Source organism: Eubalaena glacialis, chromosome 18 (genome assembly GCF_028564815.1).
Source record: "Eubalaena glacialis isolate mEubGla1 chromosome 18, mEubGla1.1.hap2.+ XY, whole genome shotgun sequence".
Classification (NCBI taxonomy): domain Eukaryota; kingdom Metazoa; phylum Chordata; class Mammalia; order Artiodactyla; family Balaenidae; genus Eubalaena; species Eubalaena glacialis.
The window spans coordinates 12300677-12356832 of NC_083733.1; the positions used below are offsets into that span (position 1 = coordinate 12300677).

The window sequence follows — 56156 nt, forward strand, 5'->3', positions numbered from 1 at the left end:
TCCTGCTGCGGACGAGTGCGGGGCGCGTGGCTTCTCGGCAGCATCCCACGAAGCCCAAGGGGGCAGGCACGCACGTTGTCTCTGCTGCAGGGGCCTGGAGTCTCCGAATGGGCCCCACCCGGGCCCCTGGAGGATATTGAGGAGGGGGCCTAAGGGAAGTAGGCTTCACTTCCAACCCCTCTAAAGCCTTTTCTCCTCTGGCAGCCGAATTACATTAACTTTTGTTTTTTTTTTAATTTAATTTATTTATTTTTGGCTGTGTTGGGTTGTTTCTGCCCGCGGGCTTTCTCTAGTTGTGGCGAGCGGAGGCTACTCTTCGTTGCGGTGCATGGGCTTCACATTGCGGTGGTCTCTCCTGTTGTGGAGGACCGGCTCTAGGTGCATGGGCTTCAGTAGTTGTGGCACACAGGTTCAGTAGTTGTGGCTCACGGGCTCAAGAGCGCAGGCTCAGTAGTTGTGGCGCATGGGCCTAGTCGCTCCACGGCATGTGGGATCTTCCCGGACCAGGGCTCGAACCCGTGTCCCCCGCATTGGCGGGCGAATTCTTAACCACTGTGCCACCAGGGAAGCCCAACATGCTTAGATCTTGGTTTGCTTAAATAGGGCACCACAGTATTAGAGCCTCATCAATCTAATGGCCTCCTTGTTTAATTAATTTAACACAACGCAATTTTTCTCATTGTAGAAAAGTTAGTTGTCTGCTATATGCATTGGGGTTCAGTGGAGCCTTTTTTTGTGTGTGTGACATGTCTGGCTTTGTCCATCACCATATGATCTTATTTTCTACTAGGAAGCTTTTCATACATTTGAGTCCAAATGAGGTCACTGAGCGAGCATCCATAGAGTCAAGAGTGAGAGAGTTTCGAGGGAAGTATTCTAGGCCTCTTTTAGGTCTGATCTGCTTCATGGTTTCTTATTCATGGTTTTACGTGTCCATTACAGTTCTACTACCTGATAAGGAGCTCAAGGCAAATCAATCAGGAAATTCAGGTGTTCTTTTTTGTAATATTAATCTCAGTTAACATTAATTATGCTCAACTTTGTACCAATTGCTTTTTTTTTTTAATTGCTTTTTGTAATTATTTAAGCCTCGCAGTAACTCCAGTGGATTACATACTACTGTCTCTATTATCAGATGACACAGAAAGGTTAAGTAATCTAGGCAATATCGCACAGTCACTTTGTAGCAAAACCAGGATGAGACTCCAGAAATGGTAACTCCAAAGCACTCACTCTGAGAAGCGGAACACTTGACTGGTGAGAAACCACTAGACTCTTGTCACTTCCCCCCTCTGCATCATAAAACGCTGTAGAAGAAATTAAAGGGTTGCTTTCCTGATGGCATCAGTGGAGGTTTACTAGAGGGAGGTAAACTATCTGCTATGACGGAAAGACAAGTAAAACGTCTGAAAAAGAGGACGGAAAAGAAAAACCTTCTCCCCGGAAAGATAAACTTTGTATGGTGAGAGTCTGTCCAAAGCAAGCTGAGGTCTGCAGCCTCAGCTATTTTACATGCTATTTCCAAATGAAAATTGGAGTAACAAGGGTACTTCCTTCTCATATGCTTTCATTTTGAGTAGTTAGGTTCAGATTCATTAGAAACATGTCAAATATATAACATTAGAAGAAGAAAAAAAAGCAGCTTGAAAAAAAAAAAGAAAAAAAAAGCAGCTTGAAGAAATAGGGTATCTTCTGGGGTTGTGAGATTTGGGACTTCTTTGGTCTTTCATTAAAGACGAAAAGAAGGCAGAGGGGTAGTAGGAGAAGATGATACATAGGGTTCCGAACTGAGAAACCTCAGTGTGAACGTGAATGGGCTATATCTGAATGCCTGTTGAAGCACCGGTGCAGGGTTGTAGCATCTTGCATTCGTTCTCCTTTCTGCCCTTCTGATGGTTGTGGGTTTTGATCAGGGCCTCAGCACCAGCTCACACCATGTGGACCGCGGATGAGATTGCGCGGCTGTGTTATGAGCACTATGGGAGCAGGCTGCCCAAGCAAGGGAAGCCTGAGCCCAACCGCGAGTGGACGTTGCTCGCAGCCGTGGTGAAGATACAACCTACAGCTGACCAGGCCTGCGACCGCCCTGACAGACCGGTGCAAGGTGAGACCTTTTTTCCCTAGAACGCTGTCTCTCCCTGTAGGAGATGGTAGAACTACACAGGGCTAGGCAGGGACGATGGCGGTTGGGTGTAAACCGCGATGTTGGGCATGTTCCGCTGCTCCCCGCCAGGGGGCGGGGTACCTCTGGTGGCGGGAGATGGCCGTGCTGGAACCGCAGTCCACAGTTGAGTCAGCCTTTGGGGGACTCAGTGTGCAGACTTATTAAACCTATAGACCATTCAGATTCTGAGAGCTCACTTAATGATTTGTTTTTTTCCCCTCAGTGACAAAGGAAGTTGTCTCAATGGGAACAGGAACCAAATGCATAGGCCAGTCCAAAATGAGGAAGAGCGGTAAGCCCCGGTGGGGTCTGAACAGGGCCTGTTAGGGAGTTTTGGAAACCGGTGTGCATGTCATCTGTTCCTCTCCTCGGCAGAGCAAAGGAGCCGTATCGCTAGGTGGCTGACCTTTCACTTCCCACTGACTGTCGCTCCAGTTGAAAGGACAGAACTCATTTAAAGAATGGAAGTAAGCTGTGGAAGCAAAGGCCACCAGGAACATCTTTCCGAGTGGCTTGAAAGTTGGCCAGTATTTTCATGCTCAAACCAAAAGTTCCCTGGGCTTAGCTATTCTATATTAGATCTGAAGCCCCACAAAGCAATCTTTAATTAAATGGAGATTTTGGCACCAGAAAGAATATGGAAATCCCTTAGAGGTCTGGCATCTTCACCTTCTGGTTGCCCGTTAACAGATTCCTTCTCCAGTTTGCTCTCCTCATTCTCCTAGCCTTTCCTCCTGGATATGATGCCGCTGTTCCAGGACCACTGTTGATAGAATTCGATGGAATTTTATCACTATGAGCACAAGTATGGCGTGAGGGTACAAAAGATCTGGGCTCCTCTCCTCCAGATAAAGATTTCCCTATAAATCAGGAGTTCTCAGCTAGGGGAGATTTTGCCCCCCAGGAGACTTTAGGCAATATGTGGAGACATTTTGGTTGTCAAAACTGGGGAGAGGGGAATATGCTAGTGGTCTGTAGTGAGTAGAGGCCAGGAATGCTGCTAAACATCCTGCAAAGCCCAGGACAGCGCCCCCCGCCCCATGCAACAAAGCATTTTCCAACCCTAAATGTCAGTAGTTGAGGAAACCCTGCTGTAAATGCTTTGCCAGTAATGATTGTAAAACTTTCAGGCAAAGCCTTCCAGGAGCTACATGGCCATTCTGGGTGCTGGGAGAAGCTGCTATGTTCTGCTTTTAGGAGCCAGGGAATCTCCAGGTTCCATATGTCTTCACAAATGTCCTGTATTTGCCACAGGAGACATCCTCAATGATAGCCATGCTGAGGTCATAGCCAGGAGGAGTTTCCAAAGGTAAAGCTACATCCCCGAAGACTCTGATTTAGCTTGGGTGGGGGCCCCAGAATATGCATTTCTAATAAGCTCCTAGGTAATACTGATTATGTAGGCCTCCGAACTGCACTTAAAATAGTGCTCGTCTAGACAGTGGTTCTCATGCTTGATGTGCATCAGAATCACCTAGAAGGTTTGTTAAAACCCAGATAGCTGGGCCCATCCCCAGAGATTCTGATTCAGCAGATCCGGGTGGAGCCTGATAAGTTGCATTTCTAATAAATTCCAGCTGATGCTGATGCTGCTGTTTCAGGAATCGCATTTTGAGAGTCACTGGGCTAGGTCATTCTCATAATTCCAAATCGCTACCAGTCCCATTGGTCTGCAGTATCTCTTTCTTTCTTAGTAATCACGCAGCCAGAGTCTTTCCCTTTACCACAGAGACTGGTTGTTCGTTCTGATAACATCCTGCACCCCATTAGGTACCTTCTCCATCAGCTCCACTTGGCAGCCAGCCTGAAAGAGGATAGCATCTTTGTCCCAGGAACTCAGAGAGAACTGTGGAAACTCAGACCAGACCTCTTGTTTGTGTTTTTCTCCAGCCATACACCCTGTAAGTATATTAAAGCCTTTGGATTCATGTTACATTGTCTGCTTCCTTATTGTTGTCTTATCCATAGTTTCTCAAAAAAACACCTTAGATGAAGTGGAGCTACAACCATTGATAGTGCCTTTTTGTGAACAGCCCAGTGTGCCTAATCACGTCTCTACCAAGGAAAAGTGGAGGGCGCTTCACTCATACTATTATTCAGTTCTCAGTTCCCAAGCAGGATTGGGAAGCTTAAAGCTGAGACCCCACAAGGTCCAAAACCAACAATAGGGCTTAGAGGTCCAAAGCCCTGAGTTCTATGGTGATTTATCCTGAAACTCATTTCATTCATTCATTAAACATAAATTTTCTACTCCTTGTCAGGCAAGTGTGACATACTGGTTATGTAGCAGTGAATAAGACTAGTCCTTTGCTTACCCTTCAGTTTTTTAGGAAATGTATACAGTCATGGTTAGTTAAGGTAAATTTTGATGAGTTGTAAGGGGATGTTCAGGTGCTATGGTTGCATTAGGCGGGAAGACCAGACCTGGCCGATTTTCTATCCTTTGTTTTTCTGTCTTGAAAATTGGGAATAATTTCTACCCTTTGTAGACAACAGTTCAGGGATGGTGGTAAAATTTCCTCACCCTAAAAACTTTGAAATAAGGATATAAGATTGTCCCCTGAATATTAAAGTTTAAAACTAACTATGCAATTACAGCAGATAGGTAATCACTCTTAAGAGACAATAACTGAAGATCATAACTCAAATCAAAAATATAGCTTATGAAAGAACAGGAAAATGACATACAGAGGAAGGCAGGACTCATCCATACTTTATTCTTAGCAGTGCCCTGATAGGTTGTTTCCTAACTCAGTGCTTCTCAAACTGTAATATACATATAAATCACCCAGGGATCTTGTTAAAATGCAGATTCAAATTCAGTAGGTCTGGGGTAGAGCCGGAGGTCTGCATTTCTAACCAACTCCCACGTGGTGCCAGTGGTATTGGCCCATGTATCACATTTTGAATAGCCAGGGCCTGGCTGATCCCAGTGGGAGGTGTAGCATTCTTGTGGAGAGAGAGAGAGAGAGATCTGGTGATCACAGCTGGCCTGACCGCCTAATCAAACTACATAAATCAGTGGTCTGCAGGCTGGTACTGCTTTGTGAGAGTGTACTGGTCCATGGCCAGATGAGAAAAATCAGGACTACTCAGTGAGTTTTTCAAAAAACTAATTTCTTTCCATTTTAAGGTTATGAGATGTTTATGTATTTTTAAAATAATGATAAATAGGATTTTTAAAGATCTTACTTGATGGAATAAAGAGTTGTCAACACTCTATTCATCTTAAAATCTTCTAGAGATTTTACTGGTCTTTGAAATCAAAATTTAGAACCACTGATCTAACTCCCAGGGTGATGGGTAATCTTTTACAGTGTGATGTCCACCCATGGTTTGTCTGCAGGGAGAAAGAACACTACCTAGAGAATGTGACTGTTTGGCTCCCTTGGCATTTATTCCTCATTACTAATTGATAAGTTGGTGCCTGGATTGGCTACTTCAGACTGGTACTTGTGAGCTGTATTAGCATGAGTCAGCCTCTTGAGTTCAGGCATCTGTCAAGATCAAATCTCTGAGCCTTCAGAGTGGGAGGTGGGCCCTGGGGAATTCTCCAAAGTCACTGTCACCTTGTGAGGTCTCTGGAAGCCTGCCAGCCAGCCTCTCTGGCAACACTCCCACTTCTGCATCTCTTGGCTTTCCCACTCTTAGGTTATAAAGACCACAGACATATTATTTACACACTTTAGAAAAGCGATACACATTAGTGTTTGAAGAAGAAGCTCCCTTCTCACAGGGGAGGTGTGCTTTTTACTGACCTCTCGTTTTCTTTGATTCCCTGTAAACACAGAGTGGGTCAGAAATCTCTAAACCAGCTTGGGGAAACACCAGTTGTGTAATTTACTGTGAGTCTTTACTGTGAGGATATGCAAGATGGGGAAATTGTGAGCATTGTTTGCCAAACTTATTTAACCATGAAATCAACCATCCACTTTTGTTTTCCAAGGCATCTTATGGAATAATGTTCCACAAAATGCACTTGAGAAACTGTGCTCATTCTAAGCCAGGGGTTCTCAACTCAGGATGATTCTGCTGCCCAGGGGACATTTGGCAGCATCTGCAGACATTTTTGATGGTCAGACTCAGGGGTGCTATTGGTATCTAGTAGGTAGAGACCAGGGAGCCTGCTAAACATCCTGTAATATATAGGGCAAGCCCCCATGGCAAAGAATTATCTGGCCCAGAATGTCAGTGTGGAGGTAGAGAAACCTTGGTCTAATCTAGTGTTTCCAAAACTTCTGTGGTAAGAATCACCTGGGATCTTTGTTAAACAATTCAGTTTTCAAGACTTCTCCCCCTGAGAGAGTCTAGCGCACTGGGTCTAGGATACGGTCTTCAGCAAGAACCTCAGAGAATTCTTGTTAGGGAAATTTGGCCAAGTGTTCTTAATTCATCTCAGGTAGCTGGGAGAATAGAATTAAGCTTCATTTAAGTCAGTGGTTCTCAAACTTGACGTTGCATCAGTATCACCTGGAGAGCTTGTTAAAACAGACTGCTGGGTACCGCCTCTAGAGTTTCTGATTCAGCAGGGCTACTGTGGGTCCCAAGAATTTGCATTTCTATCAAGTTCCCAAGGGATGCTTATGTGGCTGGTCCGGTGGCCTCACTTTGAGAACCACTGGTTTAAGTGATTTCTTCTCCTACAGGTGGGGATGCCTCCATCATTCCAATGCTTCAGTTTGAAGATCAGCCTTGCTGTCCTGTCAGTAGAGATTGGGCCAATAACCCATCAGTAGAAGCTAGTGATAACCTAGAAGCTCCTGAAGATAAAAGGAAATGTGAAGACTCAGATAGTCCTGTGACCAAAAAGATGAGGCTTGAGCCCAGGACTGCTGATGGTATGGCTCACCATCAGAGTTTTGGCAACCAGGAAAGTGGCCCTAATTCACCAGATGTCAGCAGCTCTAATCTCACTGCAGAGGAACCAGCCGCTGTCACTGGAATGGCCCCCGGTGGCGCCAAAGTGGTGGACGTTTATAGAACTGGAGCCAAGTGTGTGCCTGGAGAAGCTGGAGACTCAGGGAAGCCTGGTGCTGCCTATCACCGGGTGGGGCTGCTCCGAGTGAAGCCAGGCCGGGGGGACAGGACTTGCTCCATGTCCTGCAGTGACAAGCTGGCACGGTGGAACGTCCTCGGTTGCCAGGGGGCACTGCTGATGCACTTCCTGGAAGAGCCCATCTATCTGTCAGCTGTGGTCATTGGGAAGTGCCCGTACAGCCAGGAGGCCATGCAGAGAGCACTGATTGGGAGGTGAGAGGGCAGGGAGGGAACAGTCTTTCCAAAAAGCAGTTTGAGAATATGTCCAAAGAGCCTGGACATACATACCTACGCACAAAGAGTTAAGAATTTGTTCTAAGGAAATAATTAAGAAAGTGCTCAAATATTTAGCTTTGTGTGTACTAATTTAAAGGAAAAAAAAAAAAAGGAAACCACTGAAATGGCCAGCAATAGAAGATTGTGATTTTTGTTACAACTAATATTGATGAATATTTAACATGGAAAGATGCTCATAATGTTTAAAGAGCAATTTAGAAGGTAAAACGAGTTCATTTCGGTCTTAAAGTATATATGCCCATAGAAAAAAATGTATAGGAGGATATACACCAAGGTATTAATATGATTACCATTGAGTTGTGGTATTATGGGTGATTTTTTTCTTCTTTGTGATTATTCTATTTTCTAATTTTTCTGCAGTGTGCATATATTGCTGTTATAATGTTTAAAAACCTTCAGACATTAGTGTTAATTTTTTAAAAAGAAAAAAGACAAATGATGACCACTCAAGCGTGGTCTCCCTAAAGAAGGGCAGCCAAACCTGATTAATGCTGTAGTAACTGAGGGCAGATAAGGCCATGACCAGGGGAGGTCTGTGGGCCCTTATCAAATGTACCACTCCTAAAGCTGACTCTTGGAAGCACCCCAGGATATGACCCACTAATTCCACTCCCGGGTACATACACAAGAGAAATGAAGACATACATCCACATAAAAGTTGTACATGAATGTTCATAGCCGCATTAGTCATAATAGCCCAAAAGTGAAACAACCCAAATGTCCATCAGCTGGTGAATTGATAAACAGAAGGTGGTAGCTCCCTGCAGTGGAATGTTACTCAGCCACAAAAAGGAATGAAGGACTGATACATGTCACAACATGGATGAACCTTGAAAATCTTATGCTAAGTGAAAGGAGCCACATGTTGTATGGTTTTATGGAGTGAAATGTCCAAAATAGGCAAATCCATAGAGACAGAAAGTAGATTCATGGGTGCCAGGGGCTGGAGAAGGGGATGGTGAATGACTGCCATTAGGTGCAGGATTTCTCATTGGGGTGACGAAAATGTAGATTGCAGTGCTTGTTGCACAACTCTGTGACTATACTTAAAAAATTGAATTATAACTTTAAATGGGTGAATTTTATGGTGTATAAACTATATGCCAATAAAGATGTTAAGAAAAAAAAGGCAATCCTAGGCACTGTGCCCAAGACATTTTCTGTTTTCCATGTTTTCTTGATTCCAAGACTTTAAGTTGCTGTCTGCTCAATTCTAGACCCACTACATGTTGGCATCTACTTTGTGTGAAATATTCAAGAGAAAAAAATGAAGCTTTTATATTATAGGATAATTTTGGTTTCTGGCCTGTTTTAAGGACTCCCTAGGAAGCTGATGCTGACAGGTTAATATTTCTTCTTAAGGTTTTCAGATCTTTCACAGCCAATATGAGAAATGGAGTTCGGTGTTACTGAAGTCCCTGAGGGGTGGTGACTCAGTTTATAGCTGTCACTTCAGAGTGATGGAAGAGATCTTCCTTCAGCCATAAGGTTCATAGGATCTGGATTCTATTCTGTCACAACCTCCTATACCATCCTCCCCATAAATAAATAAATAAATAAATCCACACACCTTCTAAGGCCTTTGCCTCCCACTGAGACATGGGTGGTGACGTGGTCCACAGTCCTAGATACTCTCTTTCTCGATGAGTGAGCCTAAACTACATGCCTTTCCCCTCACTTTTAGGTGTCAGAATGTCTCAGCTTTACCCGAAGGCTTTGGAGTTCAAGAAGTGAAAATACAGCAGTCAGATTTACTATTTGAACAGAGCCGCTGTGCAGTACAGGCAAAAAAGTCTGAGAACCAAGGCCGACTTGTTCCTTGTGGGGCAGGTAAGGGATCCAGGTTCCACTTGCTCTGGAGTAACTTGTCCCTGGACATTAGAGTGGCCTGGAAGGGACTGCATCCTCCCAGCCTGGGGTAGCATTTTACCACTCAAGTGGTCAATAGCGTGGGCTTGGGAGATACCCACACTGGGTCAAGTTCACACTCTTTATGACCCTGGGCAATTTGTCCTCTCTTAGCCTCAGTTCCTTCATCTTCAGATAAGAATATCATTTATTTGTCAGGGTTGTTACGAAGAATAAATGAGAAATTCTGTTTCATGCATTTACTGTGTTCATCATATAATAAATACTCAATGATTGTTAGCTATTATGATGATGATGGTGGTGGTGATGATGATGAATCATGAACCACTTACACTGTTGTATTCTGGAGGCCAGGCATCAGAGAGGCAGCCACTGTCTCTGGCATCATATCCAGCTCTCATGAGTCTTCAGTGGTAGGGAAATATTTTTTTTAAAATACCTCTGACATTTACAGAAAATTGAACAGTTTTAACGCCAGAATCTTATCTTCATAGCCATCAGCTGGAGTGCAGTTCCTGAGCAGCCACTGGATGTCACCGCCAATGGCTTTCCGCAGGGAACAACAAAGAAAGGAATCGGACGCCTTCAAGCCAGGTACAGCATATTGGGGCAGAAGGAGATGTTGGCAGTGCATTCACACCTCACCACCCTCTAATTCCAGAACATTTTCTTTTTCTTTTTTTTTTTTTTTTGGCTGCGTTGGGTCTTCGTTGCTGCGCACAGGCTTTCTCTAGTTGCGGCGAGCGGAGGCTACTCTTCGTTGTGTGCAGGCTTCTCGTGGTGGCTTCTCTTGTTGCGGAGCATGGGTTCTAGGTGCGCGGGCTTCAGTAGGTGCAGCAGACGGGCTCAGTAGTGGGAGCAGGTGGGCCCTAGAAGGCGTGGGCTTCAGTAGTTGCAGCGCGCGGGCTCTAGGGCACGCGGGCTTCAGTAGTTTTAGCATGCGGGCTCAGTAGTTGTGGCTTGCGGGCTTAGTTGCTCCGCGGCATGTGGGATCTTCACAGACCAGGAATCGAACCCGTGTCTCCTGCATTGGCAGATGGATTCTTAACCACTGCACCACCAGGGAAGTCCTCCAGAACATTTTCATCAACACGATAAGAAACCCCGCACCTATTAGCAGTCACTCCCCATCCTCTTCTCCAGCCCTTCGCATCCACAGATCTACTTTCTGTCTCTATAGATTTACCTATTCTAAACTTTTCACTACATGAAATCATACAATGTGTGGTTTCTTTCACTTAGCATAGGTTTTCAAGGTTCATCCATGTTGTATCATGTATCACTCCTTCATTCCTGTTTTCCATTGTATGGATATGCCAGTTTTTTAGCCGTTCATCCTTTGATGGGCATTTGGGTTATTTCACTTTTTGGCTATTATGAATAATAATTCTGCTCTGAACATTCATATACAAGCTTTTGGGTGGACATTTGTTTTCAGCTGTCTTGGGTATACCTAGGAGTGGGATTGCTGGGTCATGGGATAACCTTATGTTTAACTTCTGAGGAACTGCCAAACTATTTTACATAACAGCTGCACCATTTTAAACTTCCATCAGCAATGTATGAGTATTTCAATTATCCTGCATCCTTTCCAACACTTGTTATTGTCTGTCTTATAACCATTTTAGTGGGTGTTAAGTTCTATTTCATTGTGGTTTTGATTTGCATTTCTCTAATAACTAATGATGCTGAGCATCTTTTCCTGTGCTTATTAGCCATTTGTATATCTTCTTTAAAGAAATATCTGTTCAGATCTTTTGCCCATTTTTTAAATTGGTTTATTTGTCTTTTCATTGTTGATTTGAGAGATTTCTTTATATATTCTGGATATGAGTCCTTTATCAGATATATATCTCAGATAATTTCTCCAGTTCTGTGGATTGTCTTTTCAGTTTTTGAAAGTGTCCTTTAAAGCACAAAAGTTTCAAATTTTAAGGAAGTCCATTTTATCTATTTTTGTATTTCGTGGTTTGTGCTTTTAGTATCATGTGTAAGAAACCATTGTCACAAAGATTTACTTTGTGTTTTCTTCTCATGGTTTTAGCTTTTATGTTTAGGACTTTGATCCATTTTGATTTAATTTTTTATAAGGTGTGAGGTAGGAATCCAACTTCATTCTTTTGCAAGTGGATGTCCTTGTCTCAGCATCATTTCTTGGAAAGACTGTTCTTTCCCCTGGAAGATTTTGAAAGGAACACTTTCTTGGGCTTTACCACTAGAGATTCTGGTTTAGTAGGTCAAGGCTGGAACCCGAGAATCATTTATGAAGCTGCACAGTGATCAGACTGGCAAGAAGGGCGCCATGAAAACAAGACTTTGTATCTTCCAACTGGCTTTTATTGAAATGTGGAGCATGTGATCTGTTGGACATGAGACTTGGGTTTCATGCTTGTGTGTTTGGAGTTTCATGCATCTGCCTTATTGGTTCTTCTTTTGTTAAATGTTCATCTTGCCCCCTCTGCTTTTCCCTCCCAGTGAGCCACAGAGGGTCTGCAATAACACGAGTGTGGGTGGGGCTATGGGGTAGCAGCCTCCCCACCAAAGGCATTTCCATCTGTCTGGATTGAGCTGCCTCTGAGTGACTGTTGTAGGACTCCCACAATTTATAGGTAGTTCTTTTCATTCTAAGTGGCTTTTCCATTTCTTTATTACGCCCTTATAAAAAGTTGTATTGTAATTAAAGTTCACAGGTGGATTTGTTTCTTTTCTTTTTGACATGCTTATTTGTCTCCCTCAATGGAAACAATAATAACTTACATCTTTTTAGACTTAAAAAAAAAAAAGTTTTTTTCTTCACAGACACTAAGCAGGGTTCAAATGGCCTATACAGCAGACCCAGCCTGCCTTTTGGTGGCCTAAGCTGTTGAATTGAGTAGTATTTACAAAATTGTTAGGGGTAGAGATTTTTTAACCAGTTTTTTCTCAAGAGCCTCCCTGCTTCAGGCCATTGTCTGCATCTCTCCGGGGACCAGCAGTTAACCACAGGCCGCGATGTGTGAGCAGAGCAGGTCACAAGGGACAGGGACCACACTTCCTGCTGAGCTCTGCCTTTGCTGTAAGTGACAGGCTAGCAGCAACCCATACTGGCCCCACCCACCTGCCTGTGGCTTCAGTTTGCTGCTTTGCTCAAGTCTAAATGCTCTTCACTGTGAACCTACACCATCTTTTACCTTAAAAACTTTCCTTACGACTGCTTTCTGGCTCAAAATTACCATCTTTTCTCCAGATTCCTAAAGTGCTGTTTTCCAGTTTGTCCCAATATGTCAGTGTTTTATGTGTGATTGGGAGTGCCCCGTGTTCTCACCCTGGCTCTGTCTCCAGTTGTCAGGTGACTTTGGACAAGTCCGGTAGCTCTCTGGGCCTCAGTGTGTTCATATCTGTAAAACAAGGATATTGGAGTAGATGATCTGAGGTCTCTGACATGTTGTGGATGTCTCTCCATTTAGAAGGCAGACTCCATACAGGAGGAAGTTCATGGTGGAAAGAGCAGAAGCTTTGCAGTTCAAGAGACTGATGTTTAATTCCTGGCTCCCTTTCCCCCCAGGTGTGTGAACTTGGGCAAATTACTTTACCTCTCTGGTCCTCGACTTCCCCAACAATAAAGCAAGGGTAACTCATAGTATCTGTCACACGGGAATGTTGTGAAAATTGAATGAGAGAGAGTGCCTCTAACGTGGTACAGGGCTTGCAGTAGACATCTTGTTAAGATAGATTTCTTCTTCAGTCATCAAATGAAGCTGCACATTATGTTTGAAAGGGTCAAAGTTACTTTAATTCTAAAGACCAACAGCTGCTGGGGAGAGTGGGTTTTTCTCACTTCTCATTCCTGAGTGCTATCCTGGAACCACCTTTTTTAGAATGATCTGGAGTATGAACTCAAGACTGGGATGTTAGAAACATTTAAAATACTAGTGCGACACTCAAAGGTAATATTTTATTTTAAGTCTTTGTGTTTATTGCAAACAATGAGATAATAACAGGAATCAGATAAAGGACCCTCATTTTCAAGAAGCTTAATTTTACCTTTTGCCCTAAAGTGGCAAATCCTTTTAAATTCTTTTTGCCCTGAAGAGGCATATTCTCTTCCCTTCCCAGATGAGCTACCAGAGCATCCTGGAGAGATCATTACATGGCTTATTGGATTATAAAAGAGAAGGGTAAGAGATTAAAAAAAACAAAACAAAGAAAACTAAGCGTGTCTAAGTATGTTAGAATAAAGATAGGGCTAGGTTGAAATGTGAATGTGTAATCTTTAAAAAATTATGTATGTATAGCTTTCCTAGCTTTTTGATACACCAACCAGTAGTGTTAACCAGCTCACCAGGAAGACTAATATCTAAGAATGTAATCCTCGCTGTTCAAAGGAACTAGGGCTCATTGGAGCGTAGCAGCTAGCAGCCACCAAGATTATTTTGCTCCACAGATGACATCAGTGGTTATTATTGGGTGGGCCTCTTTGACAGAGGAATTACTATTATGGTCACTCTGTTCTGCTGTTGAACAAGTCTTGAGAAAGGCCTTACTTCTCTGGAGGGAGATATAACACCTTAACATTACTCATGAGGTGACTTAGACCAAAAGCATTCATAAGAGAAAGTGCCATTTGCTCCTCCAGAGGGACGAATGTTGAAAACATTTTACAGGTCTGGTCTCAAGAAGCTGTTAAGCTCTCTATCACTGATGGCTTTTCACAGTGACACTGGAGGCCTTGACATTTCGCCCAGTGTTGGTGGTAAATAGAATCCAGTTTGCCTCCTTCCAGTGAGGTTTAAGTGTTGTGTTTCTTTAATGAACCTTGAGTGGATCCCATCTCCAGACTACAGATCATGGCATGGTTGATTACTAAGGCTTGTGAATGAAATGCCTTGACATATTTCATTAATGCTCTGTAATAGTATAGCCAAATTTTCTCTCATAGTTGTACATCGGTAGCCACTGGGTTATAGCAGAAGTCTCATGGGCTCACCTATCAGTATTTCAAAGGGAAATGTGAGCATCCCGGGCAAGATATTAGTTTATTTTTTGATGTTCCTCTTTTGCTGATTCTGAGTGATGTGGGCAATGGAAACGTTGAGTCTGTAAGACTCTCTGGACTTCTTGAGCAATAAAATGTGTGGTCATGTCACCAAAAATGGTTTCAGAGTCTTAAGTCTGGAGATGAAATCTTTGATTCTAAGTAACAGTGAACATATCAACTTATCTACCTGAACACATACATACAATAAAACATAAATAATGTTTGTTTTCAACTGGGTAAAACCAATCTTGATATAGTGCTAGTTGTCTGAAAAGAAAAAAATTCTAAATCTCCCTTTTTTGAGGGTCATGGCCTCCTGGCTTTACTCTTAATATGTTTCTATTAGCTATAAACTTCATTCTCTCTCTTTTTATGCTTAGGCCTAGAAAGCATAGGGAGCTGCCAGAGAGCCTCATTTCTTTGTCCTGTATGAGATTTTCCAGGACCATCACTTCCCTGCTCCAATATATAGAATCATTTCTCTTCAAATTACCCTGGTTCTTTTACAGGAGAATAACATCAGCGTCTAAAATCCATGTTCGAAGCATGCATGTTCAATTGTTTCTTACAAGTCCTTGAGGTGTTAGGTTAATATAAGTAGTTGGTGCACCAGTGAATGAGCTAGACAAAATATTATGTAAAGCTATAAAGCTTGGCTAAAAGTAATTTCTTAATTGTCTACTCAGTCAATATGAATTAGTCAGTATTATTCACACTTAAACTACTAGATGAATAAAAGATTTAACATTACAGTTGCCTTTGGTGACCACCCTTTGGATATATTGTCACTAATATTGAACAGTCAGATTATTTTCTTCTTGAGTAATAATTTTCAGTTCTAATGCAGTCATATAAACACTTGCACAGTATTTTAGTTCTATAATTTAAGTTCATTTTCAGTTAAAGGGGATTGATATTTCAATCTGACAGTTCTTACTTAGTGGCAGCTTTAGCTACAACTCCTTATTAGCTCTACCAGGCCACTTTATTAATTGAGTGGGAAAAAAATATGAGTACTTTGAGCTACAGGGATTTCATTTATCTAACATCTTTCTAGTCTACCTGCAATGACCCAATACATAGTATGTATAAAAGGCTCTCATATACAATACAAGCTCCCTGTCAGAGAAACTCATTTTATTTTCTACTCTTTATAGAAAAAGAAACTGTAGTAATTTTATTGAAATCTACATGTTTTAAGTGAACACATATCAAATGTAGAATATCTGTATGTATCTGTATTATATAGAATATCCATATTTTTATATATATATATATATATATATGTATATATCTGTTTCTGGGCATTCTGTTCTGTTCCATTGGTTTGTTTGTTTTTCCCTGCACCAAAACCATACTGTTAATAACTGTAGTTTTATAATAAGATGATATCTGTTAGGGAAAGTCCCCTTGCCTTGTCTTTCAAGAGTGTCTTGGTTTTTCTTAGACTTTTAAATTTAAAGTTTAATTTGGGGAGAATTGACATTTTTCATTGTTAAGTCTTCAAACCAGGAATATGGTGTATATCTTTCTATATAATGCTGGTGCCAAATTGGCAGTTGTGCCCCAAATTTAAAACAAGCAGTTTTGAATGTTCACTTATTTAGGTCTTCTTACATATATTTCAGTAAAGTTTTATGATTTTCTTCACATAAATTTTCACATCTTTTCTTAGATTTATTTCTTGAATGATGTATTAGTTATCTGTTGCTGTGTAACAAATTACACCCCACCCCCACCCCCCAAAAAAACCTAGTGGCTTAAAAAAACAATTAACATTTATTATTTCACAGTCTCCGTACGACAGGAATTTGGGAGGAGCTTAGCTGGATAATTCTGACTCAGGGGCTTATGAGGTTGCAATCCATTATGTCAGCCAGGACTACAGTCATCAAAGGCTTGACTGGGGCTGGAGGATCCAGTTTCAAAATGGCTCACTCATGTGGCTGCAAGGTCAGTCAGTGCTGGCTGTTGGCAGGAGGCCTCAGTTCCTCTCAATTTGGGTCTCTCCATAGTGCTACAAGTATTCATCTTTACAATATGATGGCCGGTTTCTCCCCAGAGCAAGCAATCCAGGAGAGCAAGGCAGAAGCCACAGAGTCTTTTGTGAGTAGCCTCAGAAGTCACACTCCAACCCAATCTCCTAATGGTTATTCAGATAACCCCTATTCAGTGTGGGACGGGATTGCATAATGGCACGAATTCCAGGAGGCAAGAATCACCATTCAGAGATTGGCTACCACAAATGCTGTTTTAAGTAATTTCCTTTCATTTCATTTTCTGGTCATTGCTACTGCAATCACCTTTTTTGTTGTTGTTTATTTCTCTCTTACAATTAATGTTTGTATCCAGCAACCTTGCTAACTCTTACTATTCTACTAATGTATCTGGGCATTCTTTCAGAATTTTTGAACATAGTCTATCTTTTGCAAATACTATTTCCTTTCCAAACCTCCACTCCTTTTATTTTTTTTCTTGACTTACTGTGCTGACCAGAACTGACAATATCACAATCATCTATGAATAATGACTTTGTTTTTTTTGCTTTTCAATCTTAATTCCTTTTATTTCTTGTCTTACTGGCCAGACCTTCTGTATAATGTTGGATAAAAGCAGTGATAGCAAGTATCCTTGTATTATTCCTGATTTTTTTTTTTTTGACCATGCCATGTGGCATGCGGGACCTTAGTTCCCCAACCAGGGATGGAACCTGTGCCCCCTGCAGTGGAAGCGCAGAGTCTTAACCACTGGACCATCAGGGAAGTCCCAAAGCTTTGTAAGCATTGTTACCCAGGGGGCCAGCTCCCTTGAAAGGAGGTAGCCAAACATAGCTAATGGGTATCCTTGGGGGCAAAAATTAGTAATTCCCTCTGTCTTTACCCCAAAATTTAGTAATTCCCTCTGTCTTTACCCCATTTCAGCCTGTCACCTTGATGATTTCACTGCTGATAACATTTCTTGAGAGTTTTGGGGTTTTTTGTTTGTTTTTTTGTTTGTTTGTTTGTTTTTTGGCTGCTTTGGGTCTTCGTTGCTGCAAATGGGCTTTCTCTAGTTGCAGTGAACGGGGGCTACTCTTTGTTGCGGTATGCGGGCTTCTCATTGCGGTGGCTTCTCTTGTTGCGGAGCACTGGCTCTAGGCACGCAGGCTTCAGTAGCTGTGGCACGCGGGCTTAGTTGCTCCGCGGCATGTGGGATCTTCCCGGACCAGGAATGGAACCCGTGTCCCCTGCATTGGCAGGCGGATTCTTAATCACTGCACCACCAGGGAAGTCCCTGATAACATTTCCTTGAGAATCATTTTTGTCCCTCAACCTAATCAGACTCTTCGGTCTGGATTTTTCTTCTTGCCAAGTGCAAGAAGGTGAAAATGGGGCTCAGGACATTCAGACCTAAAAAGATACCATGTGAAGCCCAGTATGTTTGATACGGGCCTGGTACGTAGTAAACACTTAATAAATCTTCTTGGTCTTCTTTTTCTAAACAGATCCCGAATCAGCAAAGTAGAGCTCTTTAGATCATTCCAGAAGCTGCTAAGCAGTATTTCAGAGGACAAGTGGCCAGACTCCCTCAGGTGATGCCATTGACCTATGTTTTTTCATATTTAGGAAGACTTCTGGTTTAATTCTGCTTATGGATGGCAGGAAGCTTTGGCAGGGATGGTGGTTCGGTAGGCCAGTGGGTACTTATTACTAACCACATGCTCTTCAATCCCCATGGCCCCATTTGCAGATATGTGTATGATCTGAGCTGTGGCAGATGGGTAGTTGGTAATAAGAGTCACACGAGCCTAAGGGTAGAATTGGGGCCTGGGCCATTACAGGCCCTCCTCTTGTTCCACCTCCAGATGGAGAGCATTGTGGAAATGTGAGTGCTTGGGGGGCAATATATTCTGTTGGGAATATCATTCTCTTCTCTTTTTCTTTTGCTCACATCACTGCATGTGAACGGAAGCTCGAAGACTTAAATTACTTTCCAAACAGGAACGTAGAGAACTATAAAACCACTTCTAGGGCAGGTGGGTGGGTGGAATTCAGATACTAACTACCCAGAGTTAGGCCAAATCTCACAGAGTAGGGACACAGTCCCCACAAACTGACCTCACTTCAGGACACCAGCCACATACTGAGGTGGCCCCAAAGCCACTTACACTTCTGACCAACTGACTACAAACTCAGGTTCCTACTTCCCCCTCAGGTTCAATAATTCACTAGAAAAACTCACAGAATTCAGGAAAGCACCATACTTACAATTACCTTTTATTGTGAAGGATACAAATAAGGACCAGATGAAAGAAGGGACACACAGGGCAAGGTCTCCAAGGGTCCCCAACCTGACACTTCTGTGTCCCCAGGATGCATCACCCTCCCAGCATGTCACTGTCTGTCACCAACCAGGAAGCTGACCTGAGCTTCAGTGCCCAGAGTGTTTATTGTGGTTTCATCAATAAGCATGATTAATAGAATTGTTGGCCACATGATGTGGTTGAACTCAGTCTCCACCTTCCAATATCCCCACCCCAGGAGGTCAGACTGATATCAGATGGCTCAAAGCCCCAACTCTCTAATCTCATGGTTGGTCTTTCTGGCATGGCCAGCCCATCCTGAAACTATCTAGGGCCCACCGTGAGTCATCTTGTTAAGCAAAAACTCAGGTGTGATCTGAGGGGTCCACCATGAATAACAAAGACATTCCTATCATTAGGGAAATTCTAAGGGCTTAGAGGCTCCCTGCCAGGAACTGGCAACAAAGATCAGCCAAATTCTTTTTTATACAACAGTGGGGAAGCGAAGGAGTAGCTATATACTTCCATATGAAGAGGCTACCACCTGTTTTCACCATCATGTATCCTACAGTCAGTATTGATGCCCTCCCGTCCTCCGTGGTCAGTTTGCTTGTTCCTTGTCTGGAAGAATGAATCAGACTGGAACAGGGTGGGTTTCCATATATTCTGTGACTTAAAAACAAATTTGGACTTAGGTAAGGAGAGACTTCATTCAAAAGGATTATTGCAATAAGAGAAAGGGCCTGTTACAATAGGAGGAGGAGGACTAACGCAATAGCAAGAGCACGGCAATCTTAAGATCTGTAAGCCTCTCGAAGAGCAGGTGCAAAGGAATTTTCTTTTATACGGAGAGAGAAGCAAAGTTAAACAGAGCCAGGAATGGGGGAGTGGGATGAGCAGGTAGTGTGATGGAACAATTGAACAGGAAGTGTTGATTCTCAGAAGGGGCTGTTAAAAGAAGGGGTTGTTACACATGCTGATGCTGGCTCCGGCTGAAAGTGGCTCAAAGTTCGGGGGTCTGGGGGAAGGAGAGAAGCATAACTAATATTTGGTCAAATTAGCAGGCATGTTGTCGAGATTTTGTCAGTGGGTACAAACAGTTCAGCTAATCATTATGAGACAAAGAATGGTGTCTGTGTCTGGCCTTGTTAGAGGTGAACCAGGGGGGCATTCATGAGTCTGTCTAAGCCATGAAGAAGGGTGGTTCTTTGCAGTCAGCCACTTCCCACAACACAGAAGTGTGGGAGGGAGATTTCTTAACCATAGCTTGTTTTGGGAACTGAGGGCTCAGGTAAAGTTTAACATTGTCATGTGTGTGGCTCCCATCCATTAACCACCAAAAAGCTATGGGAAATTGATCAAACAACTAAAATCAGTGTTTGCTACAGATAGCAACTTTAATCTTTGCTGAAGTGAGTGAAGAAACAATTTGGGTCTCCTCAGATCTTGGCAAAGAACGAAAGAGTAGAAGCAGGATAAAACCTGAATCAATGAGACATGAGGCTCATTTTCTTCAGCTATGAGATGGCAACGACGCAGCTCAAGGTCGGGGCTGGATCAAGAAGAGGGCTCAGAGGAGCCTGACTCAAGTTTGATCAAAGGAAAGAATCTTTGTCACAAGAAAATCTTTTTATCTGGGTGTATTATAGATATTATTCAGCACGTCAGCCATTCTTCAGCAGTCAGAGACACTAAGGGATTTGGGAAGGGGTGTTAGCTGGCAGTACATAGGAGAATATGATTAAGATGGAAAGTGCTTTGGGAAAATGCAGTTGAGAAATTTCTAACAGCTAGATCCTAATGGTGGAAATTATAGACACATAGAAAATTTTAAACCAAGTAGTAGATACAGTTATTCTTGTTTTATCTGATTCCACCAGGACCAGACAAAACTAGCATTCTGTTTATTCTTACCGGTTTTAATCCACGCTGTTTTCTAGTGAATTCCCTACAAAGGAGGTAAGAGTCAGCATAGGACAGCATAACAAAACCCTCCTGTTTCCTAAGTCTCTTGTAATAAATCTGTCCAGCCTATTGCTGAGGTGTCTCGCTGGCCACGGTGGTGAGCTGTCCAGTGAGAACCTGTGTGCTTGGTGGTGTGTGTGCATTAGGGTGCAGAAGCCAGTGACGTACCACGAGTACAAGGAGGCCGCATCCACTTACCAGCAGGCCTGGAGCGCACTCCGGAAGCAGGCGTTTGGATCCTGGATCAGAAACCCACCGGATTATCAACAATTTAAATGAGCAAAGCTTACTGGCAGCGGGGTGTTTTCCATTCATTCATTCTGGACTGCCTTCTTCCTACATGCTGGATAAGCCTTAGGTTTTCTTGTGGCTGATCAGGAAAAAAAGACTGCCATCTACCAGAGCAAAATATCTCTTCTGTGTGAGATGGATGGAATTCTGGACATGGAACAATCTATACTTGACTGAAGTAGCTCACTGCTAAAACAGCATCTTGCTAATGACCTTGGTATGTGTCCTGTGTTTTATTGCTTCTCTAAGAATAAGAATTTGGAATGTGATGCTTTAAAAGTACTCTGCAATAGCTCCATTTTGTGTGTTCCTACATTGATTCGGCAAGTACTTATTGGGCTGAGATGATGTTTGAATCTCTGCAAGTTTTAGAGTTTCTCCTGTCATAGTGGACACGTATTTTGTATATCCAGCCTTTTTTCCTTTGGAGAACCACCCTTTCCTGCTTTACCCATGCTTGGATGAAGCAAACTTTACTCCTTGGCTCCAGGAATGTGAGCCAGCCCTGAACAGTCCTGGAACTAGTGCCAGAGTGATCAGGTAAGATTCTCTCTCCTCTTGTATCGGGAACTGTAAACGCCACGTAATCTTGGGATTGCCTGTGGCTGCCTTTGCCTACTACATAGAGACAGCCAGCTTGAGAACGAAGGCAATGAAGGAAACAGGTGAGAGAATCAAAGCTCTCGTGACCTTGTCTGGATGCCTGAAACTAGTGCCTACTCTGGACTTCAATTATGTGAGATAAATTCCTACTGTTGTTTTGAGTAAGCCTGTTTGAGTCCGTTTTCCTATGACTTTCAATGGAAAGAGTTCTGTCTAAAAGGCCAAAAGTCCCTATAGTAATTCAGCAGCAGAGCCAGCAATCAATGCTGTTTTTACTCACAACTAATGTTTAACTTTCAACCTCTTCACACTCTAATTTATTGACTAAAAGTGGAATTTCTCCATGTTGGGATTACTCAAGGTCATTGTTGGTTCTTCAGTATTTCCTTATACCTTTAAATATTTTAAATAGCAGCTTTATTGACATATAATTCACATACCATAAAATTCGCCCATTTAAAGTGAACAGTTTGGTAGGTTTTAGTATATCCACAAAGGTGTGCAAACATCACCACGATCAATTTTAGAACATTTTTGTTCTCATCTGGGGGAGGCGGGGGGATGCTGTTTGACCCAGTATAGTATCCTTTAGCAGCCGCTCCTCATTTCCCCTCAACCCCCTTAGCTCCAGGGCAAACAGTAGTCTACTTTGTGTCTCTATGGATTTGCCTGTTTTGAACATTTCATATAATGGAATCATACAATATGTGGTCTTTTGTGACTGGCTTCTTTTACTTAACGTGATGTTTTAAGATTCATGATGTTATAACGTGAATTGGTAGCATGAGTCAGTACTTTATTCCTTTTTATGGAATAAAAATAGTATTCAGTTCTGTGGATATACCACATTTTGTTTATCTAATCATCAACTGATGGACATTTAGGTTGTTTTCACTTTTTGGCTATTGTGAATAGTGCTGCTATAATCATTCATATACAAGCTTGCATGTGAACATATGTTCTTAATTTTTTTTTATGACAGAAGTAATACGTAAGTTTTTCTTTTTCTTTTTTTTTTTTTAATTTACCATTGTTACTTTTTTTTTTTTTTGGCTGTGCCGTGCGGCTTGCGGGATCTTAGTTCCCCGACCAGGGATTGAACCCGGGCCACGGCAGTGAAATCACCAAGTCCTAACCACTGGACCACCAGGGAATTCCCCCATAAGTTTTTCATAACAAGTTATCCTTGAACTTTTTTCTATAAGGAATCCTTTTATATAGCAGGAAAGAAAGACAAAAACATCACTACCTGAAGGCCAGACCCCTACCATATGCTGCTTTAATCAGAGAGATCCTTTTGCCTGACCCCAAATCCTATGATATGAGAGCAGTTAAGATACCTCGATTGGCAGAAGCTTTTATCCACAGAAAATTATGCATCTCTCTCTCTCATGAGATTCTTTTTTTTTTTTTTTTTTAATATTTATTGATTTTGTCTGCACCAGTTCTTAGTTGCAGCATGTGGGATCTTCATTGCAGCATGCGAACTTCTTAGTTGTGGCATGTGGACTTCTTATTTGCAGCATGCAGACTTCTGGTTGCGGCATGAGGACTTCTTAGTTGCAGCATGCGAACTCTTAGTTGCGGCATGCATGTGGGATCTAGTTCCCCGACCAGGGATCAAACCCAGCCCCCATGCATGGGGAACACGGAGTCTTACCCACTGGACCACCAGGAAAGTCCCGAGATTCTATTTTAAAGGATAAAGATTTATATGAGAATGTAAGGAGATAATGTCTTTTTATTCCTAAATTTTATAGTGTTCATCACATGTGCACCCAAAAAACTAAATATTAAAAACACCCCTAAATTTACGCTTCAGAACAGAGACTGGGAAAACCCTGAAAGATAGAGACCAGAGGCAGCTTGGACTCTGCCTGTTTTCTCAAGAGCTAAAAGGGGAGCTTAGATAGCCAACTTCCTACATTTTGCTTTAATCTCTTAAAACCCAAGTTTAGGGACTTCCCTGGCAGTCCAGTGGTTGGGAATCCGTGCTTCCACTGCAGGGGGCGTGGGTTCGATCCCTGGTCAGGGAACTAGATCCCACATGCCACGCGGTGCTGCCAAAAAAAAAACCCCCAAAACCAAACCAAACCAAACAAAAACCCAAGTTTAGAGTCTCACCTATGCCTTAAAATCACATCTCTGCAATATTGGCAGGTTCTCGGACTTCATACATTTAGATCATGTGTTTTTACTGATAACTGCTTCCAATTTTTAAGTACCTTTTTAAACAGTTGTTATAGGACTTCCCTGGTAGCGCAGTGGTTAAGAATCCGCCTGCCAATGCAGGGGACTTGGGTTCTATCCCTGGTCCGGGAAGATCCCCCATGCCACGGGCAACTAAGCCTGTGCGCCACAACTACTGAGCCTGTGCTCTAGAGCCTGTGAGCCACAACTACTGAGCCCACGTGCCACAACTACTGAAGCCCCCACAATGAGAAGCCCGCTCACTGCAACTAAGAGTAGCCCCTGCTCGCTGCAACTAGAGAAAGCCTGCACGCAGCAACAAAGACCCAACACAGCCCAAAGTAAATAAATAAATTTATAAAAACTTGTTATAGAAATTTTTAAATAGACAAAAAATAGAATAGCACAGTGGGCCTCCATGTACCCATCACTCAGACTTAACATTCATCAGCTTTATGCTGTTGTTATCTAATCTATTCCCCCCTCCGCTCCAATTTTGTTTTTCTTGGAATATTTTAAAGTGAATTCTAACCATCATATTCTACCCAACAAAATTAACAATCATTCCTTAATATCTATTATGCAGGCTGTGTTTTATTTCCCCTGTTGTCTCAAAAATGTCTTCTGACTATTGTTTTGTTCAAAAGGATCCAAACAATGTCCACATAATGCATTGGATTGACGTGTCTTTTTCTCACTAAATCTGTAGCAGTTCACTCTCCTTTTTATGTGCTTAACAAATGGGTTATTTGTCCTGTAGACTGTCCCCCATCCAGGATTTGGCTGCTTATTTCCTCCAGTGTTGATAGCAGGTTCCTCTCTCCCTCATATTTCCTATAAATTTGTGGTTACATGGAGAGGCTTGATTACATTCAGGTTCAGTTCTTTTCAGATGGTTCTGCAAAACATAGGGTTGTCCCGCTTTCAGTGATTAATCAGTGGGTTTAGTGGTATCAGCCTGATCTATCCCATCACCCTTTTACAGAATGGTTTTAGCAACTGTGTCACGAGGTCCCCAAGACCACCGTTAGGTTGATTCACTAGACAGACTCACAGAACTCAGAAAAACTGTTATAGTTACCATTTATTACAGTGAAAGTCAGCAAAGGGAAAGGCACATGGGCGAAGTCCAGGAGACAGTCTGCACAAGCTTCTAGTTGTCCTCTCTCTGCTAACCTTGTGTCTCTGATGCTTTGACATCGTTGCCTTGCTGACCCTGGAGAGACTGCCCCTCCCAGGGATAGCCAGTTTCTAGGGATAGTTAAAGACTCATCTGTGAGTACACCTTTTGTATGCAAACCAACCAATCCAGAGCCCATAGCCCAACCACCTCCTTTCTGGGGCTCTCACATTCGGGCCACTATCCACCTGCCCTAATCACTCCAGGGCCAGGTACCAGAAAACCAGGGGCAGTCACTGTGCCTCAGAGTCTACTGAAATTAGTCAAACCAGCCAATCCCAAGCCTGTTTACCCTGCCCGTCCCGTCCCTTTCCCTCCACAATAATGGCTCTTGCCCACATTTCCTCCTTCCTCCCTGTGCCTCCTGACCCACCCTGGTGCTTCCACATGTGGCTCCTCCTGCTGTATCATGCCCCCTCCTCCTGTATTTTAGAACATTCTCCCAGGGCAGTCAATATTTAGTTTTTTGGGTGCACGTGTGACGAACACAGCACTTAATTCTCGGGGCAACAATGTGTGACTGTATGTGCAAAATGTTGCCAATCAGGGAAGCTCACTTGAGCCTTGGGTGCTGACACCCTATGATGCACAGGACAACCCCCCACAACAAAGAATTATCCAGGCCAAAATGTCAGTAGTGCTGAGATTGAAAAACCAGATCTAGGGATTGTGAAGTGGTTTTTTTTTTTTTGGCCGCGCCTCGCGGCTGGCAGGATCTCAGTTCCCCAACCAGGGATTGAACCTGGGCCACAGCAGTGAAAGCCCCGAATCCTAACCACTAGACCACCAGGGAACTCCCAGATTGTGAATATTTTAAAGTCACTTGAAATAGTTCCTCTGTAGTTAGTGCTTCAAATCTATACAGTTAATTTTGTCTCCTTTCGCTTTCAGTTTTTAGGGGGACTTTTTAAAAAATTATGTAAAATATTTAAAACAAGTTTTTTTTTTAAGGTACATTCAGAGAGGTCTTACATCCTTGTCCCCTCACCTCTGTTTCTTCCTGCCCCCAGCAGTAACCACTTTTATTAGTTGTTGGTGGACATTGCATATTCTTTCTTTTGAAATACTCTGTGAATAGCCTACATAGAATATTTTGTATTTTTGCCAATGTATATTTTGGATAGATTCTTAGAGGTGGGATTCACTGTGTCAAAGGGTAAATGAACATATAATTTTTCTTTATTGAAATATGTCTTCAAAATTCTGTTTCTAAATACAATGAAGTGCAAAAAAAAATAGCAAAATGTAGGACAGCATTATAACATTCCATTTCTACAAAAAAGAAGGATGAAAGGTATATATCTAGGTTTTGCTAAGCTAGCTCTGAATAGATGCACAGGAAACCACTAACACAGGGCCTATGCGGTGGGAAAGGGAATGGCTGGGGCCTGGGAGTGGGAGGGAGACTTTTCTTATTTTTAAAATTTTGAACCATGTTAATATAGTACCTATTTTTTAAAGTAAATTTTAGAAGATGAAAAAAAATAGAAAAAGTTTAAAATATCAATAGTTTTAAACTGTAGAAACACCGCAACATACTCAGAAGTGACATTGCATAGGGAAGAGGGATTCAACATGCTTTAGGCAGCTAATTCCGCAGAATTCTCTTTACTAACAAAATGTCTTCTGAAATTTGGCTCTTTCAGAGAAGTTTACATTTTCAGCATTGCTTCCTCTTTATTCTGTGTTCACAAGTGGGTTCCAATGTTATGACTATGTGTGCATAATTTTTATTCTCTTAGAATTTTTAAAAGTTGTCTTGATTGAAATAATTTTGTGTATATATTCCATTTAGTCATTTCTGCCTCAAAACATGGGGTTAAATGCCTTTTTTTATGGTGTTTTTTGGTGCCAAGCGTTAGCTCACTGTCTGGGGAGACAAGCTGATGTGGAGAAAATGATCCAGGCTGGCCGTCAGCGCTCCGCTTAAAAGAGAAGCAGGCCCCGTCTGATTTGGTCGTGTCTGTGGCTGGTGGAAAGCTGCCTTCACCTGGACCTTGCCAACACTTTTTGGCCTTAAGACAGTGTTCTGAGCAAGCCTTAGCCAAAGTTTTCCAGTTTCTAAAACCCAGATCCATTGCTGACTAAATAGCTTAGGACAATGTTAGGTTTTTAACTGCCTCTGCCCTCCTGTAATGATGTCTGGGGAAGTCAGAGGAGCTGCGAAGAGGAATCCCACTGCAGCAGAAGGTTATCGAAACTAGGAAACAGCTTCCAAGTAGAAAGATAATGCATATGTGCTCACTTTCAAGGGCTCAGGCAATTCTTTCCATAGGAACAGAGGCAGCTACTCTGAAGGAGTGGTGGGACACAGAAAGAGCCAAGAAGGCAGATATTTTGGAGATAGCACCTTTATTTTCCAGAAGGTAGAGTTCTTTTTATACCACATAGTGAGGAATCATAGTTGGCCTTTACTTCTTATAAACGTGGATGCCTTTAACCCTAAATATGTCTGTGCTGGGGCTAAGGCTGACTTTCTGGAAGAATGTCCAGATGGATCCAAAACAAATCTTAAGTAGTACTTGCGGTCCAGAAGGGAGAGGAAAATTCTGCAAAGAGACATTTCAGGGCTTCAGGCAAATTCACATGCATTCAATTTTTATTTCTTAAAACTGGGGCCCCGAAACTTAATCAAAAGGGATGGAAATCAGAGCAGGGGTTGTTGCTGGGTGCGGGAAGATGGGAAAAGGGAGTTGAGTGGAAAAAGGCCCAAGGGAACTTCCTAGGATGATGGAAACATTCCATGTTTCGACTGGAGTTTTGATCACGTGGGTGTAAACATTTGTCAAAATTTATTAAGCTCTACACTTAAGATCTGTGCATTTTATTGTATGGAATTATATCTCAGTATAAAAATGTTAAAAAAAAAAACAAAAAAATCCCAGTCCTTATTAATGACTTGGCATAGTAGAATAAACTTTGGTCTGGATATTCAGGTAATTATGTTCTAGTACCAACTCTGCCACTACTTCCTATGTGGATGTGGTGAAAGCATTTAATCTCTTCATTCTGTCACCTAACCTAGAAAATGAGGCCTCAGGATTAGGATGCTCAATTTTTTTCAACTTTGTATTAGGATTTCTCATAAAAATTCTTAACTGGGTAGATAATACAAAGAGAAATTTTCTCCAGGAAACTAAGCCCATTGATGCTGTGAGATATGTATGCCCTCAGTCATGTTGGTAACAAGGGAGGGATGGAAATAATTTTTGTCTTAGTAACCTGGGCTCTGGATTTTGGTGTGAATTTTTTGTCCCTCATCCCAGTGAGCTAGCAGGATGAGGAACCAGCTTTTAGAACTAAGCATGTTCAGCAATGCTCTTCAGTTTCCAGATTCAGGAACTGTCTTGATGGGAAAAAGGCAAAGGCAGAAAGTCGCTCCAGGTGGGGACCCAGGCTGCCAAATGTTGGTTGCAAGCACATGTTCCCTGAACTTGGGCTTGGCTTCAGACGGAGAAGAACTCACAATGGAAACAGTGATGGCTGTTTGCTCAGGCAGCCAAGAGAATGAAAAGCACATTGAAACCCAGCAGTGTCTCCACGGGGAGAGGCACGGTGGGCCCCTGGGTGGTGAAACCAACCTGACAACAGAGCAGGATCAGAGAGCCTATTCCCAGCATCTTTCTTCAGTTCAACAACAGACCTTTATGTATGTGCAACTTCTCAGGAAATCTCTGAGAAATTAAACTTTGGGCCGTGCCACAACTACTGAAGCCCGCGCGCCTAGAGCCCGTGCTCCACAACAAAATAAGCCACTGCAATGAGAAGCCCTCGCACCACAACGAAGAGTAGCCCCCGCTCACCACAACTAGGGAAAGCCCGCGCGCAGCAACGAAGAACCAATGCAGCCAAAAGTAAATAAATAAATTAATTTTAAAAAAAAGAAAAGAAATTAAACTGTGGGCAACCCAAGCTTTGCCCAGCAATAGAGGCACTCTCAATCTAGTTTGCCCCAGTTTTAATTGAATTAGGTTCCATTAATTGAGAGAAAGCAAAGAGCTCTTCTCAATGTATGTTCCCTGTCCCTCCCCCCAAAGATTTCATCAACTTCCTTTTTTATTGCTACTACTAGTGGACTATTTTGACCTCCAGTGAGTACCTTTTCAGTTGGTATTTTCATGCTGTACTTTTCCTCATTTCCCCAGTGGTATGTGAATGCCCTCCTATCCCAGCACATCAGTAACTGCTGGGCTGAGAAAACAGCTGGCAGCGGGAGAAACCAGGCTTCGGGGTGAGGGAGCAGGAGTACAGTCTCAACAGGTCCGGACGACAGGGTTCACTCACCTGTGCCGACGCAGGCAGATCGTGCAGCCCAGCTCTTTGCCTCTCCCGTGAAAGATGAGGACCAATGTGGGTTAGTATTTTGCTTACATATACTTTGGAAGAATTCTGTTCTAAAATAAAGGATGGCACATAAACTATGGTGCAAAGGTTGTAAGCCCAAATATATCCAGGAATAGGAAACCTTTAAAAAGTAGGTGGCAAGAGGGACTTCCCTGGTGGTCCAGTGGGTAAGACTCCACGCTGCCAATGCAGGGGGCCCGGGTTCGATCCCTAGTGGGGAACTAGATCTGGCATGCATGCCGCAACTAAGAAGCCCACATGCCTCAACTAAGACCCAGTGCAGCCTAAATAAATGAATAAATAAATAAATATTTTTTTTAATAAAGTAGGTGGAGTGAACTGGCAAGTTCCTTGTCCAAAGAGGAGCCATTATCTTGTTCTGGCTGATTGTAGCCAGATCTTCAGAATTTTTTGAGGAGAAGCAAGAAAGTTGTGTTTTTACGTACATGTCTAGGGCCCACGTACAGACACAGGCCTTCAGCTTGTAACCTCTGGTCTAGCAGAACGAGGATGGACTTTGGCCATAGACTTGAGTTTGAATTGTGACTCCAGGATGGACTGAGTGTGTGGTCTTGGGTGGGTAAGTGCATTTTCAGAGCGTCAGTATCCTCACCTTTGACATGAGGGCAACACCACCCTGGCAGTGGGGTTGTGGCGATGAGATGAGATACTGTTCAGCACAGGCGTGAGGAGGGCTGCCTACCGCGTGTGCAGTGCCTGCCTTGGTCTGTCACTGCCGCTCATAAGGTACTCTGCAGTTTACTGATCCTGATTTCCAGAACTTTTGCTAACAAACGTTAAGAGATCGTCCTTAGGAGAAGCGTGTTGGGCAGATGTTTGTGGAGCCCCTTGCTGCGCACCAGGCGTTTGCTTGCATGCACCACCCCATCCCACATCTGGAAGCAGCAGCCTGTCTCCAGCAGCTAAGGAGGTGAGGAAGCAGAGCTGTTGATCACAGAGAAATATGTAGATCCTCCTACCTAACTCCGTGGCTTCGCCTTCCTGATGTCAACCACCAGGATTGTTTTTTTCTCCCTGAGGAAACAAAGATGAAAAGGGGAATTTAAAATCCGCAATTGAGTAAGACGTGGGCGGAGGGCACGGGAGGTGGTAGTCATCGCGTTTCGCAGCCGGAAGGGGAACTGCGCGCTTGAGTTGACCAGGGACTGAGCGTCTCAGATCTGCTTGGTAAACCTGGTGCACCACCATGCTGGCCGCAAGACTTGTGTGTCTCCGGACACTACCTTCCAGGGTTTTCCACCCAGCTTTCACCAAGGCCTCCCCTGTTGTGAAGAATTCCATCACGAAAAATCAGTGGCTCTTAACACCCAGCAGGGAATATGCCACCAGGACAAGAATTGGAATTCGGCATGGGAAAACTAGCCAAGAACTCAAGGAGGCAGCTTTGGAACCATCATTGGAAAAAATATTTAAAACTGATCAGATGGGAAGATGGTTTATTGCTGGAGGGGCTGCTGTTGGTCTTAGAGCTTTGTGCTACTATGGCTTGGGAATGTCTAATGAGATTGGAGCTATTGAAAAAGCTGTAATTTGACCTCAGTATGTGAAGGATAGAATTCATACCACCTATATGTACTTAGCAGGAAGTTTCGGCGTTAACAGCTTTGCCTGCCCTGGCAGTGAGCAGAACTCCTGCCCTCATGAACTTCATGATGAGAGGCTCTTGGGTGACAATTGGTGCAACCTTTGCAGCCATGATTGGAGCTGGAATGCTGGTCCAGTCGATATCATATGACCAGAGCCCAGGCCCAAAGCATCTTGCTTGGTTACTACATTCTGGTGTGATGGGTGCAGTGGTGCCTCCTCTGACGATATTAGGGGGGCCTCTTCTCATCACAGCTGCATGGTACACAGCTGGTATTGTGGGAGGCCTCTCCACTGTGGCCATATGTGCACCCAGTGAGAAGTTTTTGAACATCGGAGCACCCCTGGGCGTGGGCCTGGGTGTCGTCTTTGTGTCCTCACTAGGATCTGTGTTTCTTCCACCTACCACTGTGGCTGGTGCCACTCTGTACTCAGCGGCAATTTATGGTGGATTAGTTCTTTTCAGCATGTTTCTTCTGTATGATACACAGAAGGTAATCAAGCGTGCAGAAGTAGTACCAGTGTATGGAGTTCAAAAATATGATCCCATCAGTTCGATGCTGGCTGGGAATCTACATGGATATATTAAACGTATTTATGCGAGTTGCCAGTATTCTAGCAACTGGAGGCAACGGAAAGAAATGAAGTGACTCAGCTTCTGACTTCCTTAATACATCAGATATCTGGCTTGTTTAATAGGGGCAGATATTCTTTAAATAGTTTGTGCAAGCAGCTTTCGTTGAAGTTTAGAAGATAAGAACTTGTCAACATGTTTCAGGTGTTCCAGTAATGGGATGCTTCAGGTCTGCTTTTTCTTCTGGAGAATAAATTCAGTAGTTCTCTTCCAAATAGCACACACATTTTCAATTCTCATGTTTGAGTAATTCTAAAATGTTCAAATGAATATGAAAACCAAGTTTTGTGTTGCAGGAATTTACGTATTTTATCTATTTTAAAATTTATTTGGTTAAGTGAAATTTAGCAAACTTGTGTACCTGCATTTTTCATTCTGGATTGCAGAATATTAACAAGTAACGTTGTGATGTAGGGGTTTGGTAAAGGGACCAGAGAGAAGTAAAGCGACACCTGCAGTCTTTCTCTGAATACTTAGAACTTAGCACTCGTGTAATTGTGGTGAGCCAGTGAGGGGGTCTGGATGTTTGGAAACAAGTCATGGCTGTACATCTGCTGAACTTATCAGAAGCACTGAGCAGAAAACAAAGACAAAGGTGATTCTCCAGGCTCTCCTTACGATATGGATGTGATCATGTTTGGCTTCTCATTGTTTGACACTGTTAGGAGAGTCCACAATGCTAATCCTGTGGAGAATTCCTGTTATATATATTATGTGTGTGTGTAAGTCTTACTTTTGAATCGTCTAGAACAAAACATCCTTAAAACACTCAGGAAAAAATATTTGAAGCATGAAAATTGTTGCATTTTTAAGTATACAAACAATATGTGCATAGTTGCTGAATATTTTTGCAAATTTATTGAAATGTTTAAAGGAATACATGCTTGCCTTTCTTATCTCTTCAGGCTTTAAAGCTTTTATCAGAAAAGCCTATTCGTGGTTTACACTTGAGATTATGAAAGCAGTTTTCCCCCTCAGATTTAGTTTCCTGCATTCCCTCTCAGAGGAATCACTAAAAAAAGGAAGGCAAAGCGAGGCTTCTTTCATGAACTATATCAGTCAAAAATGTAATGGAGAAAATGCTTCACTAGAGTTTCCCCTAGCAGAATTTTCCTTCTCTCCTCCATAGACCATTATTTAACTCTCTTGTGCCATTTATAAGTTTTTTGATACAGAAGAGTTATTTTTGGAAGTTCTTATGAATGAAATAAGTGTATGATGATTGAGATAGTTGGTGTTTTGACAAATATTTACTACAGTAATCCATAAATAACTATTCTACCCACCTCAAGTTACATAGGATGCCTATTTCTGAAATAATAAAGGTTCTAGCCAGAAAAAAATTTTTTAAATAAAAAAATAAAATCCCCAATTGTGCTTTTTAAAGCGTTCTACCATTCAGCCTAATGAAGAGTGAGGCTTTTGAGAATAAGAACATTTACATTGCCTCCTTCTAAATTCTCCTTGAAGGAGATGCTTGGGCCCCCTTTGGAATTGGTGCCCTGGTGCACATACCTGCCCTACGCCCTCTGTGTGGCTACAGTACATATTTCACGTATTTCAGCCACTGCTGCAACATTAAGATGCATTAGCACTTGTTAGGTAGGCTCTCAGTTCCAGGTGGACCTGTCATATATCTTCTGAAACCATCAGTATATCAGGCTTTGTGCTGTGCACCTGAAATACAAGGAGGGGGGTTAGTCCTCTTGTTACTCCTTGACTGATAGGGAAGGTGGGCAAGTGACTTTGCAGGGAACACAAGGATGACCATGATAGAGGTCTGATTCCCAACTTGGGAGAGGAAGGGGCACAGGAAGATCTCACAGGCCCAGGTATACTTGCTCAGAGGTGAAGGGGAAGCAAACAGAGAAACTGGTGGCGCATATAGGGACAGCTTTGAGAGAAGGGTATTTGAGGTAGAGAATCAACGTATGCAAAGGCCAGAGATGACAGCACTGCGTGGCTGGGCTGGCGGAGTGTGGGAGGGGTTGGAGAGGCACTCGGGGCAAGTCGGTGAGGACTTTTAAGTCCTGCAAAGGAGGATGGTTTTATCCCGATGACTTGGCACTTCAAGGATTTTTGAGAAAAGGGTATTGGGATGGAAGTTGCATTTTAGCGATATTGCTCTCCTCTGTAACAAGGAGGATGGATTAGTCAGGGACAGAGATGGTGGCAGGGAGACCACAGTTGGGGGATTACTGTAATAGTAAGAAGAGAAATGATGAGGCCCAGACAATAAGTTTTAGGAGCCATTGGGAGGGGACTGACTTGAGAAATATGCAGAGGCTGGTGAGGCTGACTGGCTGATTGCGGTAGGGGATGAGGATGAGGGAGCATTGAGGATGGCTCTCAGGTTCCTATGGGGGTGAGAGGAGGGAAGGGGGTGCTGTATATGAGGAAAGGGGATCCAGGAAGAGGAGCTGCTCTGGGGTGGGGAGGGGGTCAGTGTCAGGAGTTGCAGGCAGGGGACGATGAGCTCAGACAGTTGGGCTTTCTGTGATACCGCGGGCCAAGGACCTAGAGGGGGCATTTGGAAGGACTGGCTTGGGGCTCAGGAGACGGACTGAGGATCAAGATTTTGGAGTCATCATTTACAGGAGGTCTTTAAAGACACGGGTTAGGATAAAACCATCCAAGGAGAATGTGTAGAGAATGAGAAGAAAAGGGGACCCTGGACTGAACCCTGGGGAACATGGAGAGTTCAGGAGTAGGTGGAGAAGCACAGGAAGGAGAGTGACCGAGAGGCCAGAGGAAAATCAGGAGAAAGGCAATTAGGAGCTTCAAAGAGGGAGTAATCTGGAGTGTAGAATATATTAAAAGAAAGAGAGACAAGGAAGGTAAGAACTAAGAGCCTCGTGTTTCCCCTCCAGCCCCTCAACTCGGGGGACAAGGTTATTTTTGGTAACCTCAGCAAACGCAGGGTCAGGGAAGTAGAAGAAGCTGGCCTCTCCTGGGCTGAGGAGTGAAGGGGAGTGAGAAATGGAGGCACCCGTGAGCTGTTCTTTGAGAAGGACCCAATCCCTGTTCTCACTGATGTAACTTAAAAAGTTATTTAATAGTTCAAACATAACAATAAAAAGAAATAACATCAGTAAATATTTTGCTGTATTTGCTTCAGGTTTTTATTTTCTGGAGAAATAAACCATGACTAGCTGTATTTGAAACCCCACATTGACCCCTCCCTGATACTGTTCCCCTTCTTCCATTAGGTAACCACCATCCTGAATTGCATGGTTATACTTTTATTACATAACTTTATATCTGTGAGCAATACTTAGAATTGTTTTCCGTGTTTTTAAACTTTATAGAAATGATATGCTGAATATACTTCCGCATCTTGCTTTTTTCATTCATCAGCACCATTTTGGAGATTTATTTATGTTAACATATATAGTTCTAGTGCATTCATTTTAACTGCTATATAGTATTCCTTTGTATGACTATACCACATATTATCCTTCCGTTCTCCTGTTGCCGGACATTTAGTCGGTTTCCAATTCTTGGCTCATATAGACAAGGCTGCAGTGATCATTCTTGTACATGTCTCTTGTACATGGGTGGGGATATTTCTAGGATATATACCTAGATGTGGAATTTGCTAGGTCATGGGTTATCTGCATCTTCAACTTTACTGAATATTGTCAGATTGCTTTCCAGTGTGATGGCACCAATTTACACCCACAACAGTAGTTTATGAGGATTCCAGATGTTTCATATCCTCCCTAACATTTTATATGTTGAAACTTTAGCCAATTTGATCAGTGTGAAAAGATAAACCAGAGTTTACTTTCCTTTGCATTTCATAAGGCCACCAACTGTATAGGGCAAGTCTGCATCTTTCAGTGTAGAGGTTGTACACTGCACAACTCTAGGGGGCACCGTTCATATTGTAGTCTTTGTGAAAGGCACTCGATAGAGTCAGTGCATGTACAGCATATACAGTGGACTGGAGTGAAGTTAAGGATTCTTTGTCTTTGCCCATTGTTCTCTTGCGTTGTTTGTCTTATTGGAAGAGTTCTTTATTTATTTTGGATATTAATTCTTTTTTGGTTTATATCTGTTACATTTTCATCCAATCTGCAGCTTCTATTAATTTTGTTTAAATAAAGTGCTTCATTCTTTAAAGTTATAAAGTTTTTTCAAATTCCATAATATATGTGGTCACCTTTTATTAAAGAGAGGTGAAGCTGATATTCCCATTTAATAAGACAAATCTTTTGTGATATCAAAACAACTTTTCAGCATGCCCTCAGTAAAAATATTACTGAGGAATAATATTGAGGAAATAAAAACCATAATTTTTAAAATTTTAATGTACTTAAATTTAACCTTTTTCTTTATTGTTTGTATTTTTGTAGCTTATCTTAAGAACTCCCTCCCAACTCTTTTTATTTTGAATTTTTATTTTATATTGTAGTTGATAAACAATGTTGTGTTAGTTTCAGGTGTACAGCAAAGTGATTCAGTTATATATATATATACATGTATCTATTCTTTTTCAAATTCTTTTCCCATTTAGGTTATTATAGAATATTGAGCAGAGTTCCCTGTGCTATACAGTAGGTCCTTGTTGGTTATCTATTTTAAATATAGTAGTGTGTACATGTCAGTCCCAAACTCCCAATTTATCCCTCCCCCCTTACCTTTCCCCTTTGGCAACCATAAGTTTGTCTTCCATTTTTTTTTTTTTTAGATTCAGCATGTAAGTGGTATCATGTGATATTTGTCTTTGTCTGGCTTACTTCACTTAGTATAATAATCTCCAGGTCCATCCATGTTGCTGCAAATGGCATTATTTCGTTCTTTTTAAAGTTTTGCTTTTCCAGCTTTAGATGTTTAATTCACCTTGAATTTATTTTATAATCCTATTATATAATATAGGAATCTATTTTCATGTATATATAACCAATATTAAATAATGGATTAACTAGTTCATCATTCCCCTTTGATTTTTCACGCCAGATACTTCAAAGTGCTGCCTTTTTTTTTTTTTTTTTTTTTTGGCCACGCAGCTTGCGGGATCTTAGTTCCCGGACCAGGGATCAAACCCGTGCCCCCTGCAGTGGAAGTGCAGAGTCCTAACCACTAGACTGCCAGGGAATTCCCAAAATACAGCTATGTTTTAAACATGGATCTGTTTCTGGGTTTCTGTTGTGTTCCCTGGTTTATGTGTCTGTCTCTTTGCCATATGGCACAGTCTTAATTAATTACTGCTAACACAGATCTCCCTGGCCTGTTTTTCTTAACACTTCTTGGTTATTCTTGGCTTTTGCTCTCCTACATGGATTTTACCATCAATTGTCAGATTCCACACATAACACACACATACCTGATTGGGATTTTTATTGAAATTGCATTAAACTCACAGATTAACCTGGAGGCAATATGCATCTTTACCATATTGGATGTTCTCATCCTGGAATATGGTATATTAGTGTATCTTATATTAAGTTTATTCCTATGCACTTATACATTTTGCTCCTATTGAAAATGAAGTTTTTTCCTATAATATTCCCTAACTGGTTACAAATGGTGTGTAGAAACATCATCAGTATTTGTAACTGATCTTGTATCCAGCAACTATGGAGAACTTTCTTATTCTAATTTGTATAGATTCTCTTAGATTTTTCTATGTAGATTATCACTGTCTGTATATTATGGTTTAGTCTTCCTTTCTGATTCTTATGCCTCTCATTTACATTTCCTCTCATTATATTCGTTTTATGCCAGGACAAAGTTGAGTAAAAGCACTGATAGCAGACTTTAACAGCTTCATTGAGATATAATTCACATACCATAAAGTTCACCCTTCAGATTTCCTTTTTTAGTTCCTGTTTTTAATAGGAATGCCTCTGAAATTTTACCATATAAGTAACTAATTGCTGCAGTCCCATTTGTTAACTGGTTCATCATTTCCCTGATGATTTGTCATGCCACCTCTGACATGTTTTATACACAGATCTATTTCTGGGTTCTGTTCCATTAAAGTATTTGTCTATCCCATTGTCAGTATCACACTGCCTTACTTACCATAGCTTTATATACTAATGTACATATTTGCTATAGAGTTTTTATGAATACCCTTTATCAAATTAAAGAAATCTTAATTTGCTAAGAAGTTTAAAAATAAAAAACTATAAATAGGTTTTGAGTTGTTTCAGGTGCTCTTCCTTCATCTGTGACATGATCATATAGTTTTTGCCATGTGATCAGGCCACCCAGGATGGCTTGTTCTCTTGCTCTCTGTACATCCCCTGCTTGACCAGTCCGTGCTTCACCTACACCCTACTCACGTGGCTGACCTTCCCTCTTAATCATAGAGCCTAATAAGTAAATGCCTATGTACTTGCCCCCAGCTAGTGATTCTTCTAATCTTTATATCAGAACGGCTCCACCCTGCTAGTTTTATCAAAGGGGCTATGAGGGACATGCCCCTCTGCTGGTTTCCCTGGTAATGGATGAGCCAACCTGACATCAGTTCCCCCATAACAGGTAACCTTCCCCCCCACCGCCCCAGCTCCCTGGACTTCTGCCATGTCCTGCCTGCTGTCTGCCATCCACAGTGGAGTGTCACTCCAGGACCCTTTTGCTCCGGACATGTAAGATCCCCTATCCATTAAACCACTGATGTCTCTGTCACTGACTCTGGGCTCTTTCTTCAGTTTGAGGCTGGGCAAGTACAGGTCTTGAAGGCCTGCGGGGTACAGCCCAACATTCTCCTTTGTTAAATTTGGTGTTTTATTAATAGACATAATGATGAACTATATAACCCATTCTTGGGCTAAGCGCTACCCGGTCATGATTGTTTTGGTATACTACTGAATTTTATTTACTAATATTTAGGATTTTTCTATGTTGATGAGATCAATGTATAATTTTTCTCATAAAGTTTTGGCCATTGAGATTTTGTCTCAAAATTAATTTTTGATTATTCCCTTTTCCTAATCTCTGAAATTTTAAGAAAGGATTAAAGGTTCCTTACATAGTTTGATAAAATTCATCTGTAAAATCTTACTAGTGTCTGTTACAGACTAGAGTCGGGGGAGACTACATGCAACTTTTTTTTTTTGGCCACACTGCGTGGCTTGTGGGATCTTAGTTCCCCGACCAAGGATTGAGCCCAGGCGCTCGGCAGTGAAAGCGCGGAGTCCTAACCACTGGACTGCCAAGGAATTCCCTTTTTTTTTTTTTTTTAAACCTTCACTCATCTGTTGCATTTTAAAAGCAATATTAACAAATCCATTTTTATTGACTCATATTACAAATAAGGCTGCTTTAAGTTTTTATAGGTAACAGTTATTCTCTCCTCTGTTCCAATAATACTTTCTACATACCACTTACAACAGTGCTTTGTAATGTTTATGTGTTGGTTACCACCAGACTGTAAGCTCCTGGAGTAGGGGGTAATGCTTTATTCATATTTGCCCCAGTGTGTAGCACAGTGTGAGACACACTGTAAATAGAAGAAGAAAAAAAAAATCACAAAATGACACTGCCAGCTATGTCTTTTCTCTTAAATCTCAAGTTTGGAGTCTCAGTTCTGCCACTCCGTAGCAGTGTGGCTGGCTGCAAGAATGACACTATCTCGTAAGGGCTTTTTGAAGATTAATTGCAACAATGTATGTAAATTATGTGGTATATCTAGTGAGTGCTCAATAAATGCTAACTATAAACTACTTTTAAAAGAAAAACAGTTGGCTTTCTGATCCCATCTGGAAAGCTGACATTAGTAGAGTACTTGGAGGGATTGCTTACATAATTTGGTAAAGATGAAGTTAAATCTCTTTGTTCCTTCCCCAGTAGAAAATTGGATAGTCATTTTAACTACATGTTCTTAGATCCCTGGATGATACCTGGTTTCTTTATTCTGATGGTCTGTGTAATGGCTCTAGCCTCCAGCCACAGTCTGTCTGGGGAAGACTTAGGGAAGTAAATAAGCATTTCCTTTTAGATGCATCTGTGTAGTGGCAAGCCTACACATCTAATTTGTGAGAAATCATAAAATGTATGGCCTGGAAAAATCTGAATCTTCATTTGTAGAAAGTGGTTGAAAAGCAGCACCATGAATGCAGGTACATATACAGGCTATACGTGTATGGTTATCATTCCAACACAGTATGTAATAGTAAAAGACTGCAAACCACCCAAATGCCGTTAATAGGGCACTAGTTAGGAATGTTGCTGAAAACTCAGCCTCTGTGCACCAGTGCTGCATTCAATCTCGGAGACAAGAGTTTTGGGTGACGCAGAAAAGCTTTATTGCTTTGCCAAGCAAAGGGGGACACAGTGGGCTCGCGCCTCGAAAACTGTGTATCCCAACCCCAGGGGGATTTGGTGAGGAGTTTTATAGCAATGGGCAGAGTTGCCGATAAGATTAGGGTGTGTGCAGGGCCTGCATCCCTTTAATCTGGCCTCAAGGTGGTCTCCTCCTACTGAGCTTCTCTGTTTCCCTTAATCTGGCCTCAGGTGGTCTCTCTCTTTTTTTTTAAATATTTATTTATTTGGCTGCTCTGGGTCTTAGTTGCGGCACGCGGGATCTTTAGTTGAGGCATGGGGGAATCTAGTTCCCTGACCAGGGATCGAACCCAGGTCCCCTCTTAGCCACTGGACCACCAGGGCAGTCCCAGGCCTCAGGTGGTCTCTTGATAAGCTTCTCTGGTTCCTTTAATCTGGCCTCAGGTGGTCTTCTCTGGAATGAAGAATGCTAACATCTTCCATTTGTTGGGAGTTTTAGTTCTGTAAAGAGCTCAAAGATGTTATGTATACCCCTTGACCTGGAACCAGGACCCTGCCCCAAGGCTACACTATTGTTTCTTGGCTGCTCCTACCACCTTGTCTCTGCATCCCCTCCCTTCCCTGATTGATTAGCAACTGTTTGAATCTGCCCTTTGGAACTCAGGGAAGGTCATGGAGGCTGGAGTCTATTCCCTACAAGAAACGGGGGACACGGAAAGGCTTCTGTGCCCAGGAGCCCCACAGGGTCCTGCTCAGTTTCAGTAATAATGATATATCCACATAATGCAATACTAAAATAAATTAAAAGGCTTTCTATGAACTGATATGGAAAGATCACTAGGATATACTGTTTAAAAAAAAGCAGTGTACTTAAGTATAGATATAATGTGTTCTCTTTTGTATAAGAAAAAAACATTTTGGACATATATTCATATTTAATTGAACTTCCAAAAACAAACTCTGAAAAGAAACAAGATGCCAGTACAAGTAGTTTCCCAAAAAGTGGAGGGTTAGGGTAATCAGAAAACAGTGGTGGGAGAAGGACTTCTCGATGTATACCTTTTTAGAGAGACTTGACATCTGAACCATGTGACTATATTAACCACTTAAAAAAAAAAGTTCCCTCCTCATGACACAGGCCACTGCTTCCTGTGCCCAGCTGTGCTGCCATGGGCCCCACAAATCCTCCTCCTAGCCTGGCAGACGTAGGAGCTACTTCTCTGACCCACTTATAAGAAGGTGAATAAAGGACATGGTCACACTGCAATGCCTTTATAAGAGGAAGTTTTATTGTTAATTATTTACCTTAATAGTTTCAGAAAGAGGAACAGATTAGCTCAGTCCAACATGATTGGCAGTTGGCAAAATCTAGTGAAGCAAGTGTTCTGATTGCTAAGGATTTAATTTGGATGCTTTTAATACTTAGCCATCTAACACTTCAAACATAATCGAGAATAAATGCATCATCTCCCTCCCTTTCATTTTAATTCCCACCTACCTCACTTCAATATGGAAATATCTTCATTAAATAAGATTCCCAGAGGAACAAGTTCCCTGGAGAGTATAGCCATGAGGACAGTGCACAAAAAGAAAAACTCAAAATAAAACTCTGTATGATAATTTACTAGTCTAAGGAAACAAAACCTTCCAATATATTAAGAAATAAATCCAGTTACAAATGCACTGATAGGTCTATGTTAAGAGGTTCTGGTATAGTAACTGAAAATGGCCAGCTATTTACAAGATACACAAGCAGGAATGGTGCACCCAGCCCAGCACTGGCCCTCAGAAGCCAAAAGTGTTTTCTCCACTGTAGGCCACATACAAGAATCCATCTTCATCTTTTTCCTTCTCGTAAAGCTGTCCCATAGTTAGGCTTGAAAGAGAAAAACAAAAAACAACATTGAGAATTGGGTCTGATTACTGAGTCTAGGTGTTGGGAGAAAGATGGCTTGAGGATAAGGAATTTCACTACTTAAACTAGCTACTATGTCACACCTTTGGTGGTAGGTGGTAAAAAGTAATTCGGCCTCTGGGAATCAGTAGATAAGACTAGAATCAACCTCCATCCTCCTGTCCCGAGGCAAGGCCATTTGACTCACCCTCACACCAAGGTATTCCTTCAGAAGCCAGCTCTAACTCCTAGGGTGGATGTGGTTGGTTAGTACTGGTTAGTGCTTTCACAATGCTTTCTGAATGCTGGGGGCAAGGGAGAAAAGCTATTAGCAAAATAAGAGTCTAAGAGGCCCATCCCTGTGTGGGTGAGAGACAAAGGTAAGGAAGAGTACTTGTGCTTTCCTCTCCTCAGGGCTGGTCTATTTGAAGATTTATAATTCGTACCTAACATGATAAAGAATTAGTGGGCTGATTCCTGTGGAAGCTCGCCCCGCCAGAAACCCTGTGCCCCAGAGATCTGCATCGGCGTCATCGAAGGGAAGTTACTCTCCTCACACGTAATGCAAAAAGCTCTCATATCTGGGATCCAAAGAAGTCCTGCCCAAGCTTCCTAAGAACCCTCCAGAAATAGATATTGCTCAAACTAAACATGTGTGGGTGGGAGAGCTGGCTTTCCCTTAGCAGTAAAACAGACTGCAGCAGAGACCTAATCTAGTTCTCTGCCATGAAGGTGAGCTGCACTGGCTCCAGAGTAAGACTAGTAACACCTGGAGCCCCAGGTGAGCTCTGGCCACATGACTGCTCTATTAGAGATAAGCAGGAGGTGCAGACATGTGCTAAACCTCAGCATGACCATGCGTGGTGGGGTCAACCAGAACCAGCACGGACAAAGCAGTCTGAGAGCCGGCTCGAGATGACAGAGGTCACTAAGCCCGGACAGGTCTTAAATGCAGGACTCAGGAGAACAAGGGCCAGAGGGTAGATAAAGAGGGGTCGGAGGCCTCAAGCTGGTGAAGCAAAGACTGCCCCATGCTGCTGCTATGCTCCTGGCAGCTGTATGGCACCACCATGTAAACAGGAATGCAGACCACATTTATAAAAGGGAGTTTTTCTCCTTTCCTACTCTCCCTGCCCATTTTCAAGCTTAGCTGGTTCGGCTGTGTGGGTAGATGAGAACTAGTAATAACGTAGGAGTGGATGAGTATGAATACAAAATGGCCTGTCACTGGCATCTTGTACAATAAAATCGTGCTTCCTGCGAGGATCTAACTGGAATTTGTAAAATAAGGACTCCCTGAAACAGCACTGTCCACTAGAAATTTCTTCTGTGACAGAAATGTCCTATATTTCTGCTGTCCAATGCAGTCGCCACTATGTTCAGCACCTGAAATGTGGCTCATCTGAATTGCTATGTGCTGTAAGTGTAAAACATACACAAGATTTCAAAGTATCAGAGTATGAAAAAAAAGATGTAAAATATCTCAATTTTGACTACATGTTGAAATGATGCCATTTTGGATATATAAGATAAAAAAAAATACTATTAAAATTAATTTCACCTGTTTCTTTTTCTTTTTTAATGTGGCTACTAGAGAATTTTGGATTGCATATGTGTCTCACATGCCATTTCTATTGACCACACTGCCCTGGAACATGTGAGGACTTGGGGGGCAGCGGGTAGAGGGAGGAACCCGTGCCCATGAGAACACCTGTGGTGGGTGGTAGGTAGGTCTCAACCTCAGCTGCACAGCAGAAACAATGGGGAGCTTGAAATACATGCCCCACCCCAGACCAATTAAATCAGAATCTCTGCAGGTAGGACCCAGGCATCAGTAAGTTTTAAAATGCCCAGGATGGGGACTTCCCTGGTGGCACAGTGGTTAAGAATCCGCCTGCCAATTCAGGTGACACGGGTTCGAACTCTGGTCCGGGAATATCCCACATGCCGTGGAGCAACTAAGCCCGTGCGCCACAACTACTGAGCCCACATGCCACAACTACTGAAGCCTGTGTGCCTAGAGCCCATGCTCCGCCAACAAGAGAAGCCTCCGCAATGAGAAGCCTGCGCACCGCAACGAAGAGTAGCCCCCGCTCACCGCAACTAGAGAAAGCCCACGCGAAGCAGCAAAGACCAAACGCAGCCAAAAATAAATAAATATATTAAAAAAAAAAAAATGCCCAAGATGATTCCATATGCAGCCAAGTTGAGAAACAATCCCTTTGCCAGAGGGAGAGATGCTTGTCTTTGTTTGTTTGTTTTGGAGATGCTTATCTTTAAAAGCATGGGATTAGGAAGTAGAGCAAGCCAGGAAGTGGAGTGAAGAGCCAGCAACTAGCAAAGGGCTTGAACAAGTAGCGGGGTCTCTCAAGAAGACTTTTACCCTGGTGGTTAGGAATGCCCCGAGGAACCCAGCTTTTCCCTGAGAATCCTCAGAATGAGGCAAAGGGGAAAAGAGCTACCGCTATTGCCACAACTCTCTTTGCCCCGCTTGGTACAAGTGTCCAGGGTGACCTTGATAAGACCTGAACTACAATCTCCCCACTACCATTACCAAAGGGGTTTGGAAGGAGCAGACACTGTGTGCAATTCAAAGGCGGCAGCCACGCCTTGATGCCTGTCAAGTTTGGTTCCATCTGCCAGACTAAGTTCTGCTCTTCTCCTAGCAAGTTACAAGCCCAAGGGCAGTGACTCTAAATCCTGCTGCTGAGTTAGAAATACTTGAGGAGCTTTATAAACCCCAGACTCTGAACGTTGTCTGCAGTGAACAATGACCACAGAACGACTACTGTCTAAGGCAGGCTGTGAGACTCTGACGGGGTTGGGGGAGGAGGACCCATAATCATGTGGCTTTCTGTCTTCAGATTCCATTGTCTTTTAAGTAAAACTTGGGTTTATAAATTTAACAGTGCCCTAGCAGCTATAAAGGCTGATCATAAAAATTCTAATTATAATAGCAAACACTATGTGCCAAGCACTTGTTTTAAGTGCATTACATGTATTAACTCTTTACCCTCAGAACAATCTTAGGAGGCAGGTACAATCATAATCCATAGTTCAGATAATAAAAGTGAGGCACAGAGGGGTTAAATAATTCATGCCAGATCACAAAGCTAGGAGACATTCTTACCACCAAGTTGTGCTGCCTCCATGTGAATACACAACTAGATCTAATGACCTAATGTCAGCATTCTTGTACCTTCTGTGAAGACCTCCCTTAGAATAGCGCTTCTCACACATACAAACATGCATAGGGAATCACCTGGATGTCTTGTTAAAGTGCCTGTTTTGATTCTGAAGGTCTGGGTCAAGGATGAGATTCTACATTTCTATCTAACAAGTTCCCAGGGAAGGCCACTGCTGCCAGCTTCTGTATCACACATTGAGCAGCAGGTCCTTCAGATCCTGTAATTTTACAATTAGATGGCTATGCCCAATGATTTTAAGAGCACTTTCACTGTTCTCCTTTTCTCTGCCACGCAGTGTCATGTGGAAACTCTGTTTAGTTGGCAGCAGCACCATGTCCTTATACTCAGGGTATCCCTTGGGCAGGAACTTGAAAACTGACAATGCTCAACACTGGGAGCTAAACGCTCCAGTCAGCAGCCCGTGACTGAACGCCCGATTCCAAGGCTTCCCTAGGTGTCGAGAAAGAAGACTGGCGCATCTGTACAGTATAATTCAAAAACAGCACTTGTGGGATCAGGCCACACACATACAGAGTCAGAATAACTTGGTCTGGAGCTAAAAAAGAGCAGGGCTACAAATATAGTTTAAAAATACTTTTTTTAAAAGTCCCATTAAGGGGCTTCCCTGGTGGCACAGTGGTTGAGAATCCGCCTGCCGATGCAGGGGACACGGGTTCAAACCCTGGTCCGGGAGGATCCCACATGCCATGGAGCAACTAAGGCCGTGCGCCACAACTACTGAGCCTGCGCTCTAGAGCCCACATGCCACAACTACTGAGCCCGCGTGCCACAACTACCGAAGCCCGCGTGCCTAGAGCCCGTGCTCCACAACAAGAGAAGCCACCGCAATGAGCCCGCGCACCGCAACGAAGAGTAGCCCTCACTCACCGCAACTAGAGAAAAGCCCACATGCAGCAACGAAGACTCAATGCAGCCAGAAATAATAAAATAAATTAAAAAGAAAAAGTCCCATTAAAAGAATAGCCAAGGCGGTTACCCGCTGTCTTGTGTGGCGACCTGGCGCAGGGAGCCGCGGGAGGGGAGGAGTGGGTGTCGCTGTCGCTGACGGCTGAGGCGGCAGGAGGGAAACTGGATCCCGGGCGGTAGGAGGGAAAACGGGAGAGAGGGTCTGGTGAGGCGGCAGCGCTCAAGGCCACGCTGGGTCAGGCTTGGTTCTTGTGGAGTGGGGTGCAGGTTGCCAAGCCAAAAAAAAAGAAAAAGAAAAAAAAAAAATAGCCAAGGGCTTCCCTGGTGGCGCAGTGGTTAAGAATCTGCCTGCCAATGCAGGGGACACGGGTTTGAGCCCTGGTCCGGGAAGATCCCACATACTGCGGAGCAACTAAACCCGCAAGCCACAACTACTGAGCCCACGTGCCACAACTACTGAAGCCCCCGCACCTAGAGCCCGTGCTCCGCAACAAGAGAAGCCACTCCAATGAGAAGCCCGCACACCTCAACAAAAAGTAGCCCCCGCTCACCGCAACTAAAGAAAGCCCGCACACAGCAATGAAGACCCAACGCAGCCAAAAATAAATTAATTAATTTAATTAAATTAAGTAAAAAAAAAAAAAAAGAGCCCTCTTTGAAAAAAAGTCATGAGGGACACAAAATAATTTAAAAAAAAAAAAAAAAAAGAATAGCCAAGTGGAAGGGCAGGGATGCAAAACGTGCCCCTTTTCAGCAGGCAGCGTACAGCAGAAGGCTGGTGTTTCCTTTAGGACAAGTTCTGTACACCTCTGAAAAGTCGGGCTCAGAATTCACAGAGGCCCAAGCCACACAGCACCAGGTGGGCCACTACTGGAGCACCAGAGGATCTGAAAGCAAAGAGGCTGCTCTAATGCATCTGTCAGGCTAAGCTGGATTCCCTGACAATTCATGAGCAGCACTGAAACTCCAAGGCTTCCCGCCGAAGTTACTGGCTGCTGAAGACACCCAAAGATGGCCCCCAGTCCCTATTGCGGCAACAAGTATTACACACACTCATCCAAGGAGGCCGCTGAGCGGTGGTGGTGGGGGACTGCTTTAAGCTCTGAGTCTGACAAGGAAAGAAATGGGAAAGCCAATGGCAGATTTAAGCCATGGAGCCAAGCTAAAGGTATGGTGGGACCCTGAAGTACTGAGTGAAATGAACCTAAATTGCCCCCTGAAACCCTGTCCCCTACACCTCCATTCAAGATCAAACCGGTCTAGACAAACTAACCAATAATAAAGGCACTTTTCAGAAGGATCCACATCCAGGAATGGCCATGCTGCTGAGGGCAAACTAGTTTCAAGCTGCTCAACAGCCTACGAATTGGGGGAGGCTGACCTAGAACCGTGTGGATGCCCTACCCCTGCACAACCTTCCCTTGGCCCCAACCAAGGTCAGGCTGTGGAGGCTGTGGGATCCAGCCTGACTCAGGAATTGGCTGGGCTGATGGGCCACCCGGCCATCCATCTGCTTTGCGGCACACGTGCTTCCACTGGATCTGGATTTATCTCTTTCCCAGCAGGGGGAGGGTGAGTGGGGTGAACTGGGAGGACAACGGCCACTGCTGTGGATCCTGGAAAGGCACGGGCCTCAGAGTGAAAGTTAACACGGCCCTAAAGGCTGCCCAAGATTCTAAAATACAAAAATTAACTACTGCTTATTCCTTTTATCAGATTTTTCTCTGATATAAACTCTATTCCACTGTTAAGATAAACCATGCTCTTGATGAGGTATTTACCCAGAAATGATCAAATGTGCTTAATTTAAGCACCTTTCTAAATGAAGTTTGGACTGTAAGACATCACAACTTCTTTTACTTAGTACCTCTTTAAGAGCCAGGAGCAACTAAACAGCATATTTCCCAATGTAACATTCCCAAGTTATAACATCTTAGATATATTTTATTTTATAATATACTCCTGTTTCTATTTTAGACAGGGGATTAAGAAGGCTCTTATCTGTGCTCTAAACAAAGACCAAAAGGTGGGCACCACTGCCAGGTCTGGGTTCCCCTCTAAAGCCGTGACTGGGAAACATACACTGATATTCTTTCTCAAGTCCTGTCTGCACCAAGGCATAGTTTTCCCTTCGTTTCTGGCCCAATTCTGGATGCAGGCACCTAGGCAGAGAATTCAACTTTTCAATGGGAAATGGGAAAAGGCAGTTGAGATCTCCCCTTTTTAAAAAAAAGAGAACTCAGAATTTTGAAAGTAAAACTCTTTGAGACTTGCTTCTGTCTCTATTTCTAGAATCAATATTTAATACTAACTACTCAATCACGTTATTTTACATGATGGTCGCCTGTGTTCCAGAACACTCTCCCAAAGTTCCGCTCCAAGGCAGGAATAAATGAAGTTACTTTCACTCAGCCTCAAGATGTAAGTTATCCTTGTGTAGATCTGTCTGTTATGGGATGGGGGAGGGCTCATCCTTTCTCAACTCTGATTTCCCCAGCCACTCTCCAAAGGCTGCAAGCACTGGCTGAAGGTTAAAGGAGGCTCCATGCTTCCCTAAGGAGGCTGGAAAGTGCTAAGAAAGAGGCTGCTACTGCCTTGGGGAGAAAATGGCGACACTGAGTCAAACAGTAGCTTTAGGAAGGAGACTGGCAATTTTGTTTGTGCAGCCATCAGTTGCATAAAGGCCAATGATGTCACATGCCTCTTTTGTTTATAAGCAAATTTGTTTTTAAGAATAAAACACCCAAACAAACAAAGAACTGGTACATTAAATATGGGGCAGGAAGTCATTAACTGTGTCCAAAGGCGCTGAAGAGCCTGGGCAGAGGGGCTGGTTAGTGACTTGGGTCACTGGTGTAATCTGTTTTAGGGAGGATTCTTACCAGGTTGGAAAGGCAAATAAAACTTAGAGAGAAAATGGCCCTGAAGCAGCCTCTGCTGCCCTGAGAATCACTTTTCATTTCCAATTCTATTTATATTTCAGGGATAATGGGGGAGACGGCATTAGTTAAAATCTGCAGCCATTTTAATTGCTAGATAACGTAATCTTAATGTCTCCAGAAGCCTGCTTCATTTCTTTCAAGAAGTATCAGAGGATCAGAATCGAGGAAAATAAAACTCAATGCCACAGGTCCTAGTCACCTACTTCCTCCCATAAGAAGCCACCACCGGGAAGGAGAAAACATAGGGCCGCCAAGGAGTTGCAGAAGTTGCAGGTGGCATGAATGAAGATTTACCTCCCCCACTACCTGAAGGGAAGCGGAGAGTGACCACAGATGCCCAGGGCTTCACCAGCCTGCCCTGGTGAAGAGTGTGCCCAGCACCACGCTGCCCAGAGGCCTGCGAAGGAAGCCTGGGAGAGCCCAATGGGATGACCAGATCACCCCTGGCAACACCACAGCTTCCTGAGCTACAGCTGTAAGCAGACCAATGGCACCCATTAGGCAGAACCTTGGCCTAACGGAAGAACCTTCCATTTCTCCCTTATCCTCTGCCAAACACCAGGAGGTGGAGGTGGTAGAGACTGGGAAAGAGAAAATCAGACCAAAAAGTAGCCAGAGGGGCTTCCCTGGTGGCGCAGTGGTTGAGAATCTGCCTGCCAATGCAGGGCACATGGGTTCGAGCCCTGGTCTGGGAAGATCCCACATGCCACGGAGCAACTAGGCCCGTGCACCACAACTACTGAGCCTGCGCGTCTGGAGCCTGTGCTCCCAGCAAGAGAGGCCGCGACAGTGAGAGGCCCGCGCACCGCGATGAAGAGTGGCCCCCGCTTGCCGCAACTAGAGAAAGCCCTCGCACAGAAACGAAGACCCAACACAGCCAAAAATAAATAAATTAATTAATTAATTTTTAAAAAAAGTAGCCAGAGTTGTCTACCTTTCATAGGAAAAGGACTAGAATTTGGCTTAGGCCTCTTCTGGAGCTTTCAAGGATTTTCAAAAGAAACATATTTTGGCCACATTGGGCTAGTTCCCAGGAGTTCTTAAAGCCTTAGCTTCAGAAGTACTATTTTTGGAGGGATAACAAATGAAACTTAGTTTGGGTCACTAAGATGAGATGCAGCCAGGAATTCACATTCGGAGGAAGGACCTAGAAGTACTCAAATCAGTAATAGGAAAGGACTGACCAGGGATACAGACTGAGCCAGAAAATCTTCCTCTTTCCACAGAGGACTAAAGCCAGACTGTCAACTACCTAGAAGGGAACTGTAATGCCCCTGCCTAGATTCAGGCCCCAAGTTATCCCAAAGATTGCTTCCAGGCAGCACAAGAGCAAGAGAAAGGGGTGGTTACTCTGAAAGTCAGAGCAGGTGGTACCAAGAGAGGTGTAAGTCTGTAAAGAGACCTCAGAGCCCTTTGCTGGCCAGCAGCCATTTCCACGTACTTGAGGATCAGGCAGCTGCTCTCAGGGTACTCTCACAGTGGCCAGAGCTGAGCCTGGAAAGCGAGCAAGCAGGCAGGGTCATTAACTGGAGCTGAGCCTCAGCAGGGCCCACAAGCTCCTGGGGAAGAACGACAGGACTTATTTCATGGATCATTTGGAGAAAACCTCATTTCAGGCTTCAGTTCTACTGATAGCTTAAGCCTAATTAAGTCCTGAACTATTTAAAAGGATTCTTGGGTGTCTGAGGATAAATTTCATCATTTCTTTTTTTTTTTAAAGTCCAGGCCTTGTTCTGTTTTTTTAACCCAAAGCGCACACCCACCTATTGAAGCCCTTTCTTGTTTTCCTTGAACTCCTGATGTCAGGGAGCACAAAAATCAGATTTCTCGTCAGGACCTCTAAGAGTTTTCAGACCTCCAAAGTTTTGAGTTCTGTAAGCAATCAAGCAGATGGCCAATACCAGTAAACAGCTCTCACCTGGACTGTGGGACTGTCTTATCCACAAACAGGAATATTGCCTTTTCAGAAGGAAGCTGGATCCTTTTCCTGATGATCCACATGAACTGAGCCACAGTGATGTCAGATGGAACCAGATACTTCCGTTTGTCAATGTCAACAATCTGAGAGCCTGAGACTTTTTCCACAATCACCTGCGAAAGCAAAGAAAGGTCAGGACTAGATTTCTAATGTGAGGCTCTGGCCCTGCATTGTTGGAGAGCTGATGAACAGCGTGTGGGCAAGCAGGTGGGTGGGAAACTGCATAACATGAGAAAATATGCCCTTGATTTAATAAACCACACACTCTGGAGGTTAAGAACTGATATAAATGTGTTATAGGGAAACGGTAAGTGCTTTTCTGTGGTCAACTATTATATTTCTCATCCCTGATCTCAGCATGCATAAGAGAAACACAGGCCTCACTACAAAGCTTTTCAACATTTTGTCTGGGCAGACTCGAAAATATCTGGTGAGGGTTTCCTCTACAGCCTGTTACTCCAGGCTGGACCCCAGAATGGATCTGCCTTCACACTACAGGGGAATTAAGATCTCAAGAACACAGGAAATGAGAATGGATGGACTAATGGGAATGACTGGCAAGCCCAGCCAGCCAAGAACGAAGCTCTTCACTTGGCCTGTTGCTTCTCTCTGAATTAAGTTTCAAATTTATCCCTCCTGCCCCCTCCCCCAAAGAAACTGTTCACAAGCAATAAGCTACAATAACAGGCCTGGATGTCCTTAAAAATAAATAAGGGTTACAGAAACTATCTCCCCTACCATGGGATAAATACAGGATAAGTATCATTGATTAAACACAAGCCACTAGAAGTGGCTTCTCAGATTTTTTGGGTCAGGAAAGGATGACAGGATCAGAGTGAGAAAAGGGAACTAGAAGTCAGGTAAAGATGGAGGCTCAAAGTTCAAGATCAATGTCCTGAGACTAAAGTACCACTTCCAAGACCAAAGTGAAAGTCTCCCTCCACCACCATTCCCAAAAGTGGCTGTGACCTGTTGCCCCGTCCTAGAACATCGTTTCTTACATAATTGTCTAGGGAAGCCCAGAGGCTGCAGACAGCTCGCTGGCCTAGATCAGGAGATTCAGCACTGAGGCATCCTGAACAGCATCAACTCAAGCCCCTCACGCCCCGGCCCCAGCTGGTCCCTTACCCAGTCTGGCCCATCTGCTACTATAACTGGGACTGGAATCTAAACTTGTCAACTGTTGAATGGCCTAGGGCCCTATCACGGGTCCTAAACAGCAGGGGTGACAGCGAGGTGAGGGGACGGGGAGTCCACTCACCGGAACCCGGTCGGGATATTTCGCTCGGATCTTCGCAGATTCCACGCATCTGTGTTCTATGGGAGAAACGCACCGGGCTGACGGTCGCGCCTGACCGACCGGCCGGCCGGTTCCCGAGCCCCCGGCCCTCCTCCCCACCGTGACCTGCGCACGCCCCAGGTCCTCGTTCAGGCGTCCCGGCAACCTCGGTCCCCGGTCCACTGGTTCCGGAAGGTGCCGCAGAGGTCGGCGCGAGGTGGGTGGGCAGCCGCCCGGGGTGCCGGGACCTCGGCGACCCGAGCCCAGAGTGCGGCATCCGCCCCGCCGGGCCCAGCCCAGGGCGGCCCGAGTGGGGGAGGGGGCCCACCCGCCGCCCCAGCCCCCACAGCGGGGCCAATGGCCGAGCGCTTACCCAGCGAGTGGTCCTCCTTGAACATCCACTTCATGGCGGCGGCGGCAGCGGGGAAAGGATGCAGCCGGCTCTCGGAGCCGCGGAGCTCAGCGCACCAACCACAACAACAACGACGACGGCGGCGACGGCAGCGGCGGCGGCGGCGACTACACGGCAGGCGGGACTTCCGGCTGCCGGAGCCTAGCAACCTGCAGGAGGCGGAGCTTCCGGCGCCGCTCGCTGGGACGCCGCGCCAAGGGGCGGGGCCGCATGTCAAGGGGCGGGACAGGAGAGGCCGCTGAGAGGGGCTGCCGGCGGAGTGGGGGTGACGAAGTTAGTGACAGAGATGTCTGTGAGGGACATTGGTGACTGGGGAGGGGATATTCGAGAACTGGTAACAGGAGTGGGGTCTCGGTGGACGTTGGTAACGGGAAGGGGTGAGTGGGGGTCTGGCTGATGGGATAGGGCTCTTATAGAGGACTATTCATTAGGGAAATCTGCCTGGGGCCTTGGTGACAACAGGGGGATTTTGTAGGTATGAATGACAGAAGAGGGTTCTCTGGTGGTTGGTGATGGCAGGGGGTCTATTTAGGGCGTTGGCACTTTGAGGAGTATTGTTTGGAGTGGTTACAGATTCGGGGCCCAATCTGGAGGCCGTGACTAGTTTGAGGGGACTGTATGGGGAGGGGTACTGATGACAACCCGGGGGTTCAGTATTGGGGACAGCCATAATAGGTTGCATTGGACCTAGAAATTGAATTTAAACAAATCCCATTTCCTTCCCTTATTCACGGATAAATGTTTGAATAAGCATTTAAGAAAAGCTATCATAACTACGCATTTGAGGAGTGTAACATCACACTGATCACAAAGAGGCCCCTTCGCCTTAACTGGCAGAGGAGTTAGAGGTGACTGTCTGGCTCAGAGAATTCCCCTGATAGCTGGTCATGAGACGGGTTTCTTTGCCATTCAGCATGGGTTTCAGCAGTCACAGCCTAGGCTGTGTGTGTGTGTGTGCCATCTGCCTGAGCACATGCCTTCAGGGTCTCCAGTGATGTCATTCCTTTCTTCCTCCAAGAGTCATCAGGGCAGTCTGCTCTGGTTCATCATCTGTTTATGAGCTGGTGAATATGTAACAAGATATTCACTTAATTGGGACACATGATCCTTGCCACGTGCTTGTGATTCTGATGCATCTGAAAGGCCTGTATGTTTGAACATTGTCATTCATCATTTCCTCAGGTGAAACTCCTGATGGATGTTGTGGAATCTAGCTTTATTCTGAAATTATTTTTGATATTTTAAGACTGTGTGTCTGAGCAACTAAAATCCGTGTTTGTTTCTTGCCTGTTTTTAACGAAATGAAAAATCCTTTGAATTTCATACCTAGAAATTATTCTTGTTGCATATAGGAGCACTGTTCTAAGTGTTGGGGAAAAGCAGTGAACAGAACAGACAACACTTGTGCTCTTATGGAATTTGCATTCTAGTGGGATAAAACAAAAAGATATATGTTGGGTAATGATAGGTGCTGTTTAGAAAAATAAAGCATGGTACTTGACTAGAGAGTGATGTGTGGGATCAAATGCATATTAGATAAAGTGGTTTGGCATATTCTAGGAACAGGAAGGAACCCCTTGTGGCTGGAGCTGAATAAATAAGAGGGTGTGTGTTAGGAGGTGAGATCAAAGGGATCTAGAACAAAAGTGAGTTGAGCTTTGAATTCCATTTGAAGAACTTTGGATTTTATTTAGAATGAAATGAGAAGTCAGTGGAGGGTTTTAAGAAGTGTGACATGCATGAAGAACCTAGGGGCAAGACGGGAATAAAGACGCAGACCTACTAGAGAATGGACTTGAGGACACGGGGAGGGGGACGGGTAAGCTGGGACAAAGTGAGAGAGTGGCATGGACATATATACACTACCAAATGTAAAATAGATAGCTAGTGGGAAGCAGTCCCATAGCACAGGGAGATAAGCTCTCGGTGCTTTGTGACCAGCTAGAAGGGTGGGATAAGGAGGGTGGGAGGGAGGGAGACACAAGAGGGAGGAGATATGGGGATATATGTATATATATAACTGATTCACTTTGTTATAAAGCAGAAACTAATACACCATTGTAAAGCAATTATACTCCAATAAAGATGTTAAAAAAAAAGTGTGTCATGATATGACTTTCCTTTTTAAGTGATCAGGCTAGCTTCTGTGTAGACAGTAGACTATAGGGGGTTGAGGATGGAAGCAAGGAAAGAGTTAAGAGGCTATTGTGATAATCCAGGTATACGATTTTGTTGGTTTAGACCAAGACGTTATCTGTGGAGGTGGTGGGAAGCAGCTGTGTTCTAGATATATTTTGAAGGTAGATCCAACAAAATTTGCTGGTCAATTGAATGTGAGTTATGAGAGATGAGTCTAAGTCACGGTTTTGGAAGAATGGAGTTGCCATGTACTGGTGTACTGGAATAGGGTGGAGCCAGCGGGGGGTTGGGGGGGGAAAGCAAGGGTTTGGTTTTGGTTATATTAAGATGCCCAAGAGACACATCCAAGTAAAGATGTAGAGTAGGTAGATGGATCTATGAGTCTCAAATTCAGAAGAGAAGTATTTAAAGCTATCGAACTAGAGATCTGCTAGAGAGTGAATATAAAAATGAAAATACCAAAAAAAAATTTAAAAAAAAAAAAAAAAAAGAAAATACCTATTTTGCGAATAGAGTTAAACACTGAGGAATGAAGATGGTTATTCACCATCTGATAGTGAATCAGTGAAGGAGATAGAAATTGGACTGAAGACCCCCTGTTTCCCTTTACAGAGCTGGCCATTGTGTCCTAGTTCAAAGCATGTCTACACCAGCTTGCACCTGGAAGAACTTAGTACACTTCTCAGGGGAGAGATCCGCTGCTCACCAGCTTACAGGCATGTATGTCATCTGATGGTCTCAATGATGTGCAGTGTCTGTCTTCTATCTTTACCTACCTTCTTGATGTCCTTTTCCAGTTCACCATTCTAACTGGTTTCTCTGATCTGCCTTGATGATATGCATCACCTTCTTTACCTATTGGGTCATTATATTTAGCTTACTGAATGTTCTAAGGACACTGGATCTCTTCCTTGAGAGGGTTGTTAGTTGACGAGGTGAGTCAGAAGGAGAAACAGGATAATGCATATATGCAATTACACATTAACCAACTTGTAAAACATGGAGAGTAAATTTCAAATCTTGGAAAGGTATGTGAACATGGATACTGAGGGATGGCTAGGACAATGGGGGCCAACACAAAGCCAAGTGTGGCTTATCAAGAAAGACTTCACAGAGGGACTTCCCTGGTGGTCCAGTGGATAAGACTTCACGCTGCCAATGTAGGGGGCCTGGGTTCAATCCTCGGTCGGGGAACTAGATCCATATGCATGCTGCAACTAAGGAGTCCACGTGCAGCAACTAAGAAGTCCGCATGCCGCAACTATGAGCCCGCATGCTGCAGCTAAAGATCCCACGTGCTGCAACTAAGACCCAATGCAGACTAAATAAATAAATAAATAAAAATTTTAAAAAAGACTTCACAGAGAATGTGAATCTTATGTTTCAGAAAGAAGGGTGCATTTTCCAAAGTGTAAACTTTCCTTAACAGATAGAAACAAAGCCTGGAGTTGGAAGAGGGAACTCGGAAGTCAGAGGTTTGGTGATATAAATGCCAAGGTGAAAGAAATGTTGGAAAGTGTTGAAGCAAACATTCAGGAGTTCTAACCTGATTCAACAGACCCTGAATGGGCGCTTATAGAAAGGAGTAGAATACGATTTTTTTAAATTTAATTTTATTTATTTATTTTTGGTTGCATTGGGTCTTTGTCGTTGTGCGCGGGCTTTCTCTGGTTGCGGCGAGCGG

The 56156-nt window shown here is 43.5% G+C and overlaps 2 protein-coding genes, 1 long non-coding RNA gene and 1 pseudogene across 6 annotated transcripts; 2 read left to right on the top strand and 2 right to left on the bottom strand.

Moving 5' to 3' along the window:
- Positions 1-1188: 1188 nt before the first annotated feature.
- ADAT1 (adenosine deaminase tRNA specific 1) lies at positions 1189-38078 on the top strand. Of its 4 annotated transcripts, XM_061172400.1 has the most exons (10): positions 1189-1257; positions 1914-2104; positions 2388-2456; positions 3419-3473; positions 3935-4065; positions 6811-7414; positions 9183-9328; positions 9862-9961; positions 17869-17955; positions 20778-21144. In XM_061172400.1, the coding sequence occupies exons 2-10, from the start codon at positions 1936-1938 to the stop codon at positions 20908-20910; spliced, it is 1494 nt and encodes a 497-aa protein (XP_061028383.1). In that variant the 5' UTR covers positions 1189-1257; positions 1914-1935; the 3' UTR covers positions 20911-21144. The 4 variants fall into 4 exon arrangements, with proteins under 4 accessions (XP_061028383.1, XP_061028385.1, XP_061028384.1 ...); XM_061172402.1 differs by lacking the exons at positions 17869-17955; positions 20778-21144 and adding an exon at positions 37971-38078; XM_061172401.1 differs by lacking the exon at positions 17869-17955.
- LOC133078516 (uncharacterized) lies at positions 27246-30277 on the bottom strand. The gene is made up of 3 exons (XR_009697893.1): positions 30220-30277; positions 29180-29289; positions 27246-27444 (listed from the first exon to the last, which is right to left on the bottom strand). It is a non-coding gene; the product is annotated as an uncharacterized LOC133078516 (long non-coding RNA).
- LOC133078307 (growth hormone-inducible transmembrane protein-like) lies at positions 30376-31489 on the top strand (annotated as a pseudogene).
- A 2902-nt stretch (positions 38079-40980) lies between the features above and the next one.
- On the bottom strand, positions 40981-52459 carry GABARAPL2 (GABA type A receptor associated protein like 2). Its single transcript, XM_061172584.1, has 4 exons — positions 52295-52459; positions 51904-51959; positions 50583-50755; positions 40981-41589 (listed from the first exon to the last, which is right to left on the bottom strand). Exons 1-4 carry the CDS (start codon positions 52326-52328, stop codon positions 41499-41501), a joined length of 354 nt encoding a protein of 117 aa, XP_061028567.1. The 5' UTR covers positions 52329-52459; the 3' UTR covers positions 40981-41498.
- Positions 52460-56156: the final 3697 nt, after the last annotated feature.

What these genes read in the sequence shown, in the direction of transcription:
- ADAT1 (XM_061172400.1), top strand. Translation starts at nt 1,936, where the DNA reads ATGTGGACCGCGGATGAGATTGCGCGGCTGTGTTATGAGCACTATGGG. An exon ending in CCCTGACAGACCGGTGCAAG is followed by an intron (nt 2,105 to 2,387) that starts GTGAGACCTTTT and finishes TTTTCCCCTCAG; the next exon opens with TGACAAAGGAAGTTGTCTCA. An exon ending in CAGAGAGCACTGATTGGGAG is followed by an intron (nt 7,415 to 9,182) that starts GTGAGAGGGCAG and finishes CCTCACTTTTAG; the next exon opens with GTGTCAGAATGTCTCAGCTT.
- GABARAPL2 (XM_061172584.1), bottom strand. Translation starts at nt 52,328, where the DNA reads ATGAAGTGGATGTTCAAGGAGGACCACTCGCTGG. An exon ending in CAAGGAGGACCACTCGCTGG is followed by an intron (nt 51,960 to 52,294) that starts GTAAGCGCTCGG and finishes TTTCTCCCATAG; the next exon opens with AACACAGATGCGTGGAATCT. An exon ending in AAGACAGTCCCACAGTCCAG is followed by an intron (nt 41,590 to 50,582) that starts GTGAGAGCTGTT and finishes TTCTCTTTCAAG; the next exon opens with CCTAACTATGGGACAGCTTT.